The sequence below is a fragment of the Balaenoptera ricei genome, chromosome 15 (genome assembly GCF_028023285.1).
Source record: "Balaenoptera ricei isolate mBalRic1 chromosome 15, mBalRic1.hap2, whole genome shotgun sequence".
NCBI classification, from domain to species: Eukaryota; Metazoa; Chordata; class Mammalia; order Artiodactyla; family Balaenopteridae; genus Balaenoptera; species Balaenoptera ricei.
The window spans coordinates 80903267-80956555 of NC_082653.1; the positions used below are offsets into that span (position 1 = coordinate 80903267).

General features: G+C 56.4%; 2 protein-coding genes across 7 annotated transcripts; both read left to right on the forward strand.

Moving 5' to 3' along the window:
- Positions 1-835: 835 nt before the first annotated feature.
- Positions 836-34857, forward strand: DTX2 (deltex E3 ubiquitin ligase 2). 4 transcript variants are annotated; one of them, XM_059896033.1, is made up of 12 exons: positions 882-969; positions 2161-2325; positions 2467-3020; positions 13158-13514; positions 15780-16416; positions 22646-22746; positions 27614-27754; positions 30134-30207; positions 31347-31505; positions 32191-32352; positions 33576-33665; positions 34314-34857. In XM_059896033.1, the coding sequence occupies exons 3-12, from the start codon at positions 2996-2998 to the stop codon at positions 34539-34541; spliced, it is 1974 nt and encodes a 657-aa protein (XP_059752016.1). In that variant the 5' UTR covers positions 882-969; positions 2161-2325; positions 2467-2995; the 3' UTR covers positions 34542-34857. The 4 variants fall into 4 exon arrangements, with proteins under 4 accessions (XP_059752018.1, XP_059752016.1, XP_059752017.1 ...); XM_059896034.1 differs by lacking the exon at positions 27614-27754; XM_059896035.1 differs by lacking the exons at positions 2161-2325; positions 2467-3020 and having other exon boundaries at positions 836-969.
- Positions 34858-34939: 82 nt separating this feature from the next.
- Positions 34940-42975, forward strand: UPK3B (uroplakin 3B). Of its 3 annotated transcripts, XM_059896037.1 has the most exons (7): positions 34940-35226; positions 35331-35383; positions 38222-38371; positions 38605-38842; positions 40048-40127; positions 40906-41035; positions 41508-42975. In XM_059896037.1, exons 1-7 carry the CDS (start codon positions 35195-35197, stop codon positions 41665-41667), a joined length of 843 nt encoding a protein of 280 aa, XP_059752020.1. In that variant the 5' UTR covers positions 34940-35194; the 3' UTR covers positions 41668-42975. The 3 variants fall into 3 exon arrangements, with proteins under 3 accessions (XP_059752020.1, XP_059752022.1, XP_059752021.1); XM_059896039.1 differs by lacking the exon at positions 35331-35383; XM_059896038.1 differs by lacking the exons at positions 34940-35226; positions 35331-35383 and adding an exon at positions 37550-38071.
- Positions 42976-53289: the final 10314 nt, after the last annotated feature.

The following is a 53289-nucleotide window of genomic DNA, read 5'->3' on the forward strand; positions in this document are numbered from 1 at the left end:
TCCTGCCACACCTTAATCCATTTTCTCTGTCCTCACGCCGTCCATGTACCCTCTGCCTTGGCCACACAGAACATTTCCCTGCTTCCTGAATACGTCAGGCACTTTCACATCTCTCATCCTTTGCAAGGGATTCCCTGTATTCCACCTGGCAAACCCCTATACAGGCTTCAAAATCCAATTCAGATGTCACCTCCTTTGCGATGTCTTCCTGACCTCCCTCCCACCGCATTAGGCACCGCCTTCTATGCTCTCACTCGTTTATCACATTTATCCTACTAGATTGTAGGTGTGTGGTTTTTTAATTTAATTTTTTATTATCTATCTATCTATCTATCTATCTATCTATGGCTACGTTGGGTCTTCGTTGCTGTGCGTGGGCTTTCTCTAGTTGCGGCGAGCGGGGGCTACTCTTCATTGTGGTGCGCGGGCTTCTCATTGCGGTGGCTTCTCTTGCTGTGGAGCATGGGCTCTAGGCGTGCGGGCTTCAGTAGTTGTGGCACGCAGGCTCAGTAGCTGTGGCTCCCGGCCTCTGGATCACAGGCTTAGTAGTTGTAGCGACGGCTTAGTTGCTCCGTGGCATGTGGGATCTTCCTGCACCAGGGCTCGTACCCGTGTCCCCTGCATTGTCAGGCGGATTCTTAACCACTGCGCCATCAGGGGAGTCCTGTAGTTGTGTGTTTAAGTGTCTGTCTCCCCAGCTAGACACGAAGCTCTCTCGGGAATACATACCCCTAAACAGGTGCACGTCGAGTTCGGCCCGGCCCCCCGCTGTTCCGCTGGAACTACGTTTCCCAGAAGGCCCAGCGTCCTGGGCATGCGCACTGGGACGCAAGGAAGCGACGCTGTTTCACACTGGCTGCCTCTTCGTTAGACTGGGAGGCAGAGCCGGAGCCGTGCCCAGGCCCAGCGGGGGCTGCAGCCTGAGCCCGGCGGTGTCCTCCGCCTGCCCCCTCGCCCTCCTCAGCCTCGGTGAGAGGGGCGGACAGGCCACCTGCTCGTCGCCAGGGCTGGGGTCCCGGGGACGCGGGGGAGACCAAGCCGATCTGGGACCGGAAGGGGGCGGGCGTGGGCGCGAGGGAAGGTTGGGCCGGGCCGGAGAAGAGCCACGGGGTGACGGGGCGGGGGGGGTGGATTGTGGGGATCGGCCTTCGGGTAGATGTCCCGGAGGAGGGAGTTGGGGGAATTGGGAGACGCTGGGAGCTTAGGACCGGACCTGGTGGGAGGGTGAACGCCGGGGTGGAAGCCGAAGGGCTAGCAGGGGGAGGGGCGCAGACACAGAGTTTGGTCCGTCTGTGGGAGTGTACCCTTTCCCACAGGACTTGGAGGAGACGGTGGTGATAATGCCACCGGCTGCCCTAGTTAGCGCTTGGGTTCTGCTGGGGTCTGCCTCCCGGTGGACGGCTCACTGGAGCCAGGGGCTGTACTTAGGGGAGTTTGCCTCCTTAGTCTAACTCCTAACTCGCCTCATGTAGGGTCTCCCTTTCAGGAAGTGCCTATTTCCTGGGACCCTGGGTCATTTTCGTGAGGAGGGCATAATGTATATGCTGTGAAGAGGATTTAGGAGGCTTTTTTTTTTCCCCCTGAAACTATCCTTTCTCAGCCAGCTGCTGTCCCCCACACTGGTTCCTCTTCCCTAAGTGCCAGTAGCAGTGGAAATAGTTCGTGCAGAGACGCTTGGACCCTTAAGAAACTCAAAATATTTCTGCATGCTATCCTAGCTCCTCTAGAGTTGTAGAAGGTGGTCTTTCTGGTAGCCAAAATCAGGCTTTGCTTAAACCATCAGTATGACTATAGCTAGGCTTCTTGTTCATTTGCCATGTGACCTTGGCCAAACTTTTTCCCTCTCTGGTGTGTTGATTTCCTGGATACCTACACTGCAGACTGGCTTACGAAGTCCTTTCAGGCCTTTCTGTGGAAGGGCTTAGGGTGTGTTTGTTTGTGGTTTTTGTTGTTGTTGTTGTTGTTTTTAGCCATCCCCTTGGTTATTGAGTGGGCAGAGGGAGACTACTGTACATTCTGCTCTGCCCAGGCTGTTGGAAAATGAATCTGGTGGTTTCCAGTCCCCAGCCACAGCACACAGACCGGTCATCTGTGCATTCGTTTTCACTAACTGCTGTTTCTCAATTTAAAACCTGATCATCTTCTTCCTTGTTGGCAAAGGTGCCTTGGAATTTGTGTTGCTGAGTCAGCAAGCCTTTCAGATTTGCCCGGTTTTTGTTGTTGGCATTTTATAACAAGATGGGAACTCAAACAAGTCATTCCTCCTAAGGATCTGGTCTCTCCATCAAGAAGGCACAGTTTGTGCCAGCTCTCCAGAGAGAAAAGGTGAGAGCCATGGGGACTTTACATTGCTGCCTTCCCAATCTGGTTTCAGTAGAGAAAGTGGGCACTGGGGAGGGTGGAATTTGAGGTCCCCAGGATGAAAGTGAGCCCTGGGAGTTGATTGTTGATTGCCAACTGTCTCAGATAAATTCAGGTGGCTTCCTGCCAGCAGCTTCTCCTGTTTAACCAGTCTTAGAAGATGCTTTCCGCCTTCAGACGTGCTTTATGGGATGAAGGACACGAGTCACGGTTTCTGCATTTGAACTGGAAATTTTAGTTTCTTTTGTTACTTGAACCTTTACTGGATGCCTCCTTTTTGTCAAGCCCCATGCTCAGTGCTGGGGGTACGGTGACCAGGCACAAAAGCTCTGTCTTCCAGGAGCTCATTGTTTGGTAGAAAAGATAAACAAACCATAGACAGTGACAAGGTGTTGTCAGTGTGATACATGTTGAGGAGTGGATAATCACAGGGCGGAGCCCACCCCACCCTTGCCCAGGAGGGAAGGTCCAGAAGCCTCCAGAAGATGATAGCTAAGGTTGTGAAGAAGGAGTAGGACCCAGGAAGTAGGGGGCAGAGCCTGGCAGAGGAGTCAGTATATGCAAAGTCGTGAAGAAACCTGGCATGTCTGGGTCACCGTAAGCAGCTCAATGTGGCTGAAGCGACAGCGTGTGGATGCGGGGCCGAGAAGCCTGGAAAGGTAGGCAGGGGGCTGAGCGGGGGCTTTTGTGGGTCATGCCGGGGCTCAGGGGAACAGAAGGATTTTAGTAGAATTCCAGGAAGGGCTTTTTTTTTTTTTTTTTGCCGTGCCGCTCGGCATGTGGGATCTTAGTTCCCCGAACAGGGATCGAACCTGAGCCCCCTGCATTGGAAGCTCGGAGTCTTAACCACTGGACCACCAGGGAAGTCCGAGGATGGGCATTTTAAGTGAGCACCCTGGCTAGAAAGCGTGGAATGGATAAGATTATTCTCTTTGTGACTGTTTCCGTACACCACTGCCAGCTTCTGGTAGGGGGAGGTAGACAGGGGAGTTTGCCCTCTGGCTGCTCCTGGTCTTGTGGAAGAGAGAGAACTGTAGAGGACAGAGAGAATGCCGTGGAAGTTGGTAAGAGGGGATTTTTCTTTCAAGTGGGCACATCCCAGCATCCTGGAGGTGTTTAAATGGGGCCTTGAAAGTGTGGGTCAGCTGAGGATGGGTGGCCAAGTGGGTGGGATTCCGGGTAAAGTCGAGGCACAGAGTTGGGGAAACTGGCGGTATATGGGGTAGCAGTTCATCACTTACGCTCTTTAGGAGGGATCGGGGAGGGCAAGGTGTAGATGGAGGAGGGTATTGAAGAGAGATGCGCTGGCAGCTACTGTTGATAGGAAGGGACCAGACTGTGATGGGCATTCAGCGTCAGCCCAGGGAACGTGAACATTATTTCTAGAGCTCTAGGGGAGGTGCGGAAGAGAGAGGGTCAGAACTGTATCGGGAAGCTCAACCTCACACCTGTCTCTGGGGTGGACGAGGAGAGACAGGAGTTGGAGAAGCCAGTTGGCAGAGAGTGCTTGTCAAGGTGAGAGGCAGAAAGGTGCCAACCAGATGCTAGCAGTGGGGTCTGAGGAGGCGAGGAGAGGGCAAGCCAGGGCAGCCGCTGGGCTGTGGGGGAGAAGGCGGAGGAGGGCCAGCGCAGAGCCAGGGAATCCAGGAGGAGAGGGGCGTTAGCAAGGAAGGTGAGTTTGGCTTCAGACATGTCGAAGGTACCGAAGAGGCCGACAGGAATGGGGCCACGGGTGAGGGAGGAGCGTCCCTCATTCATTGCACACACGCTTAGGAAGTTGTGTGCCCGGGCTTGTGCTTGGCACTTGGAGTACAGAGAATTAAACAGTCCCTTCTGTGTGTTTGTTTTAATTTTCACCTCAGGTAAACAGAGAACTAGATTAATACACACTGATCACCGTTCACGCCCGGCTTGCTTTCACTTGTTTCCAAAGTTATTTTTAATGTGTCGTAAGTTCCTGCATTTCAGCCATCCACAATAAAAGCCAGGATCTTGAAACAAAATACACATCCAATCATTTGATCTTTCTTCCCATTCCCATCCTGAGATAACCATTATCCCCTCACTTTCATTTTTATGTAGTTTTATGGTACCTGTGTATTCCTAAGGCACTTAAAAAAATATCGCTACAGTTTGTCCATAGTATTGCATGTCATCTGGTTCATTTGTCTTGAATATTGAATAATATTCCATGGTGTGGACAAATCACAGTTTATGCGTCTGACCTTCCGTTGATGGGTACCTGCTCGTTTCCAGTTTTGCTGTCACGAGCGGACTGCTCTGAACATTTCCGTACATGTTTTCTGTTGCACATATGCAAGAGGTTTTCTTGGGTATGAGCTGAGGGGTGGTATTTTGCTGGGTCATAGGGTGAATAAATGTCCAACTTTCATAGTTGTTACTAGACTTTTTCTGAAGTGGTTGTACGAGTTTTCACTCCACCAGCAGCAGAATGTAGGCCTTCCACTTGCTCCACACTCTTGCCAACACTTGATATAGGCCGACTTTTTTTTTATTTCTGCCAATGGAATGGGTATAAAATGGGATCTTTGGGATCTTGATTTCTGTGTCCCTGAGCCCTGATGTCGAACATCTCTTCATAAGTTTATTGGCATGTGCGTTTCCTGTAAATTATATGTTCACTCTTTTGTAATTTTTCTGTGGGATTCCTGGCGCTTTAAAAAGAAAATTGACTTGTAGGAGTTCTTTATATATCCTTGATTTTAATCCTTCGTGCTTACTGTGAGTATCTTTTTCCAGCTTGTAACTCTCTGCTTTCTTTGAGGCATGTTTTGTTGAACAACCATTCTTAATTTTAACACAGTGAAATGTATCTTTTCGTGTATAGTCAGCGTGCTGTGCCTGGTTGGAAAAATCTTTTCCTGACCATAATCCTTGCCTTTTAGGAGTCCGTGCCCTAGTGGAGGGGACAAGTAGATAATTGCACTCAGATGTCACATGGACATTGGTGGTTAGAAGAGGCCACTTCTCTGTGCAGGGCAGGAGTGGATGTAGGACAGATTTCACCGGGCAGAGAGTCTCAGGCTGGGAATTAAGAATTGAGTAAGTGGACACGTGGGATGGGTGCTCTTGGTGAGGGGTGAGGGGTACGAAACAGCCTGGCGGGTTCTGGGCTCTCACTGGAGCTGCTGATGGCTGGAGCAGAGGGCTTAAGGGACTCAGGCAGGACATCTGAAGACAGGTCTGGATGCTCTGCGTGCGTGGGATTATTGAAGCCGTGGGAGCAGAGGAGAGGGTCACGGGGGAGGGGGGAGAGGAGAGAGGTAGGCCAGGGCCCAGTTGCCTGATGCAAGGAAAGGTGTGGCTCTGGGAAGCAGGTTGGGGTTCCCTGGGGGTGGCCCTCACCACATGCTCGCTGCCGTGCTGTTGGATGCTGTATTTCACCCTCAGGTGCTGGGCAAAGACTGACGTGTCTACAGAGGGCAGGCATGTCATAGGGGAGGCTGGCCAGAGGCATAAGCACTCTCCCACTTTTCAATAGAGAAACAGGTTCAAAGAAGTATTTCTCAACTATAGGTCGGTGGGACCACAGTGAGGTCAGCAAACCGTGGCTCGTGGGCCAAATCCAGCCCACAGCCTCTTTTTGTTAATAAAGTTTTATTGGGACACAACCACGCCAGTTAGTTTATGTGTGGCCTATGGCTGTTTTCACACTACAGTGGTGGAGTTGTGTAGTTGCAACAGACACCCAGAGTCCTACAAAGCCTAAAATATGTACCTTCCGGCCCTTTATAGGAAAAGTTTGCCGGCTCTGCCCTGGGGAGTTGCGGTAACTGTGGTAACCTGGAGAGTAGTACCAGCCATCGCGGTGGTGCAGCTCATTGTTGCTGGCTGCACAATGAATCTGGGTCAGGCCTGCAAATGTTGCCAGCTTTTCTGGTTTTCAAGAGAAGCTAGAAATCTGGATTTTTTTTTTTTTTTAAATGGTGGATATTCCAGTTTTTAAACATTGGCTCAATTTGTAAAAACTAAAAACTGTGTAGTAGGTCAAGCAGACACATCTGGCAGGCCGACTTGTCCACATCAACTTATCCCTCTGCAAACTGATCTGGGTTTGCTTATACCTGTGGCTTCTCAGGCAAGTTGTTTATCTTTTGCCTCACTTTTCTCATCTATAAAATGGAGATGATACCCTTTGCTCAGGAATGTGAGGATTAAACGAGAACACTTATAAGATACTTAGCACAGTGCCTGGTCCATAGTAAGCTCTTGGTTGGTGGCCACTGGTGTGATTATGGCCACTGTGCCTGCCACTGCTTCCGCTGCTTCCCCGTTCTGGCCCCAGGGTAGGCTCTGACGACCTGTGGGTGGTCAGGTTGCTCCTGGCAAAGAAGGAGAAGCAGGTTCTTGGTGCTGGTGGAGGAGGTTGCCCACTGGGGAATTGTTGGTCGCCGGGGCCTGCCCCCTGGCCACTGTGTGGCTTTCTGAACCCCATTTGGGACGTTCTGCTCTGACCTGCCTCTGGAGGGCCCTAGGCAGGCACCAGCCAGGAGAGGAGTTGTCATTTCCCTTCTAGCGGCCCCACGTGCAAGGGACGAATCATGTGTAGTTCCTTCCATCTCTCAGAAGCCTAGTCAGGTCTGCGTGGCACCGGCTTAAGCCATCTCTTTTCTAGACAAAAGCCCTACCTTGCAGCGCTCCCCTGTTGTAATAGTTTGGGCACCTGGATGGTGTGTTTTTTGCACTTTCTTGGAACTCAGGGGTGGGACATGTGTCTCTTGGCAAGGAGGTGCCGTGGTACTTTGACAGGCCTGTTAGTGAAACTCCACTGGGACGAGAGCAGCCGTCTGAAGTAATGATGGTAAGTGACAGTGGTGGGGTTTGTTTCATATTTACGATCTTTTGAAAGTGGTGGGCATTGTAGAGATTTGTTTCTGAAAACAAAAGTAATAGTTTCCCACTTTAGAAAATGTGAAAAGTTCAGATATATAAGGAAGTTGAACAAAAGGTCTCTAATAGTTTCTGCACTCAAAGGCAGCCGTTGTTAGCATTTTGGTACGTTTCTACTGAGTTTTCTCTCTGCTTCTCTTTTACCGAGTTAAAATAGTGCTGTGGGGAATATCTTTATGTTGAAGTTTTTCTCTCATCTCCTTTGATAGATTTTTTAATGATTGGGTCAAAGCAAGTGAACATTTTTAAACCCCTTGATACATATTACCAAACTGTTTTCTGGAAAGGGTTTATCCGTCCCAGAAGTATGACATCTCAGTGTACTCTCGCCAGCACTGAGTATTGAAATTATTTTTACTGCTTTGACAGGCAAAAAAATAATAGGTCATTGTTTTAAATTTGTATTAAAAACAACATGTCTAGCAAAGTAGAACATTGCTTTGGTGTGTTTGTGTGCAGTATTGGACTTTCCCATCTCCGTGGGAAGGCTTTCTGACAGTGCCCGGGTGGCCGGCTGCCCCGTAACAAGTCTTTGAAGGTCATGCTCTGCTTACGGGTCATGTGCACCATGTCAGCTGGTGGGGTGTGGAGTTGCAGGCCCATGCTTCTTGGAAAGCACCCGAAAGAGACACAGCATGGAAATAGGGTTTGAAGTCCACCCGGTCTCACTGGTCTCCGCTCCGTGCCCCTCAGAACGCCTCTGTCCCGCACAACAGCTTCCTGGGCCTCTCAGGAAGTAGGAATGGAGGGCAGCCCCTGTGTCAATAAGAGCACCCCACTTTTCTGCGTTTTACATATCGATGGGCAGCGTACGGTCACATTTGGAAAGGGGTTCTGCTGCTTATAAGAGGCTGGAAAACCCATCCAACCGCCTGAGCAGTGGAGCCCAGGAAAGGGGATGTGACTGTCCCAAGGTCACCGAGCGTGGAACCAAGAGTGAACTGCCCAGCTCAGGCTTGGGCCAGGCCACTCTGTATTTCGGTGGGCTTTGGGGGGAGGAAACGGGTCCTCACATGTTGGCAAATTGACAGTCGCCCAGTCTGGGCACCAGTTTAAAAACCACGCTCGGGGCCTTCTTCCCGGAGACCGCAACTGTAAGGGGATCCATTTGTGTGGTTTCCCCTACCCAGAGGCCCACAATCAGGCAGGATGAGTTTCACTCAGATTCCTGCGTCAGCTCAGGTCTTGTTCTAAAGCTTTTGTAAATCCCCCGGGAATAGAAAGACTCTTGGACACATGCACCTTTTCTCCTTTGTGTGAAACCCCTCTCTGGTAGGACAGCAGCGTCCCTCTGTGCCTCGGAGCCGTGGGGCTGTGCGCAGGCGTTTGTGGCTAAATCTGACAAGAGAATGCAAGAGAAGGCAGGATGGTTTTTCTCGTGGTCAAAGTTGTTGATACATTTTTTTAAAGATAACTTCGGTCGGATCATAATAAGTAACGTGATCACTGTAGAACATTTGCCAGTACAGAAAGAGGTAAAGAATAAATATCCCATAACTCCATCACTCCTAGTTAAGTGTCAGAGTTGTTCCTTCCCGCCTTTTAAAAATCAGCTTATATAAGAACCTCGTGTCACAGACTGGCCGTCCGACCTTGAGTAAATTCTTAATTGCTTTTGGCCTCGGTTCTCACGTCTGTAAAATGGGGATAATCTCTACCTTCAGGGGCAGTTGAGGGTTGAGAGAGCTGGACGGCAAGAGCACCGGACAGAGTGCGTACCACATAGTAGGTGCTCAGTAAATGGCACACCCACCCGCTTGAGAGCGTATAGTGTATATGGTTACATATGTGGTATTTTTAATTTGTCAGCAGCATTATTCTAGGTCTGAAAGCCTTTTAAAAACATTTTTCAAGACTCGTATTCCATGATTGGGGTGTACCATAATTTATTTAAGAATTCCCTTATTCCATTATCATGAAGTGTTTAGGTTGCCCCCAGACTAAGGCTGTTTTCCCATGGCCAATTAGAATAATAACAATTTTCATAATTAAGAACACCCTAAATAGCCCCATCATTAGGAGCCGAAACAAATGAGGTTTTTTTTGTTTTGTTTTGTTTTGTTTAAATAAGTATATTTAGGGATGGGATTCAAGCATCAGATTTTTTTTTTTTTAATAAATTTATTTATTTATTTATTTATTTATGGCTGTGTTGGGTCTTCGTTTCTGTGCGAGGGCTTTCTCTAGTTTCGGCGAGCGGGGACGTCTCACTATCGCGGCCTCTCTTGTTGCGGAGCACAGGCTCCAGACGCGCAGGCTCAGTAGTTGTGGCTCACGGGCCCAGTTGCTCCGCGGCATGTGGGATCTTCCCAGACCAGGGCTCGAACCCATGTCCCCTGCATTGGCAGGCAGATTCTCAACCACTGCGCCACCAGGGAAGCCCAAATTAGGTTTTTGAACTGAAGCTTGGGGATGGCTGAGGCTGTAACAGAGAATGGGTGCATTGACACGGCCGCTGCGTGTGCATGATTGCTGCGTTCGAGGGGAACATCAGTGGGCGTTCTGGGCATCGCCCCAAGTGTGCCCCAGGCCCCTGGAGCAGACGGTGCTCCTCTCTTTCGGCGTGTGTGTTTTAGACCCTCTGGGATACTGGGCATTTGAAGAGCTGCAGTCCCAGCTTTGGGTCAGCCCCAGCTCTGCCCTCAGGGAGTTCCTGTTCTGGGGGGTGGTGAGAGGGGGGACAGATACTGAAACCAGTAAATGCAGTGTGTTTGGATAAATGGAGAGTGCAGTGAGGACGCACAGGAGGATGGGGTCAGCACTTTCTGTTGAAGGTGTGGCTCGAGTGGGGCGCTGTGGCTGAGTCTGGAAAGATGGGCATGTTTGCTGGGGGCTTAGGCGCAGGGAGGATGGAAGTCTGGACATGGGCACCAGCAGGATCAATGTCTGGGAGGTGGGAAATGGCTCCGAATATTCTGGCACTTGCTAGAATTTGATGCAGGTGGACAAAAGGTGGAGGCCTTGGTATTAGTGGGGACAGTGGCCGGTCATGGAGGGGCCGTGTGCTGTGTCTTTCTCATCTCTGGGTCTCTAGTACCCTGACAGAGCCTGGACCGTCGTGTGCCTGTGGTCTGTAGGCCGAACACGGTCATGAAAAGCTTAGCTGAAATTCTCGAGTGTAGTTCTCAGGCTGTTTGGCAGAGTTCTCCCGAGTTGGTTCATCTGGGGATGTGTGGACACGCTGCAACATACCACGTGTGCTGGTACATGGGAGGCCCCTGCTGCCCGAGAGATGAGTGACAGCTGCCAGGAGGTGCCAGGGGGAAAGTCTGGGCTCAGGAGTAATTGGCCCTGAAACCAGTCCTGTGATTTGTACCTGGATGTGGGTCCAGAGGCCTCTAATTACAGGCGCTGAGCTAATAAGCTTGCCAGCCATCTCGAGGGCATCCCGGGTCTAATCCTCCAGGGCGGGATGTGTGCTTCTGTTGGAGCGGTTGGCAGCTCAGGGGCGGCCCTGGCCCCCCCCTCTGTGTGCTCAGAGTTATTGCAGGCCTGACTCATCGCCCGTGTTCTCAGGCCGTGTAGCTCAGTGCCGCCCTGGGCCGCCACTCCTCCCCCAGACTTGAGGAGTGGGAGGTGCTGGGGTGGAGGGGGGCAGGGAAAGGGAGGGAGGCCAAGATTTGCTGATATCGGCTGTGTGCCTGGCGCTGTTCTGGGTGCTTTATACACACCTATCCATCTGAATCCCCTAGAAAAGCACTTACAATAGAGGTTGATATGTCCACTTCCAAGCGAAATCGGGCTTGGAGGGCTTAGGTACCTTCACCAGGTGACACAGTGAGTAGAGTGCAGTGAGTACGCGGCGTGTGGACGCCAGAGCCCGTGCCTCTTCGCTGTCTCGTGCTGCTCCAGCTCTGCCTTGCTTGTGGGGCAGGTGGTCTCGGCCTTCTCACTGAAACCCTGCTGGAGTGCAGTCTCAGGGACAGCAGCGAAAGCCCAGGGTCCCAGCCTCATTAGTGGCCATGTAAGCGAGTCACCAAAACCACCGGGGCCTCAGTTTTCTCGTCTGCAAAACAGGGGCAAAATTTGATGTCTGTACTTAAGGGGATTGTGTGGGAATCGGAGCAGATGATGTGACTGGGAACCCTGTTGGCACCAGGGCCCTACGTGGACGTAACAGCTGAGGGTGCTCGCAGCTTGAGACGCTGGCTCCTCTCTCCCTTCCTCCCCTTCCCCCCACCGCTTTCCCTTTTCTCCCTCCCCCCTCTCTAAGCAGGTGGGGTGCAGAGAGGCTGAGAGGCTAGAGACGGCTTAAGCATCCATAGGATTTTTTAAAAAATTTTATAGCTACTTTTATTTTTATTTATTTATTTATTTTTGGCTGTGCTGGGTCTTCGGTTCGTGCGAGGGCTTTCTCTAGTTGTGGCAAGTGGGGGCCACTCTTCATCGCGGTGCGGGGACCGCTTCTTCATCGCGGTGCGCGGGCCTTTCACTATCGCGGCCCCTCCCGTTGCGGGGCACAGGCTCCAGACGCGCAGGCTCAGTAGTTGTGGCTCACGGGCCCAGCTGCTCCGTGGCATGTGGGATCTTCCCAGACCAGGGCTCGAACCCGTGTCCCCTGCATTAGCAGGCAGATTCTCAACCACTTCGCCACCAGGGAAGCCCAGGATTTTAATGTTTATCTAGGGTGGAGCCCAAGGTAGAGCTCATGCTGAGCTTTCCTCGCTAAGAAAATGGGCATTAGAGCCAGTTGATCTGGGTTTGCACTCTGTGCTACCACTTAGCAGTGTATGTGTGACCTTCAGTAAGACCTTGACTTCTTTGTTTTCCTGTCCATAAAGTGGGAGAAATACCGCCTTGTCCGTCTGTTTGGCCCCGTTCCTCTCTCACCCTAGGAGCTTCCACAGACCCCCTTTCTTCTTCAAACAGCTGCAGGCACATAGAATCTTCATCTGCCTCCATTCAGTCGTGCTTTGAGCTAATCCGTGTATAACACATGCTACATGACACGGCCTGTGCTGGGGCTGGTGAGGTGGCTGTGGACAAGGCCAACTCGCTGGGTGTCTGCCTTCTGAGGGGGCAGAAAGACAGGGACCGCCATATGTGTGTGTGGGCATTAGGGTTCTGGTCGGTGCCGTGGAGGAGAAGTTCATGTGACGGATGGCCTGGGAAAACCCTGAGTGATGCAACTGGGCGGGAGTGACTGGGAGAAGACTGTCTTGGGAGATGGGTGTAAAGTCTTTGGACCTGACCGCTAGTCAGCAAGGCCCAGGCCCAGGGAGTGGGGTGCAGAGAGCCCAGAGAGGGAGGGCTTCAGCATCCATAGGATTTTAATGTCTATCTAGGGTCTGCCCTCTGTGGTTAATGGTGCGGGAAACCAGGGCAGCCTGGAGACCTGGGCAGAGCTAGGACCCACCCACGCTTAGAGTCGCCTCTCTGGCTGTCCTTGAGCCCCTGGTCCTTTCCGAGACATAGTTTTTTTTTCATCTGTAGCATAGCAGGTGTTAATATGTGTCTCACAAACAAACCTGCTTTGGAAACCTATGTAGCGTCCTCACAAAGGTATAAGGGGTCATGATGGCCTCAGTCCATAAAGGATTGGGGTGACTCATGAAAATACGTATAGTATAAAAGGATACACTTAGTAGTTGGGCCAGAGGGAAATTATTGGTAAAAGGACAGAAGCAGCGCTGATGATTAGCACCCAGAATTCACCCACTGTGTCTTCCTGGACATTTGCAGAGGTAAGGAGGCTGCTTGATTGACTCCGAATTCTTCCTGGCTGCCTGAGCAAAAAGACAGGATTAGGTACTTGGTTCACGATGCCCTTAAGGTATTAGGGAAAAAAGTGACTGTGGAAAAGCATGATTTTTTTTTCCCGCACTGAGACTGATTCTGGCAGGGCCACCGTGTTCGTCGGTAACTGCGTGTCTGTCTTGTTTCAGGTCTCCTGGAAGCGCTGGGCAATGGACCTGAGACTCGAGCCCAGAGTGGTCTGAAGCCGTTGGGGAAAACAGAGGGAGTCCTGGGGAAGATGGCCATGGCCCCAAGCCCTTCCCTGGCTCAGGTGTACACCAGCCCGGTGGCAGTGGCCGTGTGGGAATGGCAGGACGGGCTGGGCACCTGGCACCCCTACAGCGCCACTGTTTGCAGCTACATCGAGCAGCAGTTTGTCCAGCAGAAGGGCCAGCGCTTCGGGCTGGGGAGCCTGGCCCACAGCATCCCCTTAGGCCAAGCTGACCCCTCACTGGCTCCTTATATCATCGACCTCCCCAGCTGGACGCAGTTCCGCCAGGACACTGGTAAGGCACTTCCTGCCTCGAATATGTGTCCAAGTGCCTGTTTCGGGCTGGGCGTCGTGCTAGGTGTTGGGGGTCACAGAATTGACTCTCAGCGTTATCCTGCCCCTGAAATGCACACAGTCAGAAGGCGGGTGCTGGGAGTGATAGCAGTGTGAGATGTTCCTTAGTGGTACGGGGTGCCTTGGGAACACAGTGCAGAGGCCGTTCCAGCCCCTTTCCCCCTTGTCTCCCAAACCAGAAATGCCTGCTTCCGCCCGCAGAGGTTCGAGGGTCTCGCTGGCAGCAGGCAGGCAAGCAGGCCAGCCGGCATGGGGGTGGCACACCATTGCTAGTTAAGAGGGCCTGGTGATGGGTTCCAGCTCCTGTATGATAGCTGTGTCGCATGGGCAAGTTACTTCACTCTCCTGTGCACTCATGTTTCTTTCGTGTGTGTGTGTGTGTGTGTGTGTGTGTATGTGTGTCTTTTGCTCAGTATTACTGAGAAGGGGGCCACCAACTTCTTCCCAGAGCTGTGCACTATCCCTGTAAATCAGTGGTTCTCAGCTGGGGGCAACGTTTGGAGACATTTTTGATGGTCAGGACTATGGGGCGGGGTGCTACCAGCATCTAGTGGGTAGAGGCCAGGGACGCTGCTAAACATCCTACAATGTACAGGACAGCCCCACATCAAAGAATTATTAGCCCAGAATGTCACTAGTGCCGAGCCTGAAGACTCCTGCTCTAATCCCTGTAGCAGCCTCCTCGAGGGTGTGAGGACTCAGGCTTCCAGGCAGTGGATGCAGATGAAAGTCCCTGCCTTCATGATGTTCGCAGTCACTGAGAAAGGCAGCGCACAAGATAAATGATTCGTGAACTGTGTATGAGTTAGGTAGCAATGAGTGTTTATCAGGAAATGGATGTGTAAAGCGCAGGGAGAGGTTTTTTTTTGTTTGTTTGTTTTTTAAAGTTATTCTTTTTTTTTTTTTTAAATTTGCTGTTCTTTATTTATTTATTTATCTATATTTATGGCTGTGTTGGGTCTTCGTTTCTGTGCGAGGGCTTTCTCTAATTGTGGCAAGTGGGGGCCGCTCTTCATCACGGTGCGCGGGCCTCTCACTGTCGCGGCCTCTCTTGTTGCGGAGCACAGGCTCCAGACGCGCAGGCTCAGTAATTGTGGCTCACGGGCCTAGTTGCTCCGCGGCATGTGGGATCTTCCCAGACCAGGGCTCAAACCCATGTCCCCTGCATTGGCAGGCAGATTCTCAACCACTGCGCCACCAGGGAAGCCCGAGAGGTTGTTTTGAAGTTTGAGCTTAGGTGGCCTGGTCACCAGGAAGGGCTGGGGACAGGTCAGGAGGGAGGGGCAGGTCGTGCAGGGCTTTTCCATCCCTTGAGGGGCTTCGACTTTTCTTCTGAAAGGAGGAACCCTGGGAAGATTTGGGCAGAGGAGTGACGTAATCTGATTTGGGGGTTAAGAGTATCCCACTGGCTGCTGAGGTCGGGAGACCAGGTAGAAGGTAATCGCAGTGATCACCTTTTGAAAAGTACTGTTGGAAGCATGGCCCAAATTGATTTTTTTCTTTCTCTCCTGAATCGTCAGGTTTGGTTTATTAATATAAGCTAACCACAGGTGTTTCCTAATAGTTGCTACCTGGGAAGTCCAAGGGAATCTATGTACATCCATGTAAGAGAACTGTGTAACAGTTAATAAAGAGTTTTACAAAGTTTTAGAGACATAAGAAATACTTATGGCATAATACATGAAAACAGGAAAATTTTTCAGTATGATTGTCAGCTACACCTAAATGTACATGCCTAGGAGACCAGACCGGAAGGAATATGTTACAATATACAATATACGTCGTGTGCTTTCCTCTTGGTGGTTGGATTATGGATGATTTAATTTTCTTCAGACATTTTGTTTTCAGTTTTTTAAGTCAGGCTACATAGGTTTCATCCTTAGGAATATTTTGAGCCACAGCTGGTCTTTGACCTAAGCGTCCAGCATCCCTCACTCCTGCTGAGAAGCGCTGGTCCCTGTCTGCCACTTGATCCCTTTGATCCACAGTTTCTTTGCATAGAGAGAGCTCTCTACCCTTCACCCCAAATTTGGAGAGAATAATCAATGTCAGCCTTTAGGTCAGACAGCAACATGACCCATATATACACCGTGATCATGTTTTATTTTGGTTGTAGGAAAAAAAGAATTTTTAAACTCCCTTTTTTTGGGAGGTGGTGAGTGGCTAGCAGATGAACTTTATATGTGCAACGCTCCTTTTAAAACAGGCACCATGCGGGCAGTGCGGAGGCACCTATTTCCCCAGCACTCGGCCCCGGGCCTGGGCATCGTCTGGGAGTGGCTGAGTGACGACGGCTCCTGGACGGCGTATGAAGCCAGCGTCTGCGACTACCTGGAGCAGCAGGTGGCCAGGGGCAACCAGCTCATGGACTTGGCTCCCCTGGGGTACAACTACACCGTCAACTACGCCACCCACACGCAGACCAACAAGACTTCCAGCTTCTGCCGGAGCGTGCGGCGCCAGGCAGGGCCCCCGTACCCAGTGACCACTGTCATCGCTCCACCGGGCCACACGGGAGTGGCCTGCTCTTGCCATCAGTGCCTCGGCGGCGGTGCAGCCGGCCCCGTGTCAGGCCGCTACCGCCACTCCATGACCAGCCTTCCCGCCTACCCAGTCCCCCAGCCACCCCACAGGACCGCCGTTGTTTTGGGGGCCCACCAGGCCTTTGCTCCGTACAACAAACCCTCACTCTCTGGGGCCAGGTCTGCGCCCAGGCTGAGCACCGCCAACCTCTGGGCTGGGGCGCTGCCCTCCCTGGGGAACCAGCCCCTCTACCGCTCCAGCCTCTCCCACCTGGGACCTCAGCACCAGCCCCCAGGACCGTCCGCTGCCGGCGCAGCCAGGTATCTTGTGTTACGCGGACAGTCGTTTTGTCCACCTGCATGCCTTGTCAGTGGGCTTGGGTTTCTGCTCTTCTTTAGCTGGGAAGACTCCCCCCAAATGCCTGCAGACGCGGCACCTGCCTCCTCGGCTGTCCCTGCTACGTCATCTCCTTTGCATGTGTCACGTGGTGCCGAGGTGCCACGCTGTCCACAGCCTTGTGTCCCGGGGAGCCTACGTGACTTCTGGCACTTGAGTGCTGGTAGTTGCCACATGGGTTAAAACCAGTGATCCTTTCATTGACTCAGGAGAATCGGGCTCTCTGAGCAGTTAAAGATTTTTTTGGCTGTGCCTGTGTGCCACGTAGCTGGGGCCGGGTACCTGAGGACATTTCTCTGACTCCGTCTGTGTGCCCGGCCCTGAAGTCACAGACATGGAAGGTTCAGCCCTCTCCCTAAGCCCACGATCTCATCCAGGGAAGGCTGTGAGCCCAGTTTTGGTGCTTAAAAGTTGGTTGAGGAGAGAGCAAACTGCTGAGCGTGTTGGGGGTGGCAGCAGGTGACATAGGGCAGCTGCTGTGCTGGTACAGTCCATGCCTCATAGGGCACCCTGAGAAAGGTGATGAAATGGGCCCCGTCCAGACCAGGTGGCACTTTAAAGTGGGGAAACCCCTGAGTGGCCAGTGGTGGGTGCATCTGGCATGCTCAGAGACCTGTCACTGACCAGGGGCCTCGTCATTGATTATTATTGAGGATCTGGGGCCTGGAGAACATTTTGAGTACTCAGAGTGTTAGCCGGGAGGGGGGCTGATTTCTGAGAGAGGGTGACCTGGGCGGGTGGTGACTGGATGTGTGGGCCTGTGGCCGCCCTGTTTCCCTGGGAGTCGGCATCTTGGTGCCACCTCACTCACCCAAGCCCACCCACCGGCCCCCCTGACCACGGGGAGGGCCGAAGCGTCCCCGTGTGGCCGAGACCTCCTTGGCAGCTTCTCAGGCCTCTAGTATTTTTTCTAGTTAGGTTTCAGAGGACCCTTCCAGCTTCGATAAGACAGTGACAGCTGTCACTCACCAAGCACGTGTTATAGCCGGGCCCTGTTCAGCAGGCTGTGTGGGTGATTTCGTGAATCCTCCCAATGGCCATATGGTAGGGGGTGTCCCCAGCTTACAGGGGAAAACATTGAGGCTGACGAGGTTGGCAGCACAGCCAGGAAGTGGCAGAGCTGGGATCAAACCCAGGCCCCTTGTGGGGCATGTGGAGTTTTTGGGGTTTTTTTTTTAATTTTTTTTTAATTATTATTTTTTTGTATTTTGGCCACGGCGCGTGGCATGTGGGATGGTTCCCCGACCAGGGATCAAACCCAGGCCTCCACAGTGAAAGCTCTAAATCCTGACCACTAGGCCACCAGGGAACTCCCCACGTGGAGTTCTTGAAGCTGCCTGAAAGGCAGAGTGAGAGGAAGGCAGAGGGCGTCCTAAGGGGTGCGTGCAGAAGCCGCCAGTACACAGAGGAGGGGATGGGCCCCCTGGGTCCGGGTGTCTTCCTGTGTGTCCTTCAGGAGTTGGGGCACGTGGATCTGAGATCTCTCTGGGAATTGGGAGCACAGGGAGGTATGGCCTGGGCCTTCTCTGTGGGCTTGCACAGAGACATAAGCAAGCTGGGCTCCGTGCCAACCCAGTCCCTCCCAGTGCTCTGTGAGGCCCCTTCCAGTATGTGAGTCAGTCTGTTTTAGAGAAAAACATGTCACGTTTGCCAGCCCAGAAGGGTTATCAGCAAGGCTGGAGCTGCTTTTATGACTAGGTCGGCTTTGCCTAGCCTCCTGGGGCTTATGTTCTTACAAATTAACTGCAGCAAGTTTCTAGATGGTTCTAGAGCTGGGATTCTGGGATTGAGCCAGGCGACTTCATGGGCTTTGTTGCTTTCTTCTGGTATGGGGCGCCCATCAGTCTCCCCTGATAATTCTCTGGGGTCTCCCCTCCCCAGCCTGAGGGCCCAAGAGGCTGCTGAGGTGGGTCCTGCCAGTACCGTCCAGGCCAATTACAGAATGGAAGGCTGCCGGGCCAGATGGCCTTACCTTTGCTGCTGGGTCGTGCACGTTGCTTACCCTGCTGCCCTGCGTTGTAAACCAGGAGGGAGCCGGGCCGGCAGGCTCTGGCAGGTGAGACAGCCTCAAAGGGGGGCCTGCCGCCTGAAGGGGGTGTTCACCTGGACCTCCTGCAGCTCCTCAGGAGCTGGGAGGGGTGACATTCACTCGCAGGGGCCAGTGTTTTCCTGTCTAATTTGTAGTGTGGTCCTCTGCAGTTAACCCTTCTCTAATGGCTGTTGTAGAGCCAGAGGGGATTTAATAAATCCCTGACCTCTTAACCCAGCAGGGCCGGAAGGATTTGAAAACACCTGGCACCTTAGTCTTCTAGCGGCTGTGGTATAGTTCTCAAAGCCAAGTGAATGTCAGCAGCATCAGGTGAAGGTTACCGCGTGTGTGGAGGAGAAAGTGTTTACTGGTAGCTGCTGGGAAGGACATGTGAGTGAGTGAAATCAAAATTTGTGGAACCCATGTGGGTTTTTTTTTTTTTTGTAACCCACATAGTTTCAAATCACTTCTTGCTCAATCTGGGTAAAACCTTGGCTGACTGATTTGCCTGGTGCCCCAGGAGCCTTTCCGAGTAGGCAGTAATCCATCTAGAAGATACATGATTTGTCACTGAGCCGCTGAGTTTAAGTAAATTTCCTAGTAGCTGAAGTTTATCCCTTTAAGCACCAAAACTTGTGTTTCAGTGATGTTGGATGGAAAACTTTCCAAAATGTGTCATGCACACATTCTTTAATAGAGGGTGTGCCGGCTGGTTTAGCATTCTGATGACTCTGGGTGGTGATTAGGACCAGCCCTCTATTGCAGCTTTGGTGTGGCTAGGCCTCGGGGTGCTTTGTCCCTGCACTAACCTGGCCTAGGAAAACGGCTCTCATCGTGAGACCCCTAAGCAGAAAGTTTGCTTTCGTCAGCTCTGTTCTTGCTGCTGCTGTTCTCCCAGCCTCTGAAAGCACCCCGCTCCCACCCAGTATCGGCCAGGCTCTTCAGACTTGTGGGATTGGGGTCCTGGGTTCCAGTGGGTCCTTGCCCCTGACTCGCTGTAGGCCCTCGGCTCCACTCTGTTCTCTTTCTGCGTCTCTCTTTTCCTCTCTGAAGATTACGGAATTGGGCGGGTCAGTTTCTGAAGTTTCCTTTTGCTCTGATAGGGCTGTGGTTTTCAGGATTTGGTGAGGGCCCTGCAGCTCTCCGGGAGCCGCCTTGCTCCGCTGAGACCTGGGAAACAGTGGGCATTTGGATCGTGCTGCAGATCGAGCCTCGCAGACACCCTGGGGGTCTTTGGGAATTATTCGCATCTTACAGGGAGAGAAAGTAAAGCTCAGAAAGGGGACTCGACATGCACCAAGGCACCCAGCTTTTAATCGCTGCAGGGGCTGGAAGGGGGTCGCCAGGCTCCACACCGTGTGCTTCTTGTTCTGCGCATGCTCAGAGGTTCCCCGGTGGGCGGCAGCCCGTGGGGAGCTGGAGGAAGGCTCTGTGTGCCTCACTGTCCGGCCTTCTCGCTCTGCCCCCTGTTTGGGACTGTCCAGTCCTGTCTGGAGAAGACTAGAAATCTTCCTGTCTCGTGTTCCCAGCTCCACTTGGAAGCTCCTGGAGATGGTCCCAGACAGGCAAGGCAGGGAGGGCCTAGTAGGTAGAGCCAGGAACCCAGCAGGCGGGAGGGGTGCGTGAGGCAGGTGGGAGGGAACGCTCGGAAGGGCACTTCATGGGCATATGGTGCCCCCACATCGGGGACCATTCTGCCAGTCTGAGCCCTTTAGAGGACGGTGCAGGGAGATCAGCGACCTCTGAGGTTCTGTCCACCCCTGAGAGTCCCCATCTTGGGACCCACTGGATCCTTTTACTGCTCTGTCCCTTCTGACCACAGCAGAGAAATGTATGGGGGAGGAGCTGGGGAAAGTCACAGGGGAAGTGACAACATCGTGAGACCCCTAGGCAGATTGAACTTAGTCGTGGTTCCTGGTCCCAGTTCCAGGGTGAGCTGCTCATTGGAAGCCTTACCGCCTGTCTGCTTTCTGCTCTAGAACCTAGGCCTTCTCCCCCAGATACGTGCCTCTCCCCAGCAAGGGAGGATCCCGCTTCTCGGACCCCCGCTGGGCCAGTGACGCCCAGCCCACTGAGTAGCCCAGTGCAGTGGCAGAGCCAGGCTTCGGCTTTCCAGCTTCCCGGTTACGGGCTCAAGCTTAGTGCTCCCTGTCGGGTTGGCCTGGGAGATGAAGGATGCCTCCAAGGGCTGTATCTTCTCAAATTCTTCGCTTCTAGAACTTGAGCATTGAAGAAACAGGCTCAGGAAGGGGGTGGGGCGTGGCTTCAAATTAAACAGAGTTTAGCGGGGCTAAAACCTTAGCCCTAGTGTCCTGCACGCCTAGCCCCTCCCCGCTCCCCCCCCCCCCCCCCGCCCCGCATTATCAGAGCGCCCTGATCCAGTTCCATTGTCCTCTTGGGGCTGAGGGTAGATAAGGGTGGCAGGAAGCGTGGCCGCACAGGTTATTCTGTTTGGGGAAAATAGTCCAGAAATGAAAACCAGTACCAGCCAGTGTGAAATTTTCTGATTTGGATCAGAACCAGCAGCTCCCTATTGTGTCCACCAATGGGACCCGTGACCCAAGGCCGGCAGTAGGGAAGGATCTGGGCAGCTTCCAGAAGCATTTGCCGTAACCAGGTGGTTGCTGGTTTGCCGACCGTTGTAAGGGTAGCACAGCAGACTGGAGGCGTCCATCATTTCCTGAGCACCTTCCCAGCTCCTGGATCCAGGCTGGGCCCAGTGGAACAGAGAGGAACATGCCCAGGGCCTGTCCTTGGGGAGCTCCAGTGGAGGGACTGCGTGGAAGGGTTTCATAACCCTTCCCACTGCATCACCTTGAACATGAGCAGTGCTGGATTGGAGGACGCAGTCACCGGGAGGGGGAGGAGGTAGCAGGCATGTCGGGCCATCTACGCCAACTGTCCCCAGGGCAGGGCTCCCTGAAACCATAATGGCATGGATTTATTACCGTTTAAAAATATAACGGCTTAAAACCAAGTGAGAGACCTGGAGTTAGTTACTGTGGGAAGCAAGACCTTCATTGAAAAAATAATTCCCTTTATTTTGAACTAATTTTGGATTTACAGAAAAGTCACAGAAATAGTACAGAGTTTCCCCATCCCCCTTCCTTGACTTCTTGCGTTAACTTCTTTCGTAAACATGGTGCGGCTGTCAGAACCAGAGGCTCACCGCTGGTGCAGGACTGTTAGCTAAAGACTTTCCCACTTTTCATCAGTTTTTCCTCTGCTGTTCTCTTTCTGTCCCACAATCCCACTTTGCATCCAGTTGTCATTTCTCCTCCTCCTCCTCCACCTGTTCCTCCTCTTGTGGGTAAAACAGTTCCTCAGTCTTTCTTCATCTTCCGTAACCTTGACACTTTGGAAGAGTTACTTTTGTCAAATGGCCCTTAATTTGGGTTCATCAGACGTTTTCTCATGATTGGACAGAGGTTACGCCGTTTTGGCAGGAACCCCAAAAGGGGTGTTATTTCCTTCTCGGAGCATCTTCTCTTGGGGTTCCTGATGTTGGTTGGTCCTATTACTGGTGGTATTGGTCTGGACCACTCAGAGTGGTTTCTGCTGGACTTCCGCTCTGCGGGGAACCACACAGCCCTCCTTTTGGTGAGTTCATAATTCTTTTAGGTTTGTCTTCAGAGTCTCTGATTGTCCAGGAGAACGTTTCTTGACAGCCAGAGCTTCATTCTCAATACCTTGTAAAAAGGTGGGGCTCATCCCCAGCAGTGTTCTTTCGTGTCGCTGCCCCGTCCCTGCCTAGCGTTCCTTCCCCTCCCCAAGGCCCAACTTGGAGTTTGACTTTTGTCGCTTGATTTTCACAGGGGAAGGATGGCGGGCCGGCCTCTGGCTTAATATCTTAAGTATTCAGATTCTCTTTCTTGGTTAGTTTGGGTCTGAGAGTAGTGAACGTCAGATCTCTTTGTTCCTCCTTCCAGATACTCTTCATCGGGATCTTTTCTTTAAAAAAAAAGAAAACACCAGAAGCCCTCACTGCACAGAGGCAGCTGCGGGAAGTGAAACCACAAAGGGGCCTCGGCAGCACCCGTGTCTTCCTCACTCGGTGTTTCTCCGGCTCCTGTTTCTGCTAAGTCGGCTCCGCACATTAAGCTCTGCCCTCTCTTCTCCCCAAGTGCCTCCCTGCCCGGCGGTCCAGCGAGCAGCCCCAGGAGCATCCCCGCCACGGTGCCCGTGCAGATGGCGAAGCCCAGCAGGGTCCAGCAAGCTCTCGCAGGTAGGCAGGCTGCTCCCTGGTCCAGGTTCCAGAACAGACTGTGTCTGGCAGGGCCAGGACTTGGGGGCAGAGGAGAATGCGTGGGGTAGGGGGAGGAGATTGGGGGGCAGGGGTCTTGTTACCCTGTGTGTTCTCATGGAAACCCAGAGAGGCTCCTTGGGGGGCGGTGCCTTTTTTCAGTGATGGCGTATCCCCCAGCGGGTGAGCCTGGGTGCCTGTTCGTTTGTCTCGGTGTTGGGGCGGGCGGGGGGGTCATGCCTGATGACGGTGGGTGCCCTGCTGTGACCTTTCCCCACCTTTTACGTTTTCACATCACCTTGAATTATGGTTCAGGAGTTACTTTTCTGTCCCGAGATGCTTTAGGCATTTCCCTAAAGGGGCCCCCTGCGGAACTCATAGAGCTATTTTGGCTGGAGTTAACATTTTGAGTAAGTGCTTTTGTTTCTGACTAGATCTTTTTTTAACCTTACACCTTTGAACTGTTGTATTAATTAATTTATTTATTTTGGCTGCATTGGGTCTTTGTTGCCATGCGCCGGCTTTCTCTAGATGTGGTGAGCGGGGGCTACTCTTCGTTGCGGTGCGTGGGCTTCTCACTGCGGTGGCTTCTCTTGTTGCGGAGCACGGACTCTAGGTGCGGGCTTCAGTAGTTGTGGCACATGGGCTCAGTAGTTGTGGCTCGCAGGCTCTGGAGCACAGACTCAGTAGTTGTGGTGCACGGGCTTAGTTGCTCTGTGGCATGTGGGATCTTCCCGGGCCAGGGCTCGAACCCGTGTCCCCTGCATTGGCAGGCAGATTCTTAACCACTGTGCCACCCGGGAAGCCCCAAACTGTTTTTAAAATTCCTCTTGCGGGTATTAGGAAGCCACTGAAAGTTATTTTTTAACTTATGGGAAATGTAAAATCGTACATGAAGAAACACTGAGGAGTCTGGTGAACCTCCATCACTTAAAGATGGAGGCAGAGGAGTGAGCTAACCAGACTGTGTGTTGGGTGAGTCACTGTGGTAGCACAGGGGGGATTGGAGGGGACCAGGCCTAGAGGCAGGGAGACCCTGTGGACCTGGACTTCATGCCTCAGGCGGGCCAGCCACTCACTAGGGCCGTGGCAGTAGATGGAGGTAAGGGCTTCTGACTTGGTGGTTGGACTGCTTATGAGAGGGAAGGAATAGAATGAGGCCTGGTGTGGCCTCAGCTGCCACAGAGATAATAAATCATCATAATTAAGGAGGAAGGACTAGGGGTTTTGCATGTGTGGTAACTCATTTCATCCCATTAGCAACTCTGTGGGGGAGGAACTTTGATTCCCATTTTACGTTTAAGGAAACTGAGGCTCAGAGAACTCCGAAAACCTCCCAGGGCCAGCCAGCCAGCCCTTGGCAGAGCTGGGATTCAGCCCCAGGCATTCTTGGCCTCAGAGTCTGGGCTCTTTGCTGTGAGGCGATGGGGCGATGGGGCGATGGGTGGGGCGATGGCTGTGGCTGTCGACAGGCGGAGCTGTCCCAGATCCAGGGAGGTTTGGACGAGCAGTTCAGAAGAGCAGCGTGGGGTGGAGTGGGGCGGCCTGTGCCCCCCCCCCCCGGAGTGAGCTTACAGAGACCTGGCGGGATGCCGGGAAGAGGAGCCCTTGAAGGACTTGGAAGGACCAGTCAGAGAGGCGGGAAGACAGGAGAGTGGGGCCGGGAAAGCCCCAGGAGGGGAGGCTTTCCGTCTCTCACCTGCTCAGCCATCAGCCCTTTGCTGGGGCAGAGAGAACAGTGAGCAAAAATGTGGTGACTAGAAAGTCCCTGCCCAGTTTAGGTCTTCTCGTGGCATCCGATGCCACAGGTGATTCAGGCCTGTGTGTGTGTGTGTGTGCGTGCGCATGTGTGTGGTGCTGGTCTTGTTGGAGAGAGGTTGTGGGGGAATGGGCCCAACCTCCCCGCGCCCAGCTCCGTTCAGCTCTGCGGTCCCTGAGGCTTTAATACCAATGCCGTGATCACCTCTGCACACAGCTCAGAAGTGGTCTGGGTGCTGAGGAGCTCTCGAGGCTGGACCCTCTGCAGGCCACATCCTCTGTGTCCCCTGCCACCTGGGCTCTCACAGCGATCCTGGAGGCAGGCAGGTATTTTAATCTCCATTTACTTGTCAGGGAAACAGACCCCAAAGGTTCAGGAACTGGATCCCAGTGAGGAAAGAGTAGATGAGCCGGTGGCCAGACGCCGCCCCGCCTGAACACGTGGCTCTGGCTCATACCTGAAGCTGGGGCCGCTGTGTGGGGCACCAGGGAACCAGGGATCCTGCGCCCACCCCCAAGAAGCAGGGTCTGGAGAGACCTCTCAGCTGGGCTGCAGTTACGGATTCGATTATGGATTTGGGAATAGGCTCGCCACATTGAGGTGAGCACCTGGGCACAGGGGTCTGCAGGTAGGTCTCCAGCCCGCGGATGTACTGCTGAAGGGCTGCGCGCCCCTCTCGCTGGTGGAGGATCCACCTCCGTGTCAGCCAGGCGCCTCAGGTGATGGCTTTGCTGCCTGCGGCCCGGCCAGGGCCTCTCCTTCAGGGGGGTGGGGAGGAGTGGGCCCCCGAGGCTGGGGCCAGGCTCCCACCCTGCGAGGGAGGAGGAGTGTCTGCATTTTACGCTACCAAGACCTGCCCAAGACCGGTCAGCCAGTGGGGAGTGGTACTGGCCTTGAGCCCAGCTTGGTAAGGCCGGGGCCAGCGGAGGGTAGGCTTGGACCTGAGCCCTGGTCACTAGACGAAAGGCCAACGCTGGACATCAGAAAGGGGGTGTCTGCACACCTGCCCATGTGCAGGACCTGCCAGGGGCGCCGGCAGATCAAAATGAGAGCAGGAAAAGCCATGGCTGTCCGAGCTGTTACGGTGATTTGGGGAATTTGAGGGGGCTGTCCCTGAGCCCTTGCTATTGGGGAAGATGTGATGGCCACTCTTGGTCCCCCCCGCCCTCCCTCCCCACCGCCCAATCCTGTCCACTGGACGCCGCTTTTGTGAAGTGTTAGCTCTGGGGTGATTTTCACACTTTTTCACAAGAAGGCAGACCTGCAGGGCATGGGCTGCTGGTCTGTGGGCGTCCAAGTTAAGACTTCGCTGTCTGTGGCTTGAATTCGGAGGAGCAGGTCCTGCGTTGAAAAGGGCAGGAGCGTTGTTCACGCTGGGCTCTTGCGGGGCTGACGTGCTGGCCTCAGGGATGTCTGCTCCCCAGCAGGCAGGGACCGGGCACCTCTTGGAGCAGAGGGAAGGAGACGGAGTAGGAGGGGGCGTGGCTGTTTTAGATGGGCAGTCGGGGAGGGGCAGCCAGTGAAGAGGGGTCTGCTTGTTGGGCGGGAACTGGTGCATGTTGGGGCAAGTACAAAGCTCCAGAGTTCTCCTAAGGAATTGTTCTCTTTTTTTCCATCTATCTGCCCCCTGTGCCTGCTTGTCATTTGGCCCACCTGATGTTTAGTTCCAAGGGAACCCACAATTTGAGCCCAAGAACAACCTTGGGATGCTGGTGGCATCGAATTACCTGATGAGCGGGCACCCAGTGGCCAGCCTCGGTCTTCTGATGTGCACTTTGGTGCCTCCTGCGGGGTGACCACCTCAACGCCCCTGTGCTGCCCAGGCTGCCGGCCTCTGCTTCTGTCCCTCACTGGGCGCACTTGCCCCACTGAGAGCCTTCGTTCTCTGGTGGAGGCCACAGTGGGGCCCAGTGGATCCCGAGGCCAGATCTCTCCTCACTGCTCTGGATCGCCTCTGGAGTGGGCAGCAGGTCCACCTGGCTTGTCCGCTGTGCCCAGACCCCTTGCCAGATTCTGAGCACCTAGAAAGCCCCCCTAAGGGAGGTGCCCGAGGGGAAGCCCAGCGCTCCCTTCCCTGGGGGAGGAGGTGCTTTTGAGCCTGACTAGGGACGGGGAGGATTGGGTAGAGGGTGCTGTGGACAGCAGGGTGGCTGAGAGTGTGGCAGGAACGGGGACTCCAGCAGGAGGACGTGCTGTGTTCCAGGTCCCTGGGGAGCGCGGGTGAGGGTCCGGCTAGGATGCCTGTGGAGCGCCAGGCTGAGGAGCGAGGCATCCCTCCTGCAGGCATCAGGAAGGAGTGACAGCATTGGACAGTCCACTCGGCGCGGCTGCCTGCTGCGGCTCCCTCCCGCTGTGGGCCGCCCCTGTGCTCCCACCCAGGGCAAAGGGGACCAGAGAAGGAAGCCACGGCCTGGGACCTTAACTGCTCCAGAGGAGTGGTCGCAGGGGCCATGGGGACGCCTCGGTGGGGGAGCAGGCCCAGGGCAGCATTCCCGCTTGCCCGCCCCAACGATGGCACTGAAGGCACCTAGACGGGCCAGGTGCGGCGTGCAAAACAGGCAGTGCCCCAGTGGGGGCAAGGTGACCAGGAGCTGAGGGGGCGCGGCCGAGGGAGCACAGAGGGAGGACCGTGAGCTCCAGCCCATCTGCGTTTCCATAGCTTGGCTGCGCCCTTCTGTGTCGCCCCTCTGCTCTCCTTCCTCATGCCTGGCACAGAGAGGCGCCCACCAGAACTGCTCAGGAGGCTTCCTGGGGTGGCGTTCTGCCCTCTGCCCTCCCGATGCAACAGACTCGCCCCCTGCATGCTCCAGGCACGGGCTGATGGGTTGCTTGTACAGACCCCTTTGGAACTTGGGGCCAGGGCTTCCACCAGCCAGGCATTTCACTGGTTCCTGACCCAGAGCTTAGCCCTGCCGGCCCCGGTAGGCCCTGGCAGCCTCGAGCAGCCGGATTCCCCGGGGAGATCGGCAGGTCCTGATGGCCGTTGACAGTGCCAGCTAGACACAGCTGGGGTTTGTGGAGGTCACGTGCTGAACGACTCCTTCTAACGTTTCTCCCCTCTCTGCATGTCTGATCTCGCACCCCGTGTAGGCATGACGAGTATTCTGATGTCAGCCATTGGACTCCCTGTGTGTCTTAGCCGCGCACCCCAGCCCGCCAGCCCTCCCGCCTCCTGTCTGGCCTCTAAAAGTCACAGCTCAGTTAAGAGATTGAGGAAAATGTCCATGAAAGGTAGTTCCTGCTCACAAATACTCTCTGGCCTCTGCTAAGCCTCCTCCGAGTCTTGCTGCCTCTGACTCTTCTGCACCGATCGCTCTTCTCTGACCACCACGGCCCTCCGCCGCTTCCTTCGAAGGGCCAGCCCATGTGGGGCTACTTCAGAGGGGTCCCCCGATGACCACTGCCCTGGCCGTGTGACGGCCAGGGAGGAAGGGGTTTCAGAACCGTTGGAAGGTGCTGTGAGTTTTAACAAAACTCAAGTGGAGGGGCCTGTGGGTAGTAAGTTCTAAGCCTGCCATTTCTAAAGCCGATGGTGGCTCTGCTTGCATCGTTGGGCCAGAGAAGTGTGACCGCTCCGGTGACCTTCTGGATGGTGTGAGAGCGAGCATGGCTCTGGCTCCACCAGTCCTGGGTGTCCAGCGCTCACGGGCTTTGTGAGCTCACACAAGCATCCCGTTCATGAGCGGAGCGCCTCCTACATGGCAGGTTGGTTGTGGGAGGAATAGGAAGTAGATACGCTCGGAAAGCGCCTGGCACGTAGTAGTAGTAGTATAGTAGCACGGAGGTTGCTCTGATCCTGTTCACTGCCTGTCTAACCCCCGCCCAACAGGGGAGGAGGGAGGCCAGGGAGGGGCGGGGCTAACCCTGCCCAGCCCCACCCCACCCCTAGCAGTCGCTCCTGCCCTGCCCCCCCTTCTTACTCTGCCTCAGAGGGCGGCAGCTTCCTGAGGCATTCGGGTTTGCCCAGGGAAAACAAGGCTCTCAGCAGACGCTCTGGCCTTCCTGGGCTCGGGTGTCCCTTTCGTGGGGTAGGCGGTCACCTGGCTGGCCCCCTTTGAGAAAAGTGGCTCCTGGAGAGTTACCTCCAGTTCTGAAAGGCTGCCTGGGCACGGGCAGGCAGGAGAGGAAGAGGTGCTCAACCAGGCCTCACCGGAGGGATCCCAGGGTCCAGCTGGAGACTGGCCTGTCCCTAGTCGACATGGCCTTCTAGACCAGGCTTTTCTAGAAGGCCTCCCCCCCTCAATCTGAATAGAGTCCCAGCCAGCAGGATGGCCACACGGTGCCGGTGGGGATTGTGCTTTTGCCTGGCTTTCTCCCCAGTGACCAGAGTCAGGGTCCTAGAAGTCTGTGTGTATGGGGGTGTGTGTGCGTGTGTATGGGGTGCGTGGTCTTCCTCTGCCTCTAGCTGTTTTCCAGGTCGTAGCAGCTAATGCCTTTACAGTGGTCACGGCTTTGGTTGGTATTAGGTCCGCTTTTTAGATGAGAGAACCGAGACTCAGAGGTGACCTGATTTGGTCCCAGCCCAAGAGCCAGAATCCAACCTGACATCACCAGGTCCCCGCCCCTCTCCTCCCCTCATAACTGTCACCTGGCCTTCTCTGGTCTAGAGGGAGCTCAGGCTTGTAAGTCTTTGCAGCCACAGGCTGATGGCCGTGAGCTTGGGTTCACACCAGAGCCCCTCTGGTCTCAGGGTCTAGGACCAGGAGCTCCCCCTGACCTTGAGACAGGATGACAAGCCCTGCCGGGATCACTCTCCCCAGGCCGCGCTGGTCTCCCTGGTCCCTCCCCTCTGCTCCACTTTGCTGTCCCTCTGTGACTCTGCGGCTGCCTCTGCCTGGAGAACCCCTGCCATGCTGATTCTCTCTCTAGCTGGGGGCGGTTCTTCTCCTTGGGGTGGGGCCTGTTTGGTGCAGGGCCTCCCCTCCGGGCTTCCTGCACAGGTGCACACAGAGGAGTGGGAGGTTTCGAGAGGAGGGGGCGGGGACAGAACTGTGGGCAGCTTAGGAATCGAGGAGGCGCGTCACTGACACCCCACAGTCCAGGGACAAGCCCAAGACTGTGGTTTGCTGTGGCCGTGTGGCCGTCATCTGCAGTTGGTGTGCGCAGATGCCCCCATGGGGTAGGCACGCACTACACACTTGACTCAGAAAACTTACTTCTCTTACCGAGACTTTCTTACAAGAATGATGAAAGCTGAGTAAAATAACACGGCCAGAATGTGCTCCAGAGTGTCTGTTTTAGAAGCTGCTGTTTGACTCTTCCGCATGTCCTCTGAAGCCTCGGACAGGTTTTCTGAGTGAAGGTGTGCAGGGCCATGGCCGAGGCCCCGTCGTGGCTCCTGAGGGCTGTGGCCAGTTGCTGTCTCTGCCCCTCTTCCGTTTCCTCCAGGGCTCCTGGGGCCGGGCCCCCAGCGGGTGGGAGCTCTGGAGAGCTCTGGAGCGTTCTGCGCCTGGCCCAGGTCTCTCCTCTCCTGCACGCTAACCTTCCCATCTGAGCCGCCCTAACATCCCTCCCAGCAACTTGGACCGCTCCCTGTCGTCCTTTCTCTCTCGTTCCAGCATCTCCAGTTCGTTCTCCTCGGGACACCACTTATGTTCTTCTCTCTTCTAGGAGGGCCTCCAAAGCCAGAGCCAGAGCAGGTGATAAAAAACTACACAGAAGAGCTGAAGACGGCCCTGGATGAGGTGCGTGTCACGGGAACCACGCTGCTTTCGGTTTTGTTTGGAAACGAGGGGTGGCTTAGACGAGGACGCCAGCCTGTCCCCTGCTGGAAGGTGCTTCCTGAGGAGCCTCTGGCCTCGTCCAGAGAGCCGTCCTGCCCCACTGGCTGTTGGGAGGGCCGGTCAGGGTTCCTGTGGTTAACCCGGCCTGCCAGACCCCCATCACGGCTGCACCTGGACCTCTCTCTGCTGAGACTCGCTTCGGGGCTATGGCACCACTTTTCTCCGATTTGAATGGAGAGTGCTGGAGAATCTGGAGGGGTGGGGTCAAGGTCATTCGTGCCAGTCCAGAGCCGAGGACTCTCTTGTCTCTTTCGCCTGCAAACTGAGTGCATAGGAAGCATCTGGTGGGTAAAGGTTTGGACAGAAACCTGAAAGTCATCCTCACGTCGGCCCCTCCCTCCAGCCTGCTCTGCCCTCCCCCTTCACAGCTGTCTGTCTGTCTCTGCCCTTGTGCTCACCCAGCACAGCTGGGCTGCTTTGCCCCCCCCCCCGCCACCCCCCCTCCAAGCTGCCGTCTACACAGCTGACACGTGGCCATGATAATTTAGTACCCGCTGCTCACAGCCCCTCAGCCGGGCCCCCGACGTGTAAGACGAAGCCCCAACCCCGAACGTGGCCGTCAGGGCCTCCTGGGGTCTGGTCCTCCTCCGACCTCCTCTTGTCTCCTGCACCCTGGTCGCCCCATGCCCTGCAGGTGCACCGCCCCTCCCAGTGGAAACGCTGGCTCCTGCTTCAGAACGTTCTCTTCTCTCTACCCGAGTGCCCGTTCCCGTGCTTGTGCGTCTGACAAGTTCCCTTTCCCTTGTAAAGCCCAGCGCTGAGGGCCCCGCCCGTACTTACCTCTCTGCCTGGCTGCTCCGGCCGCCGTCTCCGCCCGTGCTTCAGTTGTTACACCTGCCCCCACGCTTGGTGCCGCCTGCCGTCCCCTCTGCTGTGGTGACGGTGAGCCCTCTGTGCTCCCAGCCTCCGGAACAAGCAGCTGTCGGGTTGAGTTAGACTGGGGTCAGGCACTTCAGCAGATGAAGGCCGGTCCTACAGGACTCGCCCCCTGTGGCACGGGGGCCGTGGGTGAGCGTTCCCCGGGTTGGGTCTCCCTCCAGGACTGCATCATCTGTATGGAGAAGCTGTCCATGGCGTCCGGCTACAGCGACGTGACCGATAGCAAGACCTTCGGGCCGGTGGCTGTGGGCCGCTTGGCCAAGTGCAGCCACGCCTTCCACCTGCTCTGCCTGCTGGCCATGTACTGCAACGGGAACAAGGTACCCACGGCCCGCCGGGGCCAGGGGTGGGGGTCGGGGTCTCCTTCCCGCAGCCCGTCCCCGTCATGTTGCACTTAAGCAGGTGACGGGGGCTGCCGTGTGAGGGGCCCAGGGCCCGCTCGGAGGCAGCCTTGAGATGTCTGCAGCCCTGGCCCTGCAGCAGGATGGGACTGGGGGTGGCAGGTGATGCCTGGTTGCCCTGCCTTTGGTGTAGTTTAGCCGGAGTGGACAGGTCAGGGGGACGGAGAGAACGAAGGCCCGTGGTGGGCCTTGGGGCCTGGCCTTTGCACAGTGTCCCCGTGCCATCGTGGACCAGCCAAGGTGCCAGCTCATCAGTCCATCGTTCACAGGGTTTTCCTTTTCATCTTAAACGTGACTCGGCTGTGCGAGCTTTTGCTCATAAACCTCATTTTCTTACCTGATGCCAGTCTCTGGGTACCTTGTCCCTTTAATGAAAATTGCATGAGTTTCTGGGGTAAAACGTATCTTTCCAGGGAAGCTTTTGGAATCAAGTCTTTGCGAGGAGGCTGCCTGGGAGTTGGGCACTGCGCCTGGGACCCACTGTGTGACTCGGGGCCAAACCCGTGTCCCTGTGGGCCTCTTTCCCATCTAGCCAGCGGGGTGGCTGGCCTGGGTGCCCTCTCAGGGGCCCCGGCTCAGTCCACGGCATTCTGCCTTGTCCCAGGATGGAAGCTTGCAGTGTCCTTCCTGCAAAACCATCTATGGGGAGAAAACTGGAACCCAGCCCCGGGGGAAGATGGAGGTGTTCACGTTCCAGGTGTCCCTCCCCGGCCACGAGGACTGTGGGACAATCCTCATAGTCTACAACATTCCCCATGGCATTCAGGTAAGGGGCCCCGGCACAAGAGGAGACTCCTCGGATCTTTCTGGAATCAGCCCTTCTCGGGTGCTGTCCTTCCTCTCCCACCCCCTCCTAGCAGTCTGCGCACCCCGGGTCACTGAAGGTGCCTAGGCTGCCAAGTCAGGCTATCGGCAACCAGGAGGCACTGGTGCTGGGGGCTAGAGCCAGCTCCTAGGGTTGTGGAAGCAAAGAGGTGGCCCTAGCCCTTTCCTGAGCCAGGGAGGGCTTCCTGGAGGCAGAGGCATCTTCGCTGGACTTGTACTGGGCGGAAGGCCAGCAAGCGTCTAAGCAGGAAGAGCGCTTTTATTGGGCTGGCTGGCTGGTGAGCCCACAGGGGCAGAGCACAGGGTGGGGAGGGCTGGCTGGCCTGACTGCTCTTGAGGGACCCGCTCAGTGGCCTGATCCAGGCCTGCGTGGGGTGTGCAGGGACAGGAACCCAAGCTCACTGGGGACCCAGACGGGAGCCCTGGCCCCTGAGGTCTCTGCCTTGGACCGGCGGGGGGCGGATCTCAGAGCCTGGGCAGGTTGGGAAGATACAGGGTAGTGGGGGCCAGGAGTCTGACGGGATGTCACTCGGTTTTGTCTAATTATGTGCTTCCGCTGGTTTCCCTACAGTTCTCCGTGGCTCAAAGTGAAATTTAGAAACACTCCAGACAGCAGTAGAGCCACAGAGCGGGAGGGGACTTGGGAGCTGTACACGGCATGTCACCGTGTGGCCGAGGGCAGAGCAAGGGTCGTGTGCGGTTCCAGCCCCCAGCCTCTGTCCAGCCTGCCGCCACTGTCTCGGGCCCCGCTCCGGCCACTTCTAGAGCGAGAGTGGAGGGGCTGTGTGCCCGAGTGAGGGTGTCAGGCGGCGGGCCCTGCCCTCCGGTCCCGAGAGCCCAGTGCCCAGAGGGCCGCCAGCGAAGCAGGCGCTTCCGTCCCAGCCTCTAAGGGGTCCGGGCTCTTCAGGGAAGTGGAGGGAGTTAGCCAGAGTGTCTGATGCCAGGCTGAGCGGCCCGGGTTCAGGGAGGGCAGTCGTGGGTGGGCGCCGTGTTCACGGCGGGTCTTCAAAGCGAGATGTGAGATGGCAGTTGATTTGGTCACTTGAGCGCAGCAGTAGCCCCACCTGGAAGGCAAAGGGGTGAGGCTGGGCTCCCGTGTCCGAGCCCCTCTGCAGCCAGAGGGCCCCTCGGCTCCCACTCCCGGCGTCTGTGTGCCTCCTGCAGGGCCCGGAACACCCCAACCCTGGAAAGCCGTTCACCGCCAGAGGGTTTCCCCGCCAGTGCTACCTTCCGGACAACGCCCAGGGCCGCAAGGTGAAGGCCCGGCCGACGCCCCTGGGAGTGGCCCCCCTTCCCCCCGGCTGGCAGCTCTGGGCCCAGCTGTCTGTGTGCAGTGGGAGGCGGTGGGGTGGGGAGGGCCCAGCTCGGCGGCCTACACCAGATCTGTCTCTGCTCACCTTCTTACTGCGACAGGGAGAGGGGGACGAGGCCTGGGGGCCGGCTGGGGTGTGGGCCACCCCTTCCCGGGGACCTGCTGTGGGTCAGGCGTCCCAGGTGCCCGGGGTCCAGGGAGAGACGAGCTGACCTCACAGGTGCTCCAGTGGGAGGACGGGATGGGGAGGCGCTGGGGCCGCTCTACCCTGGGTCGGGGGGGGCGGCCTGCAGAGCCACCTCTGCACTGAGACCTGAGTTGGGACTTCCCAGCTCTCCGAAGGCCGGGGAAGAGCGTGCCCGGCAGACAGAACAGCCGGTGTGGTGGCTTTGGGGTGGGGACAGCTCCGAGGGTGTGAAGAGGCTTAGGGAGGTGAGGGGGTGTCGGGTGGGTGTCTGCTCTCCAGGCCAGCCCCGGGAGCTGGGGTTTGTTCTGAGCGCTTGTTCACGGCCTTCTTCTTCCCCCCTCCCCGCCATTCCCTCCCCTTCCCCCTCTTCCTGCCTCCCCACCATCCGCTCCCCCTTGGGCAGGTCCTGGAGCTGCTGAAGGTGGCCTGGAAGAGGCGACTTATCTTCACAGTAGGGACGTCCAGCACCACGGGGGAGACCGACACGGTGGTGTGGAACGAGATTCACCACAAGACAGAGATGGACCGCAACGTGACAGGCCACGGCTACCCCGACCCCAACTACCTGGAGAACGTGCTGGCCGAGCTGGCCGCCCAGGGGGTGACTGAGGACTGCCTGGGGCAGCAGTGACCTGGGGCGCAGGCGTGCTCCCCCCGAGCCCAGGCCACTCCTGCCTGCCTGGCCCCGTCCCCCGTCCCCACCAGGCCCGGGTCTGCGTGGGAACTGGGAGAGCCTGGGAGTCATACTTGGGAGGGCTTCGGATGCAGCTACCTCAGTGCGTGGGCCCCTCCATCCTCGGTGGGCCGCGTTGGGCCCTCGGTGCCGGGGGCCCTGCAGGGGGTGAGGAGAGACTGCCTGCTGCGCCCCCAGCCAGGGGCGGGCCTGGGTCTGGGTCAGCTTCTCATACCTCAGATGTTCTGTTTGCAATAAATGCCCTATAGCCAAAGTCAGCGGGCCCTGGTGGGTTTCTCAGTGGAGAGTCTGCGTGTGTGTGCACGTGTGTATGTGTGTGTGTGTAAAATCTGATGTGTGAAGGCCAGCACACACGTCCTGCTGCGTCAGAACAGGAAGGGGCCTTACAGGCTGCCCATCCAACCCCCTAAATGAAGAAACCGAGGCTGCAGTGAGGCCAGGAGCCGGGCACTGCCCTGAGCTGCTCCCCGGGCCCCGCCCCCGTTCTCCTTGCAGTGCGCAGTCCAGCAGCTCCGCCAGGGCCCCTCCCGTTTCCTTCCCCAGGGTTCTGGCTTTCTAAGCGCTGCTCATATGGGCCAGGTGCTGCTGACATGGGCCAGGTGCTGCTGTCTTCATTTTACAGGTGAGGAAACAGGTTCAAGGGTACAGTGACTAGCGGTAGAGCCGGGACTGGAATCCCGGACAGGATTGCTCTGACCCCATCCTCAGAGCTCTCATCCTTCCCAGCCTTCTTAGAAGGAGGATCCAGTACTCGCAGGCTTGCTGTCTGCCTGGCGGGGGTGAGTGTGGCCTGCGGCTGAAGAGACACACACCCGAGTGACGGTAACGGATGTGGGGGAGGCGGTCTGCTTTCACAAGCCCTTCTCTTCATAAGAAAAGGACTGGAATTCTATGTTAGGACGTGCTGGTACAAAGATGAATATATGTTAGAGCATTTTCTTTCATCTAGAAGTTCCTTTTTTTTTTTTTTTCTTTCTGATTTTAAAAGAAATTAAAGCATTTTTGTGGACTCCTAGCAGTATCGTGGGCCCTGGGCACTGTGCCCACTGCCTCGTGGAGAAGTTGGCTGGGGAGGGCAGGGAGGCCTCCATAGAGAAGCTGGACCCCAGTCCTGTTTGGTTCCACGGTGAGACTCGCTCCACTGCTCACAGGGCACAGGAGTTGGGTGGGCACCTGAGTGCCGCCCCCATGCTCGGCTCCCACCATTACAGCACAGTGAGAGTCAGAAACGGAGAAAATGTTCGCAAATCTTACGCCTGATAGGGGTCTCGTATCCAAAAAATATCAAGAACTCTTACAACTCAACAATAAAAAGACAGATCCCCAATTTTTAAAAAATGGGCAAAGGACTTGAATAGACATTTCTCTGAAAAAGATATACAGATGGCTGACAAGCACATGAAAAATGCTCAACGTCATTAGGGAAACGCAGATCAAAACCACAAAGTGATACCACTTCATACCCATTAGGGTGGTTATTATAAAAAAAAAGCAGGGAATAAATATTGGTGAGGATGTGGAGAAATTGGAACCCTCATCCATAGCCGGTGGGAATGTAAAATGTAGCCACTTTGCAAAACAGCTGGGCAGTACCTCAAAAAGCAGTTACGATATGACTCCGCAATTAAAACTACCAGGTAAATATCCAAGAACTGAAAACATGTCCATGGTTAACACTCATAATAGCCAAAAAGTGGGAGCAACCCAAATGTCCATCAGCTGATGCACGGATAAACAAAATGTGATGTATCCATGCAACGGAATGCTATTCAGCCAGAAAAAAGAATGAACTGTTAACACATACAACATGGATGAGCCTTGAAAACATTATGCCAAGTGAAAGAAGCCAGACAGAAAAGGATGCACTGTGTGATTCACTTTATATGAAATATCCAGAAGAGGCAAATCCAGAGAGACAGAAAGTACCTTAGTGGTTGTCAGGGTGAGGGGGAATTGGGAGTGACTGTTTTAATGGGTACAGTGTTTCCTTTTGGGGTGGTGAAAAGGTTCTGGAATCTGGTGATTTATGGCCAGTGAAGTTTAAGAGGAGGTCTACAGGGGCTTCTAGGAAAGCTTATGTTTTTCTGATAAAAGAGATAGATTGGATAACACCTCCCTGCTCCTCCCTTCTTCCTACTTTGATTGAGGATATGATGCCTGGAGCCACAGCAGCCATCTTGCTACAATGAGAAAAAGGCCAAGAGAATCTCAGAGACATTGACCCTATCGTCATTTGATCAAGCCCATGCCAGCAGCTGTCCTCCTCCAGGATTCTTGTAAATAAAAATAAATCCCTCCTTGTTTAAGCAAAACAAAAACAACCCCTCCCCAAAAATACCAAAAGCCCCAGAAAACAAAAACCACTGAACTGTACATTTTAAAATGACATCTTATGGTATGTGAATTATATCTCAATTTTTAAAACATAGGGAATTGCCTGGCAGTCCAGTGGTTAGGACTCCACGCTTTCACTGCCGAGGGCCTGGGTTCAGTCCCTGCTCGGGCGGGGAACTAAGATCCCACAGGCCGTGTGGCACAGCCAAAAAAAAAAAAAAAATTTAAATATTTAAAAAATAAATAATTAAAATTAAAAACATACATATATACTGAGAACCCATGGGAGTAATGTAAGTAGGGCAGGGGTCCCCAACCCCCAGGCCGCAGACCGGTACCCGTCTGTGGAAAAATTGTCTTCCACGAAACCGGTCCCTGGTGCCAAAAAGGTTGGGGACCGCTGAAGTATGGGACTTGCCAGCTGTCAAGGGCTCTACAATCCTTTCTCTGAGTCCATGTGCTTCCTTTGGACAATGGAACTGAGGAGTGAGGGAGGATGTGGCCTCGGGGAGGAAGGGCAGGGTGCAGCGATGGTGGCATGGCCAGGGGCGGTGATGGGGCTGGAGCCAGACAGGTTGGGGCTGCCCACTTCCTTCCCTGGGTGGGGATGGAAGGCCAGAGGGAGGCTCCTGGCACCTGGGGTGCAGGGATCTCTGGCATGTGGCCCTGAGCCCATGTTTCCAGAGATCAGCCCTCCTCCCCAGGGCTGGGAGGCTGGGTGGGACCCAAATTCAGACATGGGCCTCTGGGGTGACCTGGCCTGCATCTTGGGGGTCCAATGACCTCTCTCCCTGAGCTCCAGCGGCCCTGCTCCTGCCCTCCTAACTGGCCCTGGCCTGCCCCACACCGGAGCCCTGCCCAGCACCCTCCCTGTGGTGGGCTGGGCTGGGAGGAGGAGTGAGGGTGCACTTACATTTTCAGGTCTTTCAAGCCCTCAGCCAGCGGCCAGCGGGGCAGCCTGACTAACCAGCTCCTCCAGGCCCACGCTGTTGGGGGAGGGGGCGAGGCCGGAGCCCCAGGCTGTGGGTGCGTGGGTGCTCTGCAGGCCATCATGGGGCTCCCCTGGAGGCAGCTGCACCCTTGGCTGCTGCTCCTCGTGGTGCTGGTGTGGCCCCAGCCCTGCGTGAGCCTGGGTGAGTGGGGGTCCCGGGATGGGTGCCCCTGGCCAGATCCAAGGGGCTGGGGCACCTGCTGGGACCCTGGGAGCCCGCCCCCTCCGATTGGGAGAGGCAGCCCCAGGGGCAGTGGGCCCTGGACCCTCACCCCTATCTCCACGGCCACAGAGCTCGTCCCCTACACGCCGCGGATAACAGCCTGGGACCTGGAAGGGAAGGTCACAGCCACCACGTTTTCCCTGGAGCAGCCGCGCTGTGTCCTGGAAGGGCATGCCAGTGCTGCCAGCACCGTCTGGCTGGTGGTGGCCTTCAGCAACGGTATGTCCTGGTGCAGGTCTGGGGCTGAGGAGAGCTGCAGGGGCCCTGGGAGCCCCTCACAACTGGGTGTGGATTGGGAGTTTGGGCTTTATCTAGAGGGCGCTCTGAGGGGTGACAAAATCTCATGTGAGGCATGGAGGGCCAGGGCTGGAGGCCTTGGACCCAGCCAGGGGCTATGGCGAGGTCCGGTCTGCTCCTCCCCTCCAGCCCCAATCTGTCCCTCACTCCTGCAGCCTCCAGGGACTTCCAGAACCCCCAGACACTGGCTGAGATCCCAGCCTCCCCGAGGCTGCTGACGGATGGCCACTACATGACGCTGCCCCTGACCCTGGACCAGCTGCCCTGTGAGGACCCAGTGGGTGGCAGGGGGGGCACCCTGGTGCTTAGGGTGGGCAATGACGCCGGCTGCCTTGCTGATCTCCAGCAGCCACGCTACTGCAACGCCCCCCTCCCCGGCCCTGGACCTTACAGGTGGGTCACCCAACCTGAACCTTGGAAGAGGGCTGTGCTGGGAGAGGAGGGGTTTTGGGGACCAGGGCTGCCCCCCCACCCCAGCCTCTCCCCAGGCCTCTGTCCTGGCCCTGCCCCTTCCTGGCTGCAGGCGGAGCAAGCCCCTCCCCTTCACAAGCCTGGGTTTCTTCCTCTGTGGGGTCCGACCAGCTGGGGAGGGCAGACAGAATGTGGCCCTTCCAGGAGGCCCACGAGGAGGAGGTGGGCATCGCAGAGCTGGTGGGGTGGGGGGTGGGGAGGAGTCTGCAGGCCCCACAATGGGGGAGGGCAATGCTGCAGGGCCCACTGTCCCTCCCACAGGTAGATCTGGCGGGAGACTAAGCCTGGGGCTGAGGGTGGAGCCGGTGTGGGAGAGCAGGTGTCAGACGAGGGGACAAGGCCAGAGGTCCTCAGGGAGACCCAGTGCGGCTGGGGGAACCGGCAGGGGGCGCAGGGAAGGTGGGGCGGGGCGTAGGCTCCACCCACGCCTCCCTCGCCCTCTCACCCAGCCCGGCCAGGTCCCCCTCCCCCTCCCCGTGGCCACTCCCTGGCGCGGCCTCCAGTTACACCTGCCGCCGCATCCCTACGGCCACCGGAGCTGTCCCGTCAGTGCCAGCCTGCCTCCGTTCCTCGCGGCTCGGAAACCTTCCAGAGCTCCGCCCCCCACCCGCGGACAAAGATACAACCGAGGCTTCGCACGGCTCCCGGTGCCCCCTGCCCCCTCCCGTGATCCTGGGCTCTGAGTGCGCCCTGATCACAGCCTTACCTCCCTGGCCTTTGCCTGGGGTGCCCGCTCTTATAGGGGGACCTTCCAAGGCCTCACAGACTCCTCACAGCCAGCAGTTCTCTGGGAGGCCAGGTCCCCCCACGCGCCCCGCTGAGCCACCCTGAGGCACCCTGCATGTGACACTTAGTAATCGGGGCCACCTAAACCAGATAGGGTGTCTGGAGAGCGACGGTTCAGATGGTTTGGGGCTGCTGGCAGAGGTCACTGTGGCCAGAGAGATCTCAGGGGGTTCTTAGAGCAGGGCCAGGCTTCGGCCGGTGCTGATGGGCCCCACCCTCCCCTACACATGGAAAGGCCCACAGCCTGGCCAGCCAGCAACAGCTGCCTGGGGCCTGGCCAAGGTGGGTGCCTCGCCCAGGGCAGTCGAGGCTCGGAGCCTCACCCTTCCTCCTCTCTCCAGGGTGAAGTTCCTCCTGATGGACTCCAAGGGCTCACCCCAGGCCCAGACGAGGTGGTCCGACCCCATCACTCTCCGCCAAGGTAGCGCTGGGGGAGGGGCGCTCCGGCTCCAGTCTGCCCCGTGTGGACTGGCCGCCCTCTCCACCATGGTCGTGCTCAGCCGGCCCCTCCCCCTGCTGCTGTGGGACTGGGGGCTCAGAGGCAGCCCACCCCCCCCCCCATAGAGAACCTCGTGCTGGAGGCTGGGGCACCGGCTCTGTCCACCCAGAAACGTTTGCCAACCCTCGGGTGCCCCGGGCCCCAGCCCCGTCATAGACAGAATCAGTCTTCCCCTCCTTCAGGGAGCCAACCCTGTGCCCAGCACTGCCGGGAGGAGGGGAAGGGCCAGGGCAAGAAGGAGGCTGGAGTCGATCAGGGCCATGGGTCCCAGGAGGCCTCCCTCAGCAGAGCCCTAAGGAAACTAAACGTGAAAGGCTGGAGTGTCCCACGTGTGGGCGCCTGGGAGATGGGCTGAGAGGCCGGGCTGGTGGTGTTGGTGGGTCTTGTCATGTGAGGGTCTTGAATGCCAGGCTCCAGGAGCAGGGCAGTCCTGAGCTCTGCTGCCACTCTGCCTGCCACAGGCGGGGCAGTGGGCAGGCACATTGGTGGGAACAGCCCAGAAGGTGAGACCAAGGCAGAGGCTGGAGCGATGGGTGGTGGTCCAGGCTGGCAGAGCACAGATGCCCAGCTGAGAGGGACAGATGGATGGGCTCAGGAGGCTGGCTGGGGATGTAAGGCAGTCAGCCTTGGGTGTGAGCATGGTGGGGAGGTGACCGCCCTGGGGTCCAGGGGCAGCCTCTGAGAGCCACTGTGTGTGCAGGGAAGTCCCCAGGCTCCATTGACACGTGGCCAGGGCGGCGAAGTGGTGACATGATCGTCATCACCTCCATCCTCTCCTCTCTGGCTGGCCTCCTGCTCCTGGCCTTCCTGGCAGCCTCCAGCGTGCGCTTGTGAGTGGTGACACCCTCGAGGGCCCCTCTCTCACCCTGAACCCCTTTCCTCTCACTGGTCCCAGCACCTGGAAGCCCTCCATGAGCCCTGTGGTTCTGAGGTGGGCAGTGCCCCTTCCAGGGATGTGCAGGGAATTCCCCGTCCCCCCCCCCCAAATATCTCTCACCTGGGAGGTCAGGGAGGTGGTCCAGCAGCTCCTCTGACAACAGGTTCAGAGAAGGGACCACCTTGTTCTACCCGGGCCTTTGTCCTCCCTGACCTTGTTTTCTCTACAATGAGCCCTCTATCATTTCAGCGAACTGACACCTAGGTAGTCAGGGTGGCCACCTGGAGGAGGCAGACCTCCAGCTGGCTCTACAAGGGAGGAAAGGGAGATCAGAGGCTGCAGGGGGAGGGCTCTGGGAGTGGGGAGCTCGGCAGCCCACTCCACCCAGCAGGGAGACAGCTGCGCCTCTTCCTCTCCCCATCCAGCTCCAGCCTGTGGTGGCCGGAGGAGGCCCCAGAGCAGCTGCAAATCGGCTCCTTCATGGGGACGCGCTACATGACCCACCACATCCCACCCAGCGAGGCTGCCACGCTGCCTGTGGGCTGCGAGCCTGGCCTGGAACCCCTCCCCAGCCTCAGCCCCTAGCCTGGCCCATATGGCTGGGGCCGTGGGGGACCTGCACCCACATGCCCCTCCCCCATCGCACCTCCGCACCCTGCCTGAAATCCCACCACTAGCAGCCCTGCCTTGGGCTTTCCCAGTTCCCCCGCTCCAGGCAGTGAAGTTGCACTCAGGGGAGGGCTGTGGTCAGCCTGGGCATGCAGCCTCCGCCGCCATCTGCCTCTGTTCTGCCTGCCTTGAGCGAGGCTGGAAGGTGACGTGGAGAGACTGCCCTGACAGGAAGCTTCCAGGCCCCAGGAGGAGGCCTGCAGGGGGCCTTGTCTGCCCTGTGCAGGGAGCTGGGCTGGGCCCATCCTGGGGTATATGAGGCCTCCCTCTGTCCCTCTGTCCCATCCACCAGCGGCTGGGGCTGCAGTGGAGCCTTTAGAGGTTCTTCCATTGTCCCTGGACGGGGGCCCTTTCTGAGGGTGGCACTCACCAGCTGTAAGGTCTGACAGTGTAGACACATGTTGACTTTCCGGCCACCACTCCTAACCCCCTTGCACACGCAGATGGCTCACACACTTATCCACTCACTCTCACACCACAAACATTTATTGAGCTCCTGCTGCATGCCCTGCACAGTGTCAGACATGGGCCCTCACGCAGAGCCCGGTGCTGTTCTTGGGCGCTCACTCACTGCTCTGAGCCTCAGATGACCACGTGTCCTGATGTGACCTGTCACTATTGGGAGGCTATCACTCCCTCACATTGTCACATATCCTCGGGCTCACACTCCTCAGACGATCACCCCAATGGACTCTCTGGGGTCCGCGAGCCCCCATCACCCAGGAGGATACACTTAACTCAGCAGCGTCCGCCCGCCCGCCCGCAAGGCCGGTGGTTCCCACTATGGCCGCAAGGGGGCGCCAGTTTACCGCAGCCGCAGGGTCCCGCGCGTGCGCACTCCTCTGAACTGCAGCGAGTCCCGCCGCGTGACCCGATGTCGTAGAGCTACCGCCACTCCGGAGGGTCTCTGGAGGTCAGGGCTCCAGGTCCCACCTCGGCCAAGCCAGAGGGATGAGCAGTCATGCTCTCGCTTGAGGATCTACGATGTATCGTCCAATCCGCACAGCCGCCACCGTTTTCTGGATGGAAAAACTGAGGCTCAGTATCCTCCCCGCCGCGCTCTGTCCACTGTCACCGCACCCCATGTCCCTGGACCCGCTCCCGGCCTCTCTAGTCTGACCGCGGCTCCCAGCAGGCAGGCCCCCCGAGGAGGGTGCCCAGCGGTGGCCAGCGGAGGGGGGGCCCTGCTTTTTGGAGATGAATAAACGCAGTCTGGCTCCTCCATCCTAGTAGTGCCTGTGCTGGTTCTGGAAGAGGAGAATTTACACGCGGGGCCCAGCCTGGCCTTGCTCTGTCCAGCCTGGCCCCGACACCAGACCCGGGGCTGCCCTGAGCCTATGCCCTTGATTGCCAGCCCTAACTATACATTGAGGGTGCCCCATCTCCTGATGGGCCCAGGGAAACCCACCCACAGTGGAGGGCAGGGCCAGGAAGCCTCCCACTGACGCAGGTGGATTTAGCAGTGCTCCCTCCCCAGGCAAACACTTTAGGGGGTTCTACTTTGAAAACCCATGCACCCCTGGTCCCTTGTGGTCTCTCTCCCACCCTGCCCTCATCCCCACCAGCCACAAGACCCGCTCTAGGTGCAGACAGAAGCAGATTGAGATGTAGTCAGGAGCTCAGGCCCTGGTGTCCTGGGTGACACCTGGCCATGGGAACCAGCCCCTTCAGGCAGCCACTTTTGAAATTCTGCTACTGTAGAGCCCAGGACCCTCTTGGATTCTTGGAATTGGAGGACGGTTAAAAGTGCCCTCCCCAGCACCAGCTACCCCCAGAGGAGCCAGTCTCACACTGTCCTGCCCAGGCCTGGCTCCAACACCAGACAGGGAGGCCCTTGAGGCCCAGGATGCGCAGCTTGGGGCCTGCCCAGGAGGGATATGGTGGGGAGGAAGAGGGGTCCACTGGTGTTTGCTGAGTAAAAAAATGAACAAATCTGCCCAAAGCTGGAGGATCAGCCAGGAGCAGGAATTGCCCCAGGCTCTTTCATGTCCCGGGGTCCTTTTGTGGCTTGTTATTAGTGCCAGAATCTGTGTGGGTCCCAGGAGCTGCGACGTCCTGTGCATGCCTGGGGCTGCCCCTCACTTCTGAACAGCATCTTCAAACCCTCTGAGGAGCTGCTGTCACCCCATCGGGGCCACTGGGGCTTAACCGTGGAGAGAGGCTCTGAACAGACATTGCAACATGGTGAGTGAAGACTGGGCAGGGGAGCCCAGGGGAGGCAACTGACCCCACCTGATGGTCAAGGGGACTTCCTAGGGCTGAGATGAGTCTCAGGAGGCAAATGCAAGTCAGTCAAGTCAGAGGAAAGAAGGAGAGAGGAAGAGAGGGTACGACTCAGGGAGATCAGGTGTAAATGGTCTTGCCCTGCGGTGGCACGGATGGTGCCTGGGGCCGTGGCAGCAGGGACTGGGGGCCAGGAGGCCAGTAAGAGGGAGGGTGACCTCCAGGCAGATGGAATCAGCCCTGACTCAGCTGGGGCAGACGAAGCAGGTTGGAGGGGAAGAATTGGATTCTAGAAATATTCAGGAGGTGGCTGGAGGAATCAGGCACTTCTTAGACTTGGGGGATCAGCCAAAAGGAGAGGCTGTGCTCGGGTTTGTTTTTTTTTTTTTAAATAAATTTATTATTTATTTATTTTTGGCTGCGTTGGGTCTTCGTTGCTGTGCCTAGGCTTTCTCTAGTTGCGACAAGCGGGGGCTACTCTTCGTTTTGGTGCGCGGGCTTCTCATTGCGGTGTCTTTTCTTGCTGCAGAGCGCGGGCTTTAGGTGCGCAGACTTCAGTAGTTGTGGCACTCGGGCTCAGTAGTTGTGGCGCGTGGGCTTAGTCGCTCCGCAGTACGTGGGATCTTCCCGGACCAGGGCTCGAACCCGTGTCCCTGGTGTTGGCAGGCGGATTCTTAACCACTGTGCCACCAAGGAAGTCCCTGTGCTTGGGTTTCTGATGTGGGGATGGGTATGAATGCAAAATGGGGCCCTTTATGTTCTGAAAGTGGTTCTGTCACCCCAGCTTTAGAGCAGATCCGCAGAAAAGGGGGTTCTGGGAACGTCATCTTAGGTCGGTGAATCCACAAATACACTGACAAATTGTTTTTTTGTTTGTTTTTTAATTAATTAATTTTATTTGTTTATTTGTTTGTTGTTCCATGGCATGTGGGATCATCCCAGACCAGGGCTCGAACCCGTGTCCCTGCGTTGGCAGGCAGATTCTTTTTTTTTTTTTTTTTAATTTATTTATTTATTTATTTTTGGCTGTGTTGGGTCTTCATTTCTGTGCGCAGGCTTTCTCTAGTTGTGGCGAGCGGGGGCTACTCTTCATCGCGGTGCGCGGGCTTCTCATTGTCGTGGCTTCTCTTGTTGTGGAGCACAGGCTCTACACACACAGGCTCAGTAGCTGTGGCGCACGGGCTTAGTTGCTCCGCGGCATGTGGGATCTTCCCAGACCAGGACTCGAACCCGTGTCCCCTGCATTGGCAGGCAGATTCTTAACCACTGCGCCACCAGGGAAGCCCCTGCAGGCGGATACTTAACCACTGCGCCACCAGGGAAGTCCACAAATTGTTAATATTTTACAAAGATGGAAGCCAACGCTGGTCAGCGGGAGGCCACCCTGTGAGCCTGCCCAGCTGTGGGCATGCTGCCCCAGGGCTGTGCTGACAGGCGTGCCCAGGCGCCACAGAGTCCACACGGAGCAGGGGTGGCTGGCGGGACCGGTCATCGCCAACACAGGCACCGTCACGCTGGACCCCGGGGAGCCGTGCCAGGCAGGGCCTCTGCCTCAGAGAGGGTCATGAGCCAGATGCCAGCCCGGCAAGGGTCTGCTCGTGACAGCCTTGAGCAGGGTGCATAGTGAGAACTACTTTGTGGAGAATTTTTCATTAAATGATGTTTTAAATTTTCTCCAGGGCTGTATTTGGGGAAGCGCCTCCAGATCCATTGGCCCATAACATAATGGCTCAGTTGTTAAAAACAAGTTCATTGTTAAAAAGGAATAAAACAGCAATGGTTGTGGGGGCGATGACTCGCAAATGACTCATCAGGCCAGAAATCAAAGGAATCAGGATGACAGCAGGTGGAAACCAGGCAACAGGGCAGCACCCCTCCCTCCCTCTCACCCTCTGGGTTCACTTTATTCCTCTGTATCTCTGAACCACCCGTTTCACTCCTTCATCCCTGCAGTCCCCAGGCCGGCCACCCTGGTCTCTTGCCGGGGTGTCAGCAGCTGCCCCTTTGCTGGTCTCCCCATACCAGCGTTCCTGATCCCCACCCTCATTCTCCTCCCAGCATCCAGAGGGACCAGATTATACACCCAATGGTGTCACACCCTTGCTCACAACTCTCAGAGAGATTTCCTGCTGCAAGAACAGAATCCAGATTCACCACCTCAGTCCTGAGGCCCCATGATCCATCCCTTGCTGCCTGAATTCATGCCACACACACCCTCCGTTAGCCCCCGTGCCACAGGGCCTTTGCACTTGCTTTTCCCTCAATGTAGACCATTCCTCCACTTCGCTCCCCTTCCTCTAGATCATTCCTCAGCTTCACTGTTGCTTCTTCAAAGAAGCCCTTCCTGACTCTCTCAGCTCTCCTAGAGCCGTGTTCTTTTCTTTCTCAGCACATTTTCTTTCCATTTTGTAATTAGACATTTAAAACGGTGAGCTTTTGCGTCTCCTCCACTGAACTGTAAACTCCAGGAGGGCAGGGATCACGTCTGCTTTGCTCACCAGGGCACTCCTACAGCTAGCACAGTGCCCGGCTCCCAGTAGTTGCTTAATAAATATTTGTTGCCTGAATGCTTTATAAAAGGCGTCTTCACACCGACCGCAATCAGCTGGCCAGGGCACCTGCTTCTTTGTCTGGTGCGGGTGCATGACCGGTGGGTACCCTGGCTGCCCAGGAGCCTGGCACGTCCCACCCTCTGGCTGCTACAGTGGGAGGTGCAGACTCAGGCTCCGCCACAGGTGGGGTTCCTGGGTGGGGTGAGGGGGCCGAGTCCGTGCAGAGAAGAGACACCTTTTTGGGATTCTTACAAAGACGTCATATGGCTAGCGCTGGCCAGGGGACATGGCAGCAAGAAAGCCATGTCCCCGACAGAATAAGGGTGTTGCAGGAGCTGGGCAGTCAGAATGGCAATCATCTGTCATGCCCAGGAAGGTGGCCAGTCCCCAGGCACTGGGGGAGCACAATTTCATTTCATGCTGGGAGTTTTTCGGAGCCTTGCTGGGGTTTGTGATGATCTGCCTTCTAGGAAGGGCCCCAGGGCCAGTGTCACAGCCTTAGGGGCTGTTCATTGCTGCCTCTTCAGGATGGCGACTCAAGAACCCTCTGCAGAGCTCGGCCTCTCTCTACTGTCCGCAGGAGGAAGCTGGAGGGCGTAGAGGGCACGTCCAGCTCCTGGCCAGCCCAGCCCAGCCCAGGAAGCCGCCAGGCCAGTGGTAGAGGGCAGGGCGGGCACCACCTTCTCGGGAGGGGCCAGCGTGAAACAGGAGCAGAGGGACACAGCCACACCTCACTGCTCACTCTGCAACCTGGCCGCCCCACCGTGTCCCCACGGAGGTGGGGAGGGGAGGGGGAAGAGAGGTGTCGGAGTGGAGGAGGGAGGGGGCAGCTGCTGGGCAGGACAACAGACCCAGAGACCCAGCCCAGAGACCCTCCAGGCCACAGAGAGGGCTCCGATCCGGTCCCTGTCCTTAGAGAGTGTCCCACTCACGGAGGGGCCGGGGGTGGGGGGAGGGGGGAGGCACACACCCTGTTATAGACAGAACCGTGTTCCTCACAATTCCTATGTCGAAGCCCTAACCCCCAGTGCCTCAGATTGTGACTGTATTTGGAGAGAGGGTCTTTAAAGAGGTCACGAAGTTAAGAGGTAATTAAGTAAGTTCTTGAGGGTGGGATGTAATCCAGTCTGACTGGTGTCCTTATAAGAAGAGATTGGGACACAGAGACACCAGGGACACTGCAGAGGACAGACCATGTGAAGAGGCAGCAAGAGGGCCGCCGTCTGCCAGCCAAGGAGAGAGGCCCCAGAAGAAACCAACACTGCTGATGTGATCTTGGCCTTCCAGCCTCCAGAACTGTGAGGAAGTGTTGTTTAAGCAGCCTGGTCTGGGGCACTTTGCCCCGGCGGCTGGAGCAGGCTAATCCACCCACCCACCATCACGGTGTTGTGGACGTGAGCGGTGACGGAGGCGGAGTGCACAGGGCAGGGGTCAGTGACGAGAGCTGACAGGCAGCAGGAACAGCGTGTGCAGAGGCTTGGAGGCAGGAAGGGCCATCACGCTGGCCCCTTGACCCAGCTTTCCGGGCCCCCTCCTCCCCTCCCTGTGGAGAAGCCGGAGGCCACTGCAGCCGCGTCCTGGCCCTCCCTTTTCGGCCTCCACCACTGGTCCCAGCCTGGACACCCCTGACTCCTAGGGACAGAGCCCGGGAGTGAGACAGGAGCCCAGGGCTACCCCCACCCTTTATGCCTCAGCTGCTGGATGAGCCTCGCAGGCAGCCCTGCCCCCCTCCGCTGGCCTCAGTTTCCCCTCCCCTGTAAGATGAGTGACGCGCTCTAAGCAGTTTGGGCTCAGACACTCCAGTCCCCACCTCCCTGAAACCCCACTCCCTGTGGGTGACACAGGCTGGAGTTATCCACGGGAAGAATGTGTTGCCCTTGACAACCATTCTTCCTCCCCTGAGGGACAGAGAGGAATGTCCCATTAATCATCCTGGCCTCTCCCTCCCCGTCTTCAGCCCTCCACCCCCGCTCCCCGCTCCCCGGTGGAGGTGGCCCAAAGTCTCCTCCAGTGTTTCATGGAACCTCCGGGCTCAGCTTTGCCCTCCAATCCCTGTGCCTGGATCCCTGTCCTTGTCTGAGCCCCGACTCCATGAGGCCAGGGCAATGGGAGAGCCCCCAGGGCAGGGGTGGGATGGGGTAGGGGGATGGGCAGGAGGGGTGGGGGGCTGAGAGTGGGCTCAGGTCATCAGACATCTCTGGGTGCCTCTTCTGCATAGGGTCCTCTGCAGGGCGGAGTTGGGGGCGCAGACAAAACCAGGCACAGAAAGTACAGGGTAGGGAACAGGATCTGTGATGGGGAACAAGGCAGTGGTGGGACCCAAGGGCAGCATCCGGCCCAGCCTGGGGAGGTGTGGAGGCACCAGGGGGACTTCCTGGAGGAGGTGGCATCTGAGCTGGTGACTTCATTGAGGATGGAAGGGAGGAAGGTAGGCAATCAGGGAAGGGAGGAGGAGGCCTGGAAAGCTGGGTCACGGCATCACAGGGGGGCTCAGCTGGCTGGAATGAGGTGGGTGTGGAGCCGGGGGGTTAAGAGGGAGGAGGCGAGGCCTGGGGTAAGCGTGGAGGGCCCTGAACACCACCCGAGGAGCTGGTCCAAGGGAGGGGGAGCAGACTGGGTTTTGGGAAGGCCTTCAGTGGTCAGAGTGGAGTGAGCGGCAGGGAGAGGTGAGCCCTGGGCAGAACAGGGAGGTTACCTGAGCTGGGCCTTGGGGGACAATGTCTCCATGAACGCCCCCTCACTGCTCCCAAGGTCAGGTGTGGGCACACTGGGGGTGCCTGGTAGGACTTGGGTTCCACCCTCTGTCCCCCAGTAGTACACTGCAGGCAGCGAGCAGCCCTGGCTGGCCTCAGCCACCGGGGCTCCAGGGCAGAGGGCTTCCAAGCTTCAGAAAAACTAAGGCGTGGAGGCTTCTTCTTGAGGGAGGCTTCCGTGCAGCCGGGGTTGGGGGCAGGGGGAATGAATTTAGAGAGGGTCCTCCTGCCACCACGCTTGTCTCTCCCCTGCACGACTGCAGCAGCTTCCTCACTGGGCGCTCCACAGCCCCTGCCCCCGTCTATTGGGTTGAATAGAGTCCCCCCAAATTCATGTCTATCTGGAACCCATGAATGTACCTTATCTGGAAATAGAGTCTTTGCAGTTAAGGTGGGATCATCCTGGGTTAGGGTGAGCCCTAAACCCAATACGACCGGGGTCCCTCTAAGAAGAGGGAGATCTGGCCACAGAGACAGACACACAGAGAGGAGAACAGTGTGTGAAGATGGAGGCAGAGACTTGAGTCATGCCAGGGGGCATCAAGGAAGGCCACGGCCATGAGAAACTAGAAGATGAAAGGGAGGGTTCTTCCCCAGAGACTTCAGAGGGAGCGTGGCCCTGTGACACCTTGATTTCAGACTTCTGGCCTCCAGAACCACGAGAGAATAATGTTGTTCTAAGTTACCCAGTTTGTGGTCCCTTATTACAACAGCCCCAGGAGACAAGTACCTCCCCCACCCCCTCCCCCACCTCAGTCTGTTCTCCCCACAGCAGCCGGAGGCCTCCTAGCCACACCCTTCCTCTGCGCTATGCCGAGACTCACATCTCTCTGAAGGTCAAAGCCAGAGTCTGGACAGCGACCTGCACGGCCCCACACCATCGGTGCTGCCCCCGGACCTTGAGGACCTCACCTCCTACCCCTTCCCTCTCTCCCTAGTTAATCCCCCAACCACACTGACCCCAGCAAACCCACCGCCATCAAGACGCTCCCTCCTCGGGGCCTACGTGGATTGTTCCAAGGATGGGCACTGGTACTTGCACCCTTCCCTGTATGGATGTTGCACCTCCCACCAGGTGGCATCCCCTCCCCTCCCCTTGAACCTGGGCTGTCCTGGGGCTTGCTCTGGCCACAGGCTGGCTGCAGTAATGCCGTCTGATGTTCAGGCCTTGCCCTTGAGAGGCCTGCCCGCTTCCATTTTTGCCTTCTTGGGATTCTTGCTGCCATGTAAAGAAACTTAGGGTGGACCACTGAATGATGAGTGGCCTCATGGAGAGGAAAAGGGTGGGGGCAGAGGATGAGAGGACGGGGAGGCCCTGCCGGCTCCCAGCTGCTCCAGCCACCCCACACACGTGAGTGAAGCCAAGCTCCCAGCTGCTCCAGCCACCCCACACACGTGAGTGAAGCCAAGCTCCCAGCTGGACGTAGCCGTATGAGCGACTCCATTGATTCCATATGGAGCGGAAGAACCACCCAGCAGAGCCCGGTCTCCACCGACAGGATTCTGAGAGATGCTAAAGTGGTTACTGTTTTCATCCTCAGAGCTTTGGGGACATTTGTTACAGAGCGATAGACAGCTGTCCTGGGGCTTCTGCACCGGCTGCTTCCTCTGCCAGGAGAGCACTTTCTCAGGCTCTCCCGTGGTTCTCCCTCTCCTGGTCCATTCAGGCTCTGTTCATATGTCACCTTGTCAGGGTTCTGTGCTCTCCCTGCCTAAAACAGCCCCCACCTTCCATAATTCTCACCTCCCAGCTTTTGCTTCCTTGAAGCCTGTATCACTACCAGACACTCCATTATACTTGAATGTGTTTATTTACTCTCTGTCCCTCCCAACCAGGATGTCAGATTGTTTTTTGTTCCCTGAGGTTCCCCCAGAGCCTGGCACAGAGCAGGGGATCTATCATGGCCTGTTGGAGGAGTGCATAGATAAAGTGCCCAGCCCTAGCTTCTCCTCTGGAGCTTCTGCCCGCAGCCCGTGCCCACAGTGGTCCTGGCACATAGCAGGCCCTCAATAAACAGCGTGTCAGTTGCACTGAATGTAACAACTGAAAAGGACTCAGCGTTCTGACCTTCAGCCACCCAGCGTCCAGAGCAGGAAGGAATTGGTCCCGGGCTTGCATGGATCAAGGAAGAGCCACAGTGGCTGCCTCTTGGCCCTAAATTGTGAGATTTCACTCCGAGGCGGCATTCTACCAAAAGAGCTTTCTGCTTTATGATTCTGGGTTTACGATGTTTTAACTAAACAGGAGAGGTGGTGAGCTGCCTGTCATGAGGGGTGTACAAGCAGACCTGGAAGGGGCTGGACCACTGTGCAGTAGAAAGATTCGGGGCAGGGTGGGGTCAGTGAACTGTAGGGTCTTTTCCCCTTGAAATTAGCACAGACGGGTGTCTGCTAGGGTCTGGTGAGTGGCCCCGAGGTCAAGCTGGTGGCAGGGGAAGGGACTAGGTCACCTGCACTCTCCCTCTCTGCCTGAAACCCCAGGCTGCAGATCTGGTGTCTCGCTCTGCTGGGGAGCGGGAGCCCAGAGCTTCTCCCTGTGCGCCGCGCCTCCTCCGGGCAAGGTGTGATGGTTGCCATGGAGCTGGGGCCTTGTTTGGTAACACAGGGCCGGGTGGGCCTTTGGGAGCATTACCTGGCTGCCCTGTGTGTGTGTGGGGGGGGTGGGGGGGGTTGTTCGGAACCCCACCCTGTCCCATGAGTCACCCCAAAGGTACACAGCCAGGTAGGTCCTTGGGAATAGACTATTCCCCAGGGCTTGGTGTGTCCCACTCACCACCACCCCCAGCCCTTCCTGGCCCCTCTGGGCACCCTGGTCCCACTCTCTTCACACTCCGCCACCTGCAGCAGCCCTGGTTGAATGCAGGACCAGGAGGGACTCCTCAAGCCCTGTGGGTCTGGGAAGGAGCCCTCATACCTGGGCCTGGGGGGACAAACGGAGCCAGCTGGGGCCCCAAGTGGGCTGTGGATATGGACACCCCTGGTACCCATGGGAACTTGTCCCAGATCAAGCTGAGAGGGGACACTGAGGATTGCCTACATCTGTGGTGTGTGATTAAAAATAGCATTTCAAATCAGTAGGGAAAGGACTGATTTTTCAGTGTTTTAGGTTTTTTTCAGTATTGGGTTTTTTTTTGGAGGCTTCGTTATGTAGGCATGATTGATTAACCCATTGGCCGTTGATGATTAATCTAACCTCCAGCCCCTCTCCCCTTCCCAGAGGTAGGGGGGATGCAGCTGAAAGTTCTAACCCTCTAATCAGGTGGCTGGTTCCCCTGGCAACCAGCCGCCCCCTTCCTGTGGTTCTGTAGGGGATTTCCAGAATCACCACATCAACATTAACTCAGGTGTGCTTGAAAGGGGCTTGTTATAAAAAGCAAAAAAACTCGCATTTCACCTTTATCACCCTGGAGCTATTTCAGGGAACAAAGGATGCTCCTTTAGGAGCTGTGGGCCGCTACCACAGACAAAGACTATAATATATATCAGAGTAGCCATAGGTAACAGATACAAGGACGCATACCAAACTGAGGAGACTGGCTGGCTGGGCGTGGAGGGCAGGAGTGGGATAGAGATGGGCACGAAGAGAAAAAATTAAAAAATAAAAGCAGGACCTTGTGCAGAGCAGTAACGAAGGGTGCCACAAAAACTGAGAAGGAAACGTAATCCTTTGCTCCTGCAAGGCCTCCCAATTAAACACAGATGAAAAGGGGAAAGACAGAGAGTCCTGCCTGGGTATTAGAAGACCAAGGGTTGATTTCCAGCCCTGCCACTGACCATCCACGGGGCTGAGAAAGTTCCTCTCCCTGTGGGGGCCTGGTTCTCTCATCTGTATAATGAGATTAATAATCGTGCCTGCCCTGCCCGCTTCTGGGGATCTGAGATAAGTCGATGGGCAAGAATGTACTTTCCGAAGGATGAAGCTCTTCCCATGTTATGATGTCTGCTTTCAACTGCCTTTCAAAAGACAAAAAGAGGGGAAAAAAGTAAATCTATATACTTATCAATAAACA

Bases quoted from the DNA above. Each gene is read 5' to 3' on its own strand.
- DTX2 (XM_059896033.1), top strand. From the start codon at position 2,996: ATGCGGGGCCGAGAAGCCTGGAAAG. The intron at 22,747-27,613 runs GTAGGCAGGCTG...CACCCCGTGTAG, and splicing joins GGTCCAGCAAGCTCTCGCAG to GCATGACGAGTATTCTGATG. The intron at 31,506-32,190 runs GTACCCACGGCC...GCCTTGTCCCAG, and splicing joins TGTACTGCAACGGGAACAAG to GATGGAAGCTTGCAGTGTCC.
- UPK3B (XM_059896037.1), top strand. From the start codon at position 35,195: ATGGGCCAGGTGCTGCTGTCTTCATTTTACAG. The intron at 35,227-35,330 runs GTGAGGAAACAG...CATCCTTCCCAG, and splicing joins CTGCTGTCTTCATTTTACAG to CCTTCTTAGAAGGAGGATCC. The intron at 35,384-38,221 runs GTGAGTGTGGCC...CCACGGCCACAG, and splicing joins TTGCTGTCTGCCTGGCGGGG to AGCTCGTCCCCTACACGCCG.